Source organism: Bubalus bubalis, chromosome 1 (genome assembly GCF_019923935.1).
Source record: "Bubalus bubalis isolate 160015118507 breed Murrah chromosome 1, NDDB_SH_1, whole genome shotgun sequence".
Classification (NCBI taxonomy): Eukaryota; Metazoa; Chordata; class Mammalia; order Artiodactyla; family Bovidae; genus Bubalus; species Bubalus bubalis.
In genome coordinates this window covers 26,786,455-26,858,543 of record NC_059157.1, presented here as the reverse complement: position 1 = coordinate 26,858,543, position 72,089 = coordinate 26,786,455, and the positions used below count along the sequence as shown (strand labels likewise).

Here is a 72,089-nt window from a genome sequence, read left to right as displayed (position 1 = left end):
AGTAAAGTGATTTTTTTCAAATTCAAATAGTTGTAAATAGCTGAGTTAGGATTCAAATCCAGACCTATCCTGAAGCAAAATGCAGATCCACAACTGTTATTATGCATACCAGTGATTTTCAAAAGCAAATTGTAACTCCAAAAGCAAAGGCAGCAAAAGCAAAAATAAACAAATGGAACTACAAAAACCTAAAAACTGCACAGAAATGGAAACCATCAATGGACTGAAAAGGTCATGTATGGAACAAGAGAAAAGATTGCAAATCACCCATCTGATAAGGGGTTAATATCCAAAATACACAGGGAACTCATACAATCCAGTATCAAAACCCCACAAAATTAAACTGATACAGGACTCAAGCTGACATTTTTCCAAAAAAGATGTACAGATGGCCAACAGGTACATGAAAAATTCCTCAACATCACTAATCATCAGGAAACACAATTGAAAACAACACAGAGATATCACCTCGTATCTGTTTAGGATCTATTGCCAGAAATAAGAGAGACAGTCAACACTGGTGTTGATGTAGAGAAAAGGGAGCCCTTGCACACTGTTGGTAAAAACGTAAACTGGTGTATACACTATGGAAAAATTATGGAGATCCCTCAAGACATTAATCACAGAACTACCAAATTATCCAACAATTCCACATCTGGATATCTATCCAAAGGTAAGGAAATCACTATCCTGAAGAGATAGCTGTTCTTCCAAGTTTAAAGGAACATTATCAACAATAATGGAGGAAACAAGTTAACCTCCATCAATAGATGAATGATTAAAGAAAAATTATATATAATGGAATATTATTTACCTTTGAATAAGAAGAAAAACCGTTATTTCTGACAACACAGAGGAACCTGGAAGGCACTATGCTAAGTGAAATAAGACAGACAAAAATACTACACGGTATTGCTTATATGTGGAATTTTAAAACAAAACAGAACATCAAACTCAGAATGGAGAAAAGTCATTGATAGGTGCTGTAGGGCAGGGGAAATAGAGGTTCATTAAAAGGTACAAACTTTGTTTTAAGATGATGAACCAGGTCTAAGTTCTAGTGAATAACACGATGACTATAGTTGATAACACTGTGTTGTATAATTGAAATTTCCTATGAGAAAAAATCTTAAAGAGTCCCACCAAAAAGGAAATAAATATGTGAGGTGATGGGTTCATTAATTAACTCTTTGAGGGGACTCCTCTCACAGTATATCTGTATATCAAAATATCATATTGTTTGTACTCTTTAAATATCTTACAACTTGGTCAATTATACCTTGATAGAGTTGGGGGGGGAATGAGCTGTAAATCAACTTAGTTACTAATGACCAATATTTATTTAAAAACATGAAATAGAGTAGAATCAAAGAGAAAACTATCAGAATGCATTGCAGAAGATGAATAGTTTTGAAAAACTTATTTCAGAAGATAGTTGATAACATTTGATAGAGATAAGAGGTAGGTTGGTAGGTAGGTAGATAGCGATAAGAAGTAGGGAGGTAGGTAGGTGGCCTTCCAAGGTGGCCACAGAGAGTCTGACATGACTGAGCAACTAAGCACACACATGCAGGTAAGCAGGTAGATAAGTAGGTAGATGGATTCACACCACAGACTGGAGGTCATGTAAAGGCATCTTCTACTTTAGAAACACTGTCAAAAATTAGGTGATAGAACAAGAAAAGGTGATCGTGTACCAGCAACAGGCATTAATCCATTGTAGTCTTTCAAATATTAAATGAAATAATGGATAGTAACTGCAAAACAGTGAGTGTTCAATAGGCTCACGATTAGTCTTGTCAGTAAAAACATAAGTATTTTTAGTATCTTTGCCCTCATCATCCATAAAAGAGCAAGGGCTGCCTGCATCTCAGAATTTTACAAGCCTTAAGGCTCTTTCAGTGTTATCTAATCTAATAGTTTCTAAGACTTAAACTCCACTGCACATAACAGATAAATGCAGACTGGATGAAGTGATGCAAGGTTCTGGCCTCTGAGCTCAGCTTGCCATTTTTGATCATCCAGGAATCAGTCTCAGATTCACTTAGCAAGTTCTTCCCTGACTACCCAGGCTACACCCATACTTATCACTGTTTATGTCACTGCTTGATAATTTCTCTTTTTAACAAAAACTTTAACTGTTTCCACACTACCACTAGTAACAATGTTGGGTCTTTCTTTGTTTTTTTGTTTTTTAATTTTATTTTATTTTTAAACTTTACAATATTGTATTAGTTTTGCCAAATATCGAAATGAATCCGCCACAGGTATACCTGTGTTCCCCATCCTGAACCCTCCTCCCTCCTCCCTCCCCACACCATCCCTCTGGGTCGTCCCAGTGCACCAGCCCCAAGCATCCAGTATCGTGCATCGAACCTGGACTGGCAACTCATTTCATACATGATATTATACATGTTTCAATGCCATTCTCCCAAATCTCCCCACCCTCTCCCTCTCCTACAGAGTCCGTAAGACTGATCTATATATCAGTGTCTCTTTTGCTGTCTCATACACGGGGTTATTGTTACCATCTTTCTAAATTCCATATATATGCGTTAGTATACTGTATTGTTGTTTTTCTTTCTGGCTTACTTCACTCTGTATAATAGGTTCCAGTTTCATCCACCTCATTAGAACTGATTCAAATGTATTCTTTTTAATGGCTGAGTAATACTCCATTGTGTATATGTACCACAGCTTTCTTATCCATTCATCTGCTGATGGGCATCTAGGTTGCTTCCATGTCCTGGCTATTATAAACAGTGCTGCGATGAACATTGGTGTACACGTGTCTCTTTCCCTTCTGGTTTCCTCAGTGTGTATGCCCAGCAGTGGGATTGCTGGATCATAATGGGTCTTTCTTTGAAAGCAGAACCTAATTTCTTGTTCACCAGGTAGAACTGTGCCTGAAACCTAATAAATTATCCATAAATATGTGTTGAATATATACAGCCTGTCAATGCAGGAGACATGGTTTCAGTCCCGAAGTTGGGAAGATCCCCTGGAGTAGGAAATGGCAATCTGGTCCAGTATTCTTGCCTGGAGCATTCCATGGACAGAGGAGCCTGGCGGGCTATGGTCCACAGAGAAGCAAACAGTCAAGAGTCAGATATGACTTAGTGACTGAGCACACACAAGAAGTCAGTGAAATTGACTTCAGTGCCCACCCAATCTTTTTTCAGATCCTTGAGTCCTTGTTCTGAGTCATCCTAATCCCCACTAAGAGATCATCAATATTATTTAAATAATCAATATTATTTATTTAAAGGTGTCTGCTCTTATGTGTATTAGAGTTTTAGGAGGAGGTTACCTCTGAAAGGTCCTGTAGCCAGAATTCAGGAAGGGCTGGCTGGGGACAGTAAGGCAGAATCACAATTACCTACAGAGTATCACTCATTGCTGCTGCTGCTAAGTCGCTTCAGTCGTGTCTGACTCTGTGCGACCCCATAGATGGCATCACTCATTAACAAGTACTAAATTTCTGACTTTCCCTCTCCTTCTTTCCCAGTATTCTCTCAGTCGTACTGACAGTGAATCTGTGTTGTGTGTCAGAACTAGAAACGGGAACACAGAAAGGGGATTTTAAGAAAAAGCTCTCATGAAAATATAACTCTTTGTATTACATGAAGATGTATAAAGTTGTATATAAACAAATATTGCTTGATCTGTACATAAATCCCTTAAGCATAAGCATGTTTTCTTATATTTACAAGAAATGTCTATTAACCAAGCAGTTGAAGAATCCCAATGCAGGTTGTAGAATTTATTCAGATTCAGAAATGATGCTTCTTCACATTTCCCAGCAAAAACAACTTTAGGTTTTTTAAAAAGGACCCTTTTATAATTTTCTAAGAAAATGGTGAGCCAGAATTTAGTCCTTTACTCTTGGGAAGGATATTTGGGTTAAGGGAACATTCAATTTCTTCATTTAGAGAAAGTCTTTCAGTCCCCTCTTACTATGATAATCCAGTTTTAAAAGATGGCCTAACCCTTGAATGGAATATGCAAAGGTAGAGTTCATGGGGAAGATGAGAGTCTTACAGGGGGCAGAATAAAGAGGACAAAAGGTCATTCAGAAAAGTGACCCTTTAACCCTTAGGAGTCAGGCTTTGGGTGATCAGAGTGACACCTCTGAAACAGCTTCTGCTCCTCAGGGCAGAGCCATAAAATCCTGCTCTAAAGAGAAGTGTCTTGACTCTAGCTTATGAATCAGCCACCCCAGCATTTCACATGATGTACTCTGCATATAAGTTAAATAAGCAGGGTGACAATAGACAGCACTGTCATATTCCTTTCCCAATGTTGAACCCATCAGTTGTTCCATGCCCAGTTCTAACTGGAATCAAGACTGCCAGGAAATATCAACAACCTCAGCTATGAAGATTATACCACTTTAATGTCAGAAAGTGAAGAGGAACTGAAGAGCCTCTTGATAAGGGTGAAAGAGGAGAGTGAAAAAGCTGGCTTGAAACTCAACATTCAAAAAACTAAGATCACAGCATCTGGTCCCATCACTTCATGGAAAATAGAAGGGAGGAAAGGGAAGCAGTGGCAGATTTTCTTTTCTTTGGCTCCAAGATCACTGGGAATGGTGACTGCAGCCACAAAATAAAAAGACACTTGCTCCTTGGAAGGGCTTCCTGATAGCTCAGATGGTAAAGAATCCGCCTGCTATGCAGGAGACCCCAGTTCGATCCCTGGGTCAGGAAGATCCCCTGGAGAAAGGATAGCCTACCCACTCCAGTATTCTGGCCTTGAGAATTCCATGGACTGTATAGTCCATGGGGTCACAAAGAGTCAGACACAACCGAGCAACTTTTTCGCTTTGCTCCTTGGAAGGAAAGCTATGACAAACCTAGACAGCATATTAAAAAGGAGAGAGATCACTTTGACTGACAAAATCAAAGCTATGGTTTTCCCAGTAGTCATGTATGGATGTGAGAGTTGGACCATAAAGAAAGCTGAGCGCTAAAGAATTGATGCTTTCAAACTGTGGTGCTGAAGAAGACTCTTGAAAGTCCTGAGGACTGCAAGGGTATCAAACCAGTCAATCCCAAAGGAAATCAACCCTGAATATTCACTTGAAGGACTGATGCTGAAGCTCTAATACTTTGGCTACCTGATGTAAAGAGCCAACTAACTGGAAAAGACCCTGATGCTGGGAAAGATCAAAGGCAAAAGTCGAAGGGGGCAGCAGAGGATGAGGTGCATAGATAGCATCACCAACTCAATGGGCATGAATTTGAGTAAACTCTGAGAGACAGTCGCGGAGAAGGCAATGGCACCCCACTCCAGTACTCTTGCCTGGAAAATCCCACGGACAGAGGAGCCTGGTAGGCTGCAATCCATGGGGTCGCAAAGAGTCAGACACAACTGAGCGACTTCACTTTCACTTTTCACTCTCATGCATTGGAGAAGGAAATGGCAACCCACTCAGAGTCGGACACAACTGAAGTGACTTAGCAGTGAGAGATAGTAGAGGAAGGAGGACCCTGGATTCAGCAGTTCATGGATCAGAGTCGGAACAACTTCACAACTGAACAACAGTAAAGAGAAGTGTCACAAACATTTTACACAGACAAGTAGACCCTATTTTTTTTTTTTTTTGGTGTCTTTCTTTCCTACCTCTTTTTTCTCTTATCATCTTAATTTTTGTACTAGACTGATGCTCCTTTACTTTCATTCTGAATTTAAAGAGTCACTTAAATATCTGTAATGAAGGGTCCCCCAACCCTGGAGCCCTGTGCCATTTCATTCCTAGCTGAAATATATGCTGTTATTTAGACATGACCCTACTATTCAATTTTTACAGAGGCTTTTTTTTTTATCAAGATTATAATAATGGGTTCCATCCTAGGATAAGCAAATAATTTTTCAGAGAGCATACTTTATTCCCCCAAGGAGCATAACCTCTTCCAAGCAAATGGGATCTCATTAAGTAACTTAACTGAGAACACATATGCTTAATGGCACTAGGCATTTCAAATGGCAAGGTGCCAATTCTGGATTCCAAAAGAATCTAAGAAATAGCACATCAGCGTATCCACCAAATTTAAACCACATACACTATAAAATGAAGGAAGAACACAGAATGCAATAGCTATGACGTTTTAGCTAGTATAATGGTTAATTTTCTATCAACTTAACTAGGCCATGGAGTGCCCAGATATTTGGTCAAATGTTATCCTTGGTGTTTCTGTGAGGATTTTTTTAGATGCGATTAACACTTTAAAACGTAGACTGAGTACAGCAGATTGCTCTACATAATGGGGGTGAGCCTCATCCAATCAGTTGAAGGCCTGAATAGATAAAAATATTGACCCTCACCTGAGTAAGAAAGAATTCTCCTGCTTGCTGGCCTTCAAACTAGGACACCACCTTTGCCTGATTCCTAGCTCGAAGATATCAGGTCTTCCTCAGTCACCAGATCACTGACTCATCCTGCAGACTGTGGGACTTGTCATACTTCATTATCATGTGAGGCAATTTCTTATAATAAGTCTCTTGATTTTTTATTATTATTGATGTGTGTGTAATATAATATATATGTATACACACATGCATGTGTGTTTCGGTCACTTCAGCCATGTCTGACTTTGTGCAACCCCCTGGACTGTAGCCTGCTAAGCTCTTCTGTCCATGGTATTCTCCAGGCAAGAATACTGGAGTGGGTTGCCATGCTCTCCTCATATACACACACACACACACACACACACACACACACACATATATATATATATACACATACACACACACACACAAAATACATATATATGTACATGTATATATAAATTGGCTCTGTTTCTCTGGAAAACCCTAATCAACACAGAGAGACAGAGTAAGCTATATTACAAAACACAATCTTTAAATTCTTTTAAGATTTTCGAAAGATGGGGTCAATTTTAGCTTATTAATCAGTTTTGGTAAAGTTTCTGGATCCTCCTCTTTTTATAATACCCCCTTCAACTTTTAACAGGCAATAGTTTAATATTCAGATATTACAGTTTTTAAAGGAAAAGTGAATATTCTCCCAGTCAACAGAATATCAACAATGTCATTTTCTCACTCATAGAATTTTAGTTGGAGTGAACTTGAAAGAGAAGCTGATCCACAGCTTTAGCCTTTAGAAGAGAAAAGGAAGAGGGGCACCAAAAAGGTGAATATGTTGTCCAGGCAATACAGCTCATCAGAGGTGATGCTCAGACTCAAATGCAATATTTTAATTCAAATCAAGATTGTGCTACCACTTTGCAGTTTGATGTTTGATATAGCCAAATAAAGTTTACAGACCCATCTGAACTCTACACCATTTCAGAGTTTCATGGCCATAAATGGAAGGGGAAAAATAAAATTTGAAGAGAAATTCTCCCTTGGAACTTTTCAGATCCTCTCTCACATCTTTGTCTCTGAAGTTTGTTGAATTTATTCATGATATTTTATTACCTAGTGCATCAAGGCTTTTTTCAAATTCTAGGTCACAAATGTGGAGACCCTGGATTCTTGTGAGTAATGATTCATTTACTTCACCTCATCCTTTGCCCTTTTTCATTTGGGGGGATTGATTTCCTTTCTCCATATAATCTCACTTGTCACTATTCATGACTTAAGAATTGACCCTCTCTTCTCTTTGTACTTTCCTTTATGGGCCAAACTCTTCTTTTAAACAACTGAAATGCCCATTAATAAAAATTTTTGAAGATGGCATTTATGAAAACACTTGCTTTGGATTATTTTTTACTAACATAAAGTACTGTACTTCACACACCTATGAAGAAATATCAAATTAACACCAGTGTTTAAATATGTAGTGAAACAAATTCATCCAGTGTCCAGCGCTAGTCCTGTCTTATCACATACCCAGTCCAGCAACAAATTTAATCTTTAGCTCTCTCTTTTTTCCTACAGAAGAAATGGGAACTTTGCCACCCAGTTTCTAAGATGAAGTCTAAGTTAATAAATTAAAAAAATAAAATCTGAATGTCCCCAAAAGATTTACAGGAAAATGAGACTTCTAGAATGCCAGCAAACATGGAGGGACACTGCTTTCTACCCTAACATGAAGATTGAGTCTTCCTGAACCTGAGTTTGATTAAAATAAACTCACTCAGGTGCAAGTAAATTTTGGTGCTTATAAAATTTCCTTATGTTCAAATATTATCAGTGAGTATTGTTGCAAACTAAAGATATAAGGTCTGGGAATATAAAGGCAGAGTGAAGCATGAACCAATCTTTCTGGGATGGGCGAGCCCCTGCTGCTGCTGCTGCTGCTGCTGCTGCTGCTAAGTCGCTTGAGTCGTGTCCAACTCTGTACGACCCCATAGACGGCAGCCCACCAGGCCCCACCGTCCCTGGGATTCTCCGGGCAAGAACGCTGGAGTGGCTGGGCAAGCCCCTATCATCTGCAAATAATGACACTGGCTGCGTGCTCCTGCCACAGACTTCAGGGAACAAGGAGAACTACACTGAGATTCACTGCTTTAGCTGTGGTCACTATCTTCTCTTTCTAATTTATCAGGTTACTGTTTCTGGTATGGGAGTTCTGGGTTTTTTCTGAAGAAGACATTCTAGTTCCTAGCATCTGTCTTCAATTATTAAATAATTGAACACATTTCTCGTGTTTTTTTTTTTTTTTTTCCCTTGGCATGAACATGAGGTACAACAGAACAATAAAAACCTAGGAAAAGACACAGAGATCTTTTTTTTTTTAATTGCCTCATGCAGAGAACTGTCAAAAGCATAATATTCTTCCAAGTAAGAGTTCATCTGCACAAAATAATGAAGGATTTTTCAAAATCTTATTTTCCAAGCCTTAAGTGACTTGAAGGCCATTACCTAAAGGAGATTAGAACTATCAGGAACTATAAGAATTGTGGAAGCTTGGAAAGTACAAAATATTGCAGACTGGTAATTCTTGTCAGACTGGACACTCAGTTGCAGTTCAAGGCCTATGGCTATCTTTTGGCAAAATTCTTTCCTGTATTTCAGGAGGTCAGCCTTTGTTCTGTTAAGACCTTTGTGAAAGTCACTCAGTCGATTCTTTGTGACCCCACGGACTACACAGTCCATAGAATTCTCCAGGCCAGAATACTGCAATGGGGAGCCTTTCCCTTCACCAGTGGATCTTCCCAACCCAGGGATCGAACTCAGGTCTCTCTCATTCCAGGCAGATTCTTTACTAGCTGAGCCACAAGGGAAGCCCAAGAATACCGTTATCTGGCTGAATAAGGTCTACCCACATTATGAAGGGCAATCTTCTTTACTCTAAATTCACTGATTTAAATGCTAATCCCATCCAAAAAAAAAAAAAAAACACACATTCACAGAAACAACCATAATAACATTTAACCAAATATGTGGGCTCCATGGTCTAACCAAGTTGACACATAAAACTACCTATCATACTGACTTATTCTATAATACACAAAAGAGTTCCCTGCAAGGTTTAACTGGCCCAAAATGTGAATAGTAGTGGCCTTAAGAAAGCCTGGGATAGAAAAGTGAATATTAGAATGAGCATTACATAAACAACAAAGTCCGTAACAGAAAAAAAATAGAATTTAGACACCTTGAAGGAAAACTGTTGGTACACTCTCTTTTCAAGTCACACCCACAAACGTCTCAATAGAAGTGTTCAGAGAATAGGGAGTAATCAAGAAATGTCATTGATTGACAACAAATGGACTCCATGACTGGGAAAATGAAAGATGAAATAATGCCAATATAAGTTTATTTGGTTTTATAATTTTCCATTGGAGAAATTTTCTCTTGGCCCTGAGTTTAACATACGCATTTTAGAAGTGACTACTGAAATAACAGACTTAGCTTATGTTCACGCTTTCAGCCTATGCCACTTTATAATTTGATTTTTATCAGTTTGAGAATCTACTATTGCCTTAAAGTTAAATTAGGGGCTTTACATTTGGGAAAAGAATATTTTGGCCAAATATGTGTGTTCAGTCACTCAATCATATCTGATTTTTTTGCAATCCCATGTCTGGACTCAGCCCACCAGGCTCCTCTGTCCATGGAATTTTCCAAGTAGAGTACTGGAGTGGATTGCCGTTTCCTCCTCCAGGGGATCTTCCAGACTCAGGGATCAACCCGCGACTCCTGTGTCGCCTCCATTGGCAGGCAGATTCTTTTCCAATAGTGCCACCCGGGAAAGCCCGTATCTTTGTGAAAACCAGACATTTTACAAACTTAAGAATTTGTATTCTTACAAATGAGAAAGATTCATCTTTAAAAGGACTTGGTTTTAGCTTTCAGAACTTAGAAAAAAAAAAAATTAGTACAAGCATGAGTTGGCGCTATTTATTTGGTTTTCTCCCGTGATAGCATTGCTTTATAATGACTTTAAAAGGAGTGTATCTATTATTCTAAAAATTTATAGTCTTGAATATCTTCATTTCTTCTATACAAAAATTCAGTAGCCCTTCCTGGCCATTTTCAGTAGATACAAATCGATTATTTTATGTAACCAAAGTCCTTCCACTAGGAAAAAAAATATATGTTGTGCTGCCTTCTCCATATAGTCTTTCATAATTCATCCTGATCAAAGCAGTAAGCAGATCTGGGATGAGGCCACAAAGGCTTCACAAAGTAATCAATGAAGTACCAATGATACATCAAAAACAATTGCAAGGCTATCTGTGGTGATTTATAGTCACAACACTTCACTTTACTTCATGCTATCAAAAATAGATTCTCTCCTTTCTTTTTTTCCTGAATATTAAGCATTTGTTTCTAGGTATTTAACTGACCCCTGAGTTCTGCAGTTGTGTAATTTTCAGTCACAGAGAAACAGAATGTTCACTTTCTTTAGGGACTTGCTGTCCATATCTTCAGCTGTTATTTCCTACTAAATACATTCAGTTCAACACAATAACCCTCACATTCTGCCCTGAGTCACTCACATAATTAAAGGCAACTCTTAATTTTAGGTAACATTCCTCAGACTGGTTTAGTTCAATTCAGTTCAGTCACTCAGTCATGTCCGACTCCTTGCGACGCCATGAATCGCAGCACGCCAGGCCTCCCTGTCCATCACCAACTCCCGGAGTTCACTCAAACTCACGTCCATGAAGTCGGTGATGCCATCCAGCCATCTCATCCTCTGTCATCCCCTTCTTCTCCTGCCCCCAATCTCTCCCAGCATCAGAGTCTTTTCCAATGAGTCAACTCTTCGCACGAGGCGGCCAAAGTATTGGAGTTTCAGCTTTAGCATCAGTCCTTCCAATGAACACCCAGGACTGATCTCCTTTAGGATGGACTGGTTGGATCTCCTTGCAGTCCAAAGGACTCTCAAGAGTCTTCTCCAGCACCACAGTTCAAAAGCATCAATTCTTCAGCGCTCAGCTTTCTTCACAGTCCAACTCTCACATCCATACATGACCACAGGAAAAACCATAGCCTTGACTAGACAGACCTTTGTTAGTCATGCCTAAGGGGTTCTTCAGACTGAGCAGAGTGAGATGACCATGGTCAGCATTTCCATATTTTCTAATTAAAATTTAAAAATTGCAAAAAGTGCATCACTTTGCTTATATATTTCGAGTCATGTACTTTTAGTTAAAATAAAAATGACCTTAAAAAAGCTACTTATTTGGATCAGTGGGTTTTTTGTAAAACAACCGTGACTGGTTACCACTGATGTAAACTTAAGAGGCAGGGAGGCAAAATAGTGTAGATTTGTACTTGCCTGATGGCCAAAGGGTACTTTGTGCCCGTGTCACTGACAGCGCTGGTTCAGACCAATCACCTCGATCGACCTCAGACCAGAAGGAAATTTTTGGAGCTCCGAAACACAACAAAATCCAAGTACGTGAATTTGTTGTTTCAGAGCTGGCATTGTCCTATCAACATTCTCCACCTGAAAATTTTCTCTTCTAGAAATGCTTGCTTTTATTTGTAAGATTGTTGTTGTTTAGTTGCTAAGTCACGTCCAACTCTTTTGTGACCCCATGCACTGCAGCCACACCAGGTTCCTCTGCCCATGGAATTCTCCAGGAAAGAATGGTGGAGTGGGTTGCCATTTCCTTATCCAGGGGATCTTCCCAACCCAGGGATCAAACCCATGTCTCCTGCATGGAAGGCAGGTTTTTTACCACTGAGCCACTGGGGAAGCTCCCTATTTGTAAGAAATCTAATGGTATAGTAGTTGTATTACTCAAAGTCAGACTCTTAACAAAGTAGAAGTAAAATCTATACCTTTTTTGAGTTGAATTGTGTTATTTTAATAAACTTACTGGGGAATAGTTTTAGATTTACAGAAAGGTTACAAAGATGGTACAGAGAGTTCTTGTATACTCTGTACTTAGCATCCCTAAAATTAATATATTATGTTGCTGTGGTTCTTCATTCAAAACAAGAAACTGAGGTTGGCACATTCACTAGTTTCTAAGGTTGTTGTAACAAATTGCTACAACCATGGTAGCTTAAAACAACAGACATTTATTCTCTCAGTTCTGGAGGCCAGAAATCCAAAATCAAGCGGTCCCCAGGGCCATACTTCCCCTGAAAACTTTACAGGGAATTTTGCTCTTGGCTTCTCCTAGTTTCTAGTAATTGTTGGGATTCCTTGGATTTCTGGCTCCAACCTCCAATCCCTGCCTCCATGATCACACTGCCTTCTCCCCTCTGTGTCTGTGTTTCATTTGTCATTGGAATTAGAACTTACCAGATAATGTGGAGTGATCTTAAGATCCTTAATTACGTTTACAGAGATGCTTTTTCCAAAGAAGGTAACACTCACAGGCTCTGGGGATTAGGCCGGGGACATCTCTTTAGAAGGAGCCACCATTCATCCCACTACATTATATATTATTAACTAAACTTCAAAAAATTGTTTCATCAATGTCATTTTCCTACTCCAGGATCCAGTGCAGAGCACCACACGATGTGTTTAGTTGTCAGATCTCCCCTATCTCTTTGTGTCTGTGACAGTTCCCTGGACTTGCCTTGTTTTTCATGACCTGAAGAGTCTTGAGGTGTATTGGCCAGCTATCCCATAAACCACCCCCTTCACTCCAATCTGGGTTTGTCTGAAGTCTTTCTCATGATTCAGTTCACTTCAGTCACTCAGTTGTGTCCAACTCTTTGCGACCCCATGAATCGCAGTATGCCAGGCCTCCCTATCCATCACCAATTCCCGGAGTTCACTCAAACTCACATCCATCAGGTCGGTGATGCCATCCAGCCATCTCATCCTCTGTCATCCCCTTTTCCTCCTGCCCCCAATCTCTCCCATCATCAGAGTCTTTTCCAATGAGTCAACTCTTCGCATGAGGTGGCCAAAGTACTGGAGTTTCAGCTTTAGCATCATTCCTTCCAAAGAAATCCCAGGGCTGATCTCCTTTAGAATGGTTAGACTGGGTTTATAGATGTGGGGAGAAAAACACTTCAGAGATGAAATGCTTTTCTCATCACACCATATCAGGAGTACATGACATCCACATGACATGGGAATGTGAACTTTTATCACTTGTTTAAGGTAGTTTTTGCTAGGTTTTCCCACTCTAGCATTACTTTTTTCCTTCCCCTATTCTATTCTATGGATTTGGGTCACTAGACCTAGCCCATGGTGGGTAGAGGGATGGGGGCAGAGAGCAGGGATTAAGCTTCACCTTTTAAAAAGCAAAATAACTACCTATATTATTTGGTATTTTTCTGCAACTTCTCCATTTATTTTTAATCATTTATTCATATCAGTATAGGTGCATACGTATTAACTTCATACTTTGGGTTATAATCCAATATTAATGTTATCTATTTTGTCCCTTAAATCAAGGGTCCCCAACCTCTGGGATTGAATGCCTGATGATCTGAGGTAGAGCTGATATAATAATAATAGAAATAAACGTACAATAAATGTAATGTACTTGAATCATCCCAAAACCATCCCCTCCTCCCAGTCGGTGGAAAAAATATCTTATACAAAACCAGTCCCTGCTGCCAAAAAGGTTGGGGACTGCTGCCTTAATTTGTCCCTCTATGGCCATTGGGAATTCTCTAAGATTGGGCACCTGTGTTCTTTTGACAGGCCCCCATTCTTTTGGGTTTTTTTGAACACGACTTTACTCTCTGATACTACAAGCTATCCCAGGCTTAATCTTGTATTTTAAAGCCAAATAAAATATTGAATATTCAAGAGTTTGGTTGTCTATCTGGAATGAGGAAGGGCACTTGCCTTTTAATTCCCCTTGGACTCTAGTAAGTAAAACCAGCAGCACAGTTTCATAAAGTGATGATTAGACAAACAGCCAAGTTAAAGAGTTATGTGAGATAAGTAACTGCTTTTCTTACAATTAAAATGCTTATGCCTCAAGCAGAAGACAGGGGTGTAACACTGAATTCTAATAGCAGAGTGAGGAATCTTTGACTCCAGCCCAACGTCAGCTGAGAGCATCAGTCCCCTCACGGTGCAAATCTCGCTTGGCTGTAGGCTTACTGCTCCCTCCTCCCTGGGTTTTAACTTTCCTCAGTGTTTGTAAATGCAGCGATGCTGTTCTCTCATAAAATCACCAACTGAATAATACATTGTTTTCATATAAGAGTTTTGGCCCTGGAGACTCTAGAAAATTTTAGAGTAGCTACAGGTCATGTACCCCAGAAACGTGAAACAGAGCTGCCTGCGGAAGTCTAAGAGAACACACTTGGAATAAATAGCGCTACGCAGGATTCCAACTTGTGTATTTGTTTCTATTCTCCCTAGAAGAGGAAAGTGAAGAGAGAGTTCCCTGATCATTGCTGGCCTTTCTTGGAGGCAGGCTATACTTAGAAAATACTGCTTGGTTAACAGCACAATCAAAGAGGCCACAATTAAGGTACCATAAAGCAATAAGGGTAACTCCAATAACATATGACACTTGACCATTTTCAAAACACACACACACATGCATACACACACACACGTATGTGTGTTTGTGTGTGTGTGTGTGTGTGTGTGTGTGTATATATATATATATATATATATATATATATCACCAAATAGCTTGGCCAGATGGGCAAGGAAACTATCCAGTATATTATCTCCACCCCAGGGAAGAGGAAACCTGCAGGAAGACAGGCTGAATCTGGGTGCAATCATAGTTATTTACTTACAGAGCACAAGGATTCAGGAACATCATCGGAATCATTTTACATTAACTACATATGAATAGAAATTCACAAAATGTGCTATGTATCTTTAATGCTATTACGGGACATATGAGGTTAATTCCAATGAGAAATATAAAAACAGCTACTAGTAGTCAGCCTTTTCTCTAAACACATGTTGCATTTATATGACCCAATGTACTTACAGCCTAACTAACCCAATCGTTTTCCAAAATTTAGTCTGGCATACATCCTTAAAACATCATCTCAAGGAAGTTATGTGTGATTAATGTCAAGGCGGGAAAATATGGTGTTTCTTCCTTTAAAATAAGACATGATTTCACCAATATACATTTTAGAAGATATAAACTGTAAGATTTTTCAATGGCGAGATATGACATGTGCTCTTTTGTTTTTTGGAATGGAACATTTTTTTAAATAATGTGTTTTGCCTTGTTATCTCCACAAAAGCACTTAGCAACCTTTCACATTTTCAACATCATTTCTTGACAAGACAAAGAGAATTGTAATATGTGGGTGGCACTCTGAAATAATAATCAGAGGATTGTCATAAAAAGAACATCATGTCAGCTGTTAGAATGTTCACCAACTTTCTCTCTGAGAATCAGAAGAAATGCCTTCATGATTATTTATGATATGGAGTGATTTTACTCTTGATACCCAAATGAAGCCATTAACTCTAAAGGGTAAGTCCTCGCTAATGGAGTCACTTTTAAAAGAGTAAAGGAAGGAGGAAATTAAGCAGTCAACTTATTTAGGATATTTTTTCCTCTGCTTGTCACATTAGTCTTCTTTTATCTTCTCTTCAGGACAACCGTGATCTAAAACATCCCTGAAAATGAATTGCAGGTAATTCTGAAGAATCAATCTATTTTGATGCTCGGTTTTTAAGGGCAGTTAGGAAATTCCTATCACCAAAACTGTTAATTAATGCTAAAACTGACAATTATTCCATTTCCTTTCCTCATCAAAGTATGGGTGAGTGCTTTATTCTCTTTGGATTTTCAGAAGATAAAAGCAGCAGCATATAAATCTGTAATTCACTTCTTTCGCTACTGCCATAGACAAAGTATATGGGTTGCCATGATACATCTTCCTGATTCCTTTTACTTCTTATCTATCTAAGTCTTTATATTTAAAATAGGATTCAAGTAGACACGAGTTGGGTCTTATTTTTTTAATCTATTCTGGTATTCTGTACTTTAAAAAATAAGACCCAACTTTTGTCTACTTGAATCCTAAGATAAACACTGGGAAGCCCCCTTTTCTGTCTCTTCTCATTTTAAGTGGGCATTGTATATGATTTCATCTTACCTCCTCTCCTGGCATATCAATTATACTTTTTAAAGATTTCAGTGGTTTCCTTGGAGTAATACATTTTTAATTAAGCTATTAATTTTAAATGTCACTTAGGTACCTTATAACAGAATATTCCCCATCATTCCCTTTTATCCCTTATGACATTGCTTGCAATGGACTGAGTTGTATCTCCTTGAAATTCATATGTTGAAGCCCCAGCCTCCAATGTGATAGTACTTGGAGACAGTGCCGCTGGGTGACAGATTTAGAAGTCACGGCATCTTCTGGATCTCAAGACAGGGAGAAAAGGAAGGGGAGAAAAGACCGGAAGCACCCTTTTTCTTCTCAACCATGTGAGGCCACTGCAAGAAGGGAGCTGTCTGCAAGCCAGGACGAGGGTCCTCCATCAGAAACGAAACTGCACCACACCACTGTCTTAGACTTACCAGCCTTAGAAGGTGAGAAATAAACATCCATTGTTTAAGGCACCTGGTCTAAGCAGACTAATACACTATCATTTATTTCACTTAGCTATATAATCACAGTGTTGCTATTATTATTACTTTAAAAATATTCTCTTTTAGATGGATTAAGAATAAGAAAAGTAAACGACTTTTGCCTTTCTTTACTTCTCCAATGCTCTTCCTTTGCTTATGGAGATTCAAGTTTCTGACCTATATCATTTTTCTTCTTCCTGTAAACTACTTGGAACCTTTCTTTCAAAACATATCATCTTTGGCAAGAGAATGTTCCCTGGTTTTGGTTTCAGAGTATTCTGCAGTCTTTTCTATTAACATCTGATTGGACAGTATTTCTGAGGGTCCCACAGACTGTTCAACTGGAAGTAACAGTGGTCATTTCACTGAATTTTCCCTCAACAATTCCCCTGGAAACTATACATCTCTTTCATCTGGACTGGAATTCTCAGATGGGGTTCCTGCGATTGGAGAGTTGAAATAAATAAGGGCTTGAGAGGTGACAAAAGCAACCAACCGAAAAAAGCAAACAAAAAAATATCATCTGGTGACAAACATGCCCAGTTTTTGTTTGAGAACATCTTTATTTTTCCTCCATTTTTGAAGGATAATTTCTGATGGGGAACTTTTGATTGGTAGATTTTTTTAAATTTCTTTTTTTCACTGCTCTCTTCACTCCACTCTCTTCTTGCATGTATGATTTCTGTTGCAATTCTTATCCTTGCTCCTTCCTAAGTAAAATATTCTTCCATCTCTGGCTGCTTGCAAGATTTTCTTTCTGTTTTCTGAAGTTTGAATGTGATATCCCTCTGTGTAGATTTTTTTAATATTTATCCTTCTGGGTGTCTCTGAGGTAAACAGATTTGTGATTTGTTGTCTATCGTTAATTTTGAAAAGTTCTCAGCCATCATGACTTCAGTATTTCTTCTGCTCTGTTCTTTTTTCCCCTTCTGCTAATCCTATAGATGTGTATTATACCTTCTGTAATTGTCCCACAGTCTTTGGATATTCTCACTTTTTTAATTGTTTTCATCCCTGTTTTTAGAACATTTCTACTGACATACATTCAGGGTCACTAATTCTTTCCTCACCTGAACCTTAACTGCTCATCAGTCCATCAAACACATTCTTTATTTCTGTTGCCGTATTTTTGATTTCTAGAATTTCTTTTTGATTATTTCTTAGTTTGCACTTCTCTGCTGACATTATCCACCTGTTTTTACACATTGTCTATTTTTTTAATTAGAGCCCTTAACATGCTAATCATAATGATTTTACATTTCCTGTCTACTAATTCCAAAATGTGTCATTCTAAAACTGATTCTTATGTTTACTTTGTCTCTTCAGACTGTTTTGATTTGGCCTGCCTTGTAATTTTTTTAATTAGAAGAGATGATTTTTTAATTAACAAGGACTGGGCTTTAGTGTGAGGATGTACGGTAGTACGGCTAGGAGTTGAGCTGTGTTTAGAGTTTACGATAGCCATGGATGCCCGAGGCTCCAATCACTCTAACGCCTTTTGCATGTGCTGTAGCTGCCTTTTTGCTTCCTTAAGGACTTCTCAGATAGAGTCTGTCTTTCAGCCCCTTAATCTGTAATCCACTGTTACTTTAGTGGAGTCCTGTGTGCAGGTGTGGAGGGTGTGACGCATTCCAGAATCTCACGGTTAAATCTCAGTGATTTCGCTGGCGTCTATTCCTGGCCATCACAGATGTTTCTTTCCCTCCATTTCTCAATGGCAGGACATGAAGTCCAGAGGGGGCTGGAGCAGAGGTATCTTTTCTTCCCATGGATTCTGGACCTTTGCTACAGAGAAGGCTCCACGCATCTTTTTAAAGGATTACTCTCTGCCTCTCCGCAGAGCCGTGTGAGGCTCGCTCTCAGCCTTGAGTCATGGGATCCTAGCGGGGTTCTATGCTGCACCTGGAGTGTCAGGGCTCCCAAAGATTAGGGTCCCCATGAGTGTCTCACTCTCACATCATTCCACACTCCTCCTCTGTGCTGTGCTTAGTCTCTCAGTTGTGTCTGACTCTTTGCAACCCCATGGACTGTAGCCCTCCAGGCTTCTCTGTCCATAGGGTTTTCCAGGCTAGAATACTGGAGTCAGTTGCCCATTCCAGGGGATCTTCCTAACCCAGGGATCAAACCCAGGTCTCGCGCATTGCAATACCTGAATTCTATATGGATTCTTTACCATCTGAGCCTAGCACCTTAGAAACATTACCAATTAAGTGTTCCTGCAAGTTTTTGCCTCCTACTGCTTCTGCTCCAAGAAAGTTGGTCTTGGCTGTGATTCTATGTACCTGCCTGTGAGTCTTTGTATTCACTGTCTCTCCAGATTTCAGGATGGTGGTTTGCCATGTGACCTCAGGTCTCTGCTCGATCCAAGAAAAGTTGCTAATGTTCAGTTTATTAGGCTTCCTGCTTTATGGACAGAGTGATAACTACCAAACTCTTTATGTAACAGAAGTCTCTAGATTTAGCACTAGAACATTTCTACTCAGTAATTTCCTCACTCAGGACAGTCCCTGAAATGTATCATTCTCTTATTGAAGACCAAAGGGATACAGGACTAATATAGTGAGAGAGCCAAGTCGTCTACATTTAGGCAGCCCTAGCTTTAAATTCTTGAAGACAGATATTTAGCCATTCTCTTATATCAAGGGGAATTATTTCAACTGATGAATTCATCTGAACAACTTATTTCAGAAATTACTAATAGCCATTAATAGATATCTGGACTACTGGCAAATCAAATGTCAACTGAATTATTCTTCACAGTATACTACAGAATGGATTTTAGGAAACTTGATGGCCTAGATGTTACCTATGCTATATTAGTATACAAAATGTGTATGTGTGCATGTTCTCCCCTTTAGTAATTTCAGATCCATTTTCCAGTCTTCTCTACTCTCCTGTATGCCCTGGGAACCTGCTCCATGTAGACAAAATCAAAATGTTGCCTTGTTTTCTGGCTTCTGGCTGTGCTCATCAGAGGCTAAGAACTCAGATGGAGGGAAAGGAATGGCATTGAGACATGAGTCCTCCCAATTCGTCTCCTAAGTGTCACCTCCAGTTGAACACAGCTCTCAGCGTTCACAGTTCCTCCCATCATTCACCTTTCCTTATGACTCTCCCTTTCAGCATTTCAACTATTTCCCCTTGCTGCCGCTTCATGTCTGGGGTTATAAAACCCAACTACTTCTTGTCTGACTTCCAGGTAAATTTTCAGTATTTGAGGCAGAAAAATACACAACCCAGGATATATTTGTGCAGTAACACCATCCACACAGTTCCTTTAATTTCTCCCCACTTGTTTTCAGTAGCATATTAGTTTGTCTAAAGGAAAGAAGGCTTTGTGTCTTGGCAGCTCAAAAAGTAACATTTACATAGAAAAGATAATTGCCTAGTTAAACATCTCACATTTCCAAGCCAGACTAGCAACTCTGCTCTTGTTTCCAGGAGGCTATCAGCCTTTTATTTGCTGAAAATTCCTTCCAAATTCTAGCAGTGTAATCAGACCTACTTTAGATGTTACTGTGAATTTGGCATTTATTTTTAGATTAATAGATATTCTACTGGAAAGTTAGGAGAGGATGTTAGGCAGTTTTTTAAAACCATATTTAAAAAACCATTTAAGCAGCAACAACAAAAATACATTTAAAAGATGAATGCTAAATTAGTACGGGCTTCCCAGGAGGCACTATTGGTAAAGAATCTGCCTGCCAATGCAGGAGATGTAAGAGACACAGTTTCAATTACTGAGTCAGGAAGATCCTCTGGAAGAGGAAATAGCAACCCATCCCAGTGTTCTTGCCTGGAGAAGTCCATGGACAGAGGAGCCCCAAGGGCTATAATCCATGTGGTTGCAAAGAGTCGCACATGACTGTGTGCACACAAACACGCTCACACATTAAACACTATCTATTATTAAATATTTATTACTAAATAAACCAAAATCATCTTACCCTCCCACATGAGGCTCAACAGAGAATAACACTAACCACTTATCTGTGCTCTACTTTGAGCTAAACTACATAGGAACCCATGAACATCCCTAATCTCTGACCATGTTTTGTTACCTTCCATTAGGATTCCCTAAGCTTCAGCTCCACCTACTGAAATTCTATACTTTTTTCAAGGATTATCATGAATAGCAACTTCTATATGAGTCATATTCTACCTTTGAAAAGACAATCTTTCTCCCTCTTTTGAATAATTATCATATATTATTTATTTCTCTCCTTGTCTTTCCATAGTACACACATAAGCACAGTCAACTCTCACTATTTGCTATAGTAATGTAAGTTCTATAAAGATGCTATAAACACTGAAATTAACAAATACTGAGTTTTCTGGGGAAATACAGGGTTAATGACAATGGCAGCAAGTCACTGGTCACAACATTTTTGTCGTCATTTTGATTGACACATAACCTTTTATATTATGTTTCTGTTTAAACACCTTATTTAACACATATTTTGATTCATTAACATTGAACTTATACTCAACAGCACTAGAGCTTCATACCTGAATAAAGATCATCTGTCACACAGTCGTTTCTCCATAAGGCATATCACAGCCTCCTTGTACTTAGAAACACTTGACAACCCTGCAGCACAACACTTGGGGACCATTTTAAACAATTAAGCCACTATCACAAAGCACAAAAATGCAAAAAATACTGTAGTAAATGGATTGTTAAAAGGACACTTGTTTACACAGTAAAAGCTGACACAAGAAGGCAGAATGTCTCCGTGTTCAACCTCAGCTAGGAATGTACATATCCAGCTACTCAAACATCACTATGCTTCTGCTGCTGCTAAGTCACTTCAGTCATGTCCGACTCTGTGCGACCCCACAGACAGCAGCCCGACAGGCTCCCCTGTCCCTGGGATTCTCCAGGCAAGAACACTGGAGTGGGTTGCCATTTCCTTCTCCAATGCATGAAAGTGAAAAGTAAAAGGGAAGTCGCTCAGTCGTGTCTGACTCTTAGCGACCCCATGGACTGCAGCCCACCAGGCTCCTCCGTCCATGGGATTTTCCAGGCAAGAGGACTGGAGTGGGGCGCCATTGCCTACACATCTGCAAATGACTACAACACACCGCAATTACTGATTTTGGTACTACAGATACATTTTAGTGATCAGGCAAATTTGCAAATATGAAATCTGCAAATAATGAGGGTAGACATGTGTGTTTATTAGGCACATATGTGTATAAAGGAGAAGACTCGCAATATGGAAGGAAAGATAAAAAGTAAACTGATGCTTCCAAAGTGGTATAAAATATGCAGGAGGCAAGTTCACATTACTATGAGGTCTCATAGTGAGGTTATCTGGTGAAGCATCAAGGCTCAGGAAAGGTTCCTGGAAAAAAATAGCCCATAAGCTGCATTCAGAAGGACAGTTACAACAGAAATCTTAACTGTCATGTTCTATATCATCTAGTACGGTGCCTGGGTACATTCATTGTAAGTAAATAACCAGGATAAATCTTTGATTATCGAGTTCCACTTAGGTTATTCAGAAACATAAGAGACAAAAATATTTTCTTAGTTTTAGATATACAATTGCTCCTAAAATGTCAGCACCCCATTTCAGTCGCTGTAATCACCAGAGCATAGCGCTTTCCTATGGCACAGATATCACACACAATGTCATCATGCATGTCTAAATGCGGACTAGCGGAGCTCCAACAAGACTGACAGCAGCCAAAATCCAAGGAGCCTCATCTGTCATGCAAAAGGAAAGCAGACTGAGGAGGAGTGGTGAGAGAACAAGAGGATAATCAGTTGTGGCATCCTAAAATTGAGGTTGAAGCTTCACAATGAAGGGAGTGGTAAGTATTTGAAAGAGTCCGGGAAGTAAGAAGAATGGAAAGCATCCATTGGATTTCACAGCTAGAAGGTCGCTGTTGACCTTTGCAGGACCAATTCCAGAGAGAACTGGAGGTACAAGCCAGATTGCAATGTACTAAAGAGCCAAATTAACACTTTGTGTGATTTGTTCTCTAACTCCAGTTACACTGGCCATTTTCAGCTTTTCAAGTCAGCCTGCCTCTGGATAAAGGTCTTAATGTTCTCTGCCTTTACCTAGATTGAATCGTCTCAGATGTTACTTCCTCTGCGATGCCTTCCCTGAACATGACAAGCCATGCACCATATTGGATCTTCCTGAACACATTTTCATTACACCCTACCACTGATTCTCATTCCAAGTCTACATGATTATTTGAATAATGCCTGCCTCCACTTCCCACCACTAGATAAAGATTGGAACTGTTGGGGGAAGCACACTGATTGAAACCGCCCACCCTGGCCAGGCACCATAGTAACCATTTGCATGAGTTGTTTTATGACAGGAGATCCTGATAAGGAATACGGAACTAATAAGCCACCTCCAACCGCAAGAGTTCAGGAAAGGTTAAAAGGAGACACCGCAGCGTGTCCGTCCACTTCCCAGAATCCCTCTCACTAGCATCCATCTTGGCTGAGTGATGCGTGCACCATCAGGAAAGACTCTGAATTAGAATGGCTGGCCAAAGACCACCCGGAAACTAATCCCATCAACATAAAACCCGAGACTGCGAGCCACGCGGCTGAGCAGTTCTCCTGGGTTCCCTTACCCTACTGCTCTCCACCCAGGTTCCCTTTCCCAATAAAATCTCTTGCTTTGTCAGCACATGTGTCTCCTCGGACAATTCATTTCTGAGTGTTAGACAAGAGCCCAGTTTCAGGCCCTGGAAGGGGTCTGTCTTCCTGCAACAGAACCATGGCTTGCTTTCCTGACAAGGGAACCCCAGCACCTAATGACATTCCTAGTATGTGATTTTTACTCGACTAATAACTATTGACATATCCCATATACGACTAAAAATTCATTGAATGTATTCATTTTGTTTCTCTGCCAAGCCTTGCACATACAAGTGCTCATTAAATATGTTCAAGCAATCAAACAATAGTTAAACTGAAATGAAAAAAAACAATAGAATATACTTAGAAACTCACATGGCATCTAGAATCTTCCCAAAATCCTGCATGTCTGTTTTGTTCATCACTATATCCCCATTGCCTGGAATGAGGCCTAGCACAATATTTTTGTTGGTGTTGAATTAATAAACAAATGATTGAATGGATGTAAAGTTACAATGAATCATGATCCAATCTATACCTTAAGTTTACAAACAAGGCAAATTTCAAAAAATTACAAAAAACAGCAGCTTCTATGATGATTCTAAAAGGCAAGATCATTCAAAGAAAATTCTGGCTCTTATTGTAACCTATAGAATGAGGAAGAAAATGACTAGGTACTTACAGAAATTTGGGTGGCAGGAATTTCCTGGCAGTGCTGTGGTTAGAACACTGCACTTTCACTGCTGAGGGCCTGGGTTCAGTCCATGGTTGAGTAATTGGTCAAGAAAAAATAAACTTTCTAATAAGTTCAGATTCAAACAGTTATGAACAATAAATGCAAGGGTTGTACATTATTAAGAACACATATGGAAAAAAGTATGACTATCATTAAGATATGTTAAAGCCAGAGAAAAGGAAAAATATAAAGAACAAAATGTGGAAAAGAGTAAAGGATTTTAGATTATACATATATGGAGCTGGAAGAAACATAAAATAGTTTAAAGTCATGCATTAGCATACAGAGCTTAAGATCATCAACACCAGTAGCACTACTAAGTAAATGCAAATTAAAAGCACAATAAGATATTACTCCATGCCCACTACAATGGCTAAAAGAATAAGACTGACGTCAGCAAGCACTGGTTAAACTATGGGGCAACTGAAACTCCTATATATGGTGGAAATGTAAGACAGTACAACCACTTTAGAAACCATTTGTCAGTTTCTTAAAAAATTAAACATTAACTTACATTATGGCCCACCTTACAGCTGAGCATTTGTGTAAGAGAAATCCAAATTTTTATCTACAAAATGATTTTTACTTGAAAGTTCACACACCTTTATTTATAGTGACCTCAAACTGAAAACAGCTCAAACAACCATCAATAGATCAGCAGATAAACAAATTACGGCATGCAATGAAATGAACCTCAAAAAATAAGACAGAAATGAATTGTATATACATTCCACAGGATGGATATGCCTCAAAAATATTTAAGTGAAAGAAGCTAGAATAAAAGACTGACTACATGCTGATGGTTCCATTTATATGAAGTTCTACAACAGGTAAAACTAAATTATTGTAATAGAAATTAGATCAGGGGTTGCCTGGGGTGATTTTATGGTCAAAGCTATATATACAAGTTTATAAACTTATCATTAAGCAAGGACAAAAAAAAAGTTTTCAAGTGATAGAAATGTTCTATAGCTAACGTGATGGTGGTTACAGGGAATATACATTAAATTTAGTTCACTGTATATTTTAAAAGAGTGTATTAAAAAATGAAATCACTACACTGCATGCCTGAAATTAAGACAATGTTGTAAATCAACTATACTTCAATTTTTAAAATAGTATTAAAAAGTAATTTAACAACTAAGTAAGTGATAAAACAGCCCAGGATTCTAGAAGAGATAGCTAAAAAAAACAAAGGGTGCATTAACTTTACCATATGAAAACTATATCCCAAGAAATTTTTTATTTTTTAAATTTATCATTTAATACATTTTAAAATGTACTCAATTTTAAAAATATATTTACATATCACTGTTGATGGGATTTTCATGTAACAGTTTTTCCACATTTTTTAATTTTAGTATTTTAAATTTTTTTAATTTTATGTAATTTTAAACATTACTTTGCATTTACAGTTATTACAAAATATTGGCTGTATTTCTCTGTGTTGTGCAATACATCCTTGAGCCTATCTTACACCCAAGGGTTTGTACTTCTCACTCTTCCACACCTACATTACTCTTTCCTGTGCTCACTGATAACAACCCGTGAGTCTACTTCTCTTTTGTTATATTTATTATTTTGCTGTATGTTTTAAATTCTATGTGTTAGTGACATTATACAGTATTTGTCTTTCTCTGTCTGATTTATACTTAGTACAATGCCCTCCAAATCCTGCTGCTGCTGCTAAGTCACTTCAGTTGTGTCCGACTCTGTGCAACCCCATAGATGGCAGCCCACCAGGCTCCTCTGCCCCTGGGATTCTCCAGGCAAGAACACTGGAGTGGGTTGCCATTTCCTTCTCCAATGCATGAAAGAGAAAAGCGAAAGTAAAGTCGCTCAGTGGTGTCCAACTCTTCACGACCACATGGACTGCAGCCTACCAGGCTCCTCCATCCATGGGATTTTCCAGGCTAGAGTGCTGGAGTGGGTTGCCATTGCCTTCTCCACCAAATCCTCCTATAGTGCTGCAAATGGCAAGACTTCATTTTTTATGACTGAGTAGTATTCCATTCCATGTATGTATGTATGTGTGTGTGTGTGTATGTATACATACATATACCACATCTTCCTTATCCATTCATCTGTTGATGAACACTTAGGTTGTTTCCACATTAGGCAATTGTAAATAATGTCCTTGGGTGCATGTATTTTAAATCACATATTAACTGAAAATGGAGAGAAAAGAGAAACACTCACACTCTATTTTGTTTCTACTCTTACTATTAAGGGACACTTAATATATTTAACATCGATGGAAAAGAATAAAAGTTCTACAAAAAGATTGCCCAGAACTATCTAGTTCTTCTAAATAAATTCAAGTTTTAAAACACAGAAATTATACCCCATGTATTTTGGGGTCAAAAATTTTCCAAAAGCAGAATCCATTCAAATAAGTTAAGCCATTCTATGGACTGAATTCTGTGCCCCCAAATTCCTACGCTGAAGCCCTAACCTCTAATGTGACTATTTCAACATGAAGCCTTTATATTTAGAAGTAATTAAGGTCACAAGAGTATGGCCCTGATCCAACACAATTAGTGTCCTTACAAGAAGAGACACCAGAGAGCTTGCTCCCTTTCTTTGCCGCATGAGGATGCAGTAATGTGGCCATCTGCAGGCCAGTACGAGACCTCTTCCCAGATAGAAACCCTGCTGGACCTTCAGCTGGAACCTCCCAGGCTCCAAAACTACAAGAAAATAGATTTCTGCTGTTTAAGCCACCTAGTTTATAACATTTTGTTAAGGAAGTCTGAGCAGAGTAATACGAACTGAAACTGCTTAATTATAGGGTACTAGATGGCTAACAGAATCTCTGGCAGGGCAAGCAAACCAATTTTGGTTGCCCTTCATGGGCTTCTCAGGTGGCCCTTGTGGTAAAGAACCCACCTGACCAAGCAGGAGAGCCAAGAGACACAAGTTCAATCTCCAGGTCAGGAAGATCCACTGGAGGAAGGCATGGAAACCCACTCCAGTATTCTTGCCTGAAGAATCTCATGGACAGAGGAGCCTGGCAGGCAACCATCCATCAGATTGCAAAGAGTTGGACTGAAGTGACTTCACACACATGATTCTGCCACTTAAACCTCTACCAGAGCATCCCAGAGAAACAAAATCTCTCCAGCACGCTGCCCCCTTGTGGCCACTGTCTCAGTTACATCCTTTAATTCTTCCAAGTCTCCCATGGGGGTATCTCCCTGGGTGGGCCAGCCCACAGAATCCACCCCACCAATGTGCCCAGAGCCCTGTTGGTAAGACTTCTGAGCAGCTTTCAGAGCACTTCAAGCAGTTCTTCAAGGAAAAACTGAAGAAAAACTGAAAATATTCTATAGCTGAAAAGGGGACCAAAGAATCACAGACCAGACCAGTGAGCTGGATGTTCTTTTGCCAGATTTCAAAGAAACCTGTTAAAAAGATAATTTTTTAGCCTTTAATGGAAAAGTATAATACTCACTGAAGACAGTTTTATTACCAACTAGATTTCTGAAAATGGTATGACTGACTGATCTCAGAATGACATTGAAGATTCTCCCATATTATAAATTGCACAGAATCAGGACTTGAGACAAGTCTAAAAAGGAAAGTTTTTCATTGATTTATAGCATCCTAAAAGGAAACTTCTAGATATCTGCCAGGAGAAATATTTTAATATGCACACACACACATATACACATCAGCTTGTCCAGTTCGCAAATGACAGAGTACAGAGGCATAGGTTAGAGATCGCCTCTGACACTAAGTCTTTTTCCCCCTACTTTAACTGGTAGACTTCACTTTCGCTCCACTACCCCCACACCCGCCACCTTGAAACATGTTAAGAGTGCTGGGAGGAAAAGATCACTTCCACAATGTATCTGTTTGATCTTAGCCAATTCATTTCACCTCTGTGGACCTCTGGCTTTTCATCTGAACACAAGGATCATTTCCAAGGACATTTCAGCTCTCAATCCCCATGATTCTTATGAAACCTCTTGGGTTTGGCAACATTTTTGTTTTTCCTGAGAAAACAGTTTTAATCTCTGCTTACCTATGAGTTTTATGAGGCCATCCTACTGATATGTTACCAAGCATTTGGACATTGCTTATTACATGGGACAATTAATAAAGTATCTTGACTGAAACATCTTTGCTCAAGACCCCAGCTCATAGCACTGCCTCTTAGTATATCCAAGGAATGATTTAAAAACAAAAAACCTGGAGAAAGGACTTCTAGTGAATAGCCATTGGAGAAGGCAATGGCAACCCACTCCAGTACTCTTGCCTGGAAAATCCCATGGACAGAGGAGCCTGGTAGGCTGCAGTCCATGGGGTCGCTAAGAGTCAGATACGACTGAACAGCTTCACTTTCACTTTTCACTTTCATGCATTGGAGAAGGAAATGGCAACCCACTCCAGTGTTCTTGCCTGGAGAATCCTAGGGACAGGGGAGCCTCGTGGGCTTCCGCCTATGGGGTCGCACAGAGTTGGACACGACTGAAGCGACTTAGCAGTAGCAGCAGCAGCAGTGAATAGCCTACACCTGGAACACTTTAACAATAAGAATCACCTTTAAATTATGTTGTATGTTCACATCCCTGTGATTGAAACACCAGAGAAGGCTTAAACTGAAATGAATCTAATGAGAATGGAAGAAATTCTGGTAATGTCTCAGGCTGTGTCCATGGCTGGCATGAGAAAGCGTCATCATCCAATTTTCCCTTCTTTCTCACTACAATCCTCATCACAATAAATGCTGTCTTGATATTTAACAAAAGTGCATACTCCACTGATATACTGAGCTCTCTGCAATTAGAAGCACTGGCTATTTTTATTACTTCATTTTACAGCTTTCCAAAAAACCAACTCACCTATGACAGGTGGAGTTTTGAAACCAGTACAGTGGTAGATCATATGGGAAGCAGCATTAACCATGAGTAATTTACATCTTGATATCAGGTAAACAACAATAATTAGAAAATTTTATTAGGGGTGATAAAATGAAAAGAGTTGTTTTTAGTTTCAGTTTCGTTTCACAGATTCCAAATCTTGAGGGTCTAGTAAACACAATCCCCTTTAATCATCTCTGCATGAGCACAGTCATGCTAATTTTAAAGCTAACAAACACCTATCGTCTACTTTATTTGTTTAAATGATCTATTTCACTCTCAGACTCATTGTGAGATGTTGATAAACCTCATATTCATAACCCAACAGAGTCTAGATACTAAGAGGAAATTAATCAGAACAAGTAGAAATGCTGAATTCTCAATTTCAATTCCAAAATTAAAACCACTTATCCACAGTTTATATTCTGTATATCTGTATACTTTGTGGCAAAATACTTTATACAGTAGTACCCCCTCCCAGCCTTGGAGGACACATTTCAAGACTCCAGCAGATGCTTAAAACTATGGACCACATCAAACCATATATGTTCTATGTTTCTTGTTATGCATACATACCTATGATAGAGCTTAATTTATAAATCAGGTACAATAAGAGATTAACAATAATAACCAATAATAATATAGATTATAATATCCTGTAATAAAAGTTATTTGAATGTGTGTATCTGAGCAGGACCCTGTGAGGCCTTCCCAGGAAGAGCCCCCACCCATGTCCTCTGCCTGCCTTTTGCTACAGAGAAACTTTGAAAGTGAAGTCGCTCAGTCATGTCCAACTCTTTGCGACCCCATGAGCAGTAGCCTGCACCAGGCTCCTCCGTCCATGGGATTTTCTAGGCAAGGGTACTGGAGTGGGTTGCCATTTCCTCCTCCAGGGAATCTTCCCAACCCAGGGATCAAACCCAGGACTCCCACATTGTAGACAGACGCTTTACCGTCTGAGCCACCAGGGAAGTCAGAGAAACTTTATTCAAAGAATAAAATTAAACAGAGGAATGAGAAAATGCAGAAAGAAAGGAAAACAGTCAAGCAAGTCAAAATACTACTACTTTAGCCATTAAAATCAAGGACCTTTAGTTCTTCCTCAAGGACTAGAGAATACTCTCAGCCATATCCTTTGACCTGTTTCGCAGATACTGAAACACCAGGTGGGAAAAGTTAACTGTATCTGCCCACAAGCAGGTAGACCCATGTGGTTGGAACCAGGTTGATGGTGTTGACTCCTGATTACCTGACCACCAACCAATCAGAAGAACGAGCACCAGCTGATGCCACATTGCTTGTTGAACACTTTAAGACAGGGCACTACCCCCTCCAGGACAGGACGCACAGTCTTGACCACAGCAGCCCGCTGTGCCCCTCTTTGCCTGGCAAAGCAGTCAAGCTATTTCTTTGTACTTCACCCAAAACCCTTGTCTCTGTGTTTCTGTTCAGCACCAGTGAACAGAGGCTGAGTTTCAGCAATTCACAGTCTCTCTCGAAATATTTTATTTGACAAGTGTAAGGCTTTTTTCATCTTAAGCAGTTTTATAACTTGCAGTCTGAGGTGCGACAGCAAAACTAGCACAGATTTCTTGTTCTTTGCTTGCAATTTCAAGAATAAAAGATCTGTTCTTAAACCATAAGTCTTAGCAACCTCCTCGTAGGACTTCTTTCCTTAAGTCACCTTTTCACTTGGAGGAAGCACTTCACGACTTCTCTTTGGCATACCCCAATTGACAAATCATTACTCTAGAGTTTTGGCGCCATTATTAAGTAAGTAAGGGTCATTTGAACATAAACCCTGCTGATATGAAGACTGCGGGCCTGACTACCAAGTTGACTGGTAAGTTTCTAATAGTTGGGGTTTGCTGAAAAAAGGGAGGAGTCACAGCTGAGCCAGACCACGCGAGATGTCTTCACGCGAGATTTCCTCATCCTACTCAGAAGGTGCACACGTGTGAATTGTTCTTTTCTGATGGAATAGACCAGGGTTGACTGTGGGTAACTGAAACTGGATGAAGGGATGCTGCTGGAAAACAAGTGAAGATCCCTGGGCAAAGACTGACAAAACTCTCTCTTAAGGCCACTTGGTTTCACAGATTCTCAAAGGGAAGAAATAATGGATATTATTTAATAACAGAATTTCTAGGCTTAGGGCTGTGTGTTTGTGAGGAGTCCCAATTCATATTTCCATGGACCAAAAGGGCCCCTTTCCCACCAACGTGTGAAGCAATGGGAGGTGAGACCTCACCTTAAACACCAAATGTGTTCTCTGATCCAGCATAAAAAAGGCCCTTGAAATCCTTCTCCCCAGACCGCCACACATGTTGGTGGAAGGTCTCTCCTTTACTGAAGCACACTCAGAGTCCCTCGCTGCATGACCTGCTCCTCCTATTCTGCTGAGGCCAAAATGTGTCAAATGGACAGATGGCTCTGCCAGAGATAGTCAGATTTTGTCAAACCAAGAAAATTAAAGCCAGGCCCTGTCATAAAAACACAGCTTATGGGTCTGCCGGATGCACCAGCAAAACCGGTCTCATTCACAGCTGCACTCCCTCCTGGCATTTCAACGTTGGCCAAATGTTGATTCGAAGCATAACTGACTCAGAAATCTCCCAGGCAACCTCTGCTTCAGCCGACACAGCCGACTGCTTTTGGGTAAGTGGTGTTTGTCAACCCCCAGTCTGAATTGCTGATCATAAAACATGAGATAATGAACCACAATTAGCTCCAGAAGAGAAGTTCCAGTCGTCTGATTTTGTCTTTTCCTGTTTTGGTTTTTTTTTTTTTTTTGGTCCCTTGAGAAAAATAGGAATTCTTTACTTCATCTTTCATCATGTTTTAGTATTTTCGTAGGGGAGAGGGTCTATAGTTTCTAAACTGGTTTGGTTTTCAGGTAGAATTAGAATTATAGTATTATCATTAATAGTGTGATTCTGCAAGTTAATTTATGATGGTTAAGAATTCCCTACTGAAGAAAATAAAGATCAGATACATAAGAACAGAGCCAGGTATTCAGGGGAGCTGTACCGTCTGGACCACTTCCTTCTTAGGTGTTTCTGGTTTGCCTTTGTCTTGGGGTATCTAATGTCTGTCTGACGTCCTCTGAAGGCTTATGGGTGAGCTCTAGATGGATTCTAAGGTTTCTGCATAAATCTCGGAATTCTTCATTTCCTCTGCATAGATATTCCAAAGAGCAGATGGCTTGGAAATTACTGTATCACAAAGTAAGATAAAATAGAAATGACCTTTCTTGCTCAATTACTAGTCATCATTTGATGCCAGCTGATTTGAAAGTAGCAAAATGGTTGTATCTACCTTGGGTCATAACTCAGTTTCCAGACAAATCATATATTGCCCGAGAGCTAAAACCTACATTGATACTCCTGTATATGAGACAAGGTTTTCTAGAAAGAAAAGAAATGACCAGTTTTTTAAGTATCATTTTAACTATTTCTACCTGTGTTTACCTTTTGCCTCAGACCAAAAGGTTAATTGTGATTCAATCTTCCAGATCATTGAAAACTTGTGTTCATAATTCTTGTTTTATTCTTCCTCTTTTTTATGCATAAATCCTAACCCCTAGTTTCAATGAGGCTTGGTTATTTATTAAGTAATCAACTTCTAGTATGGAAAAATATTGGCCCTTACAGTCTGAAACTATGAATGTACTATAATTTGCTAGAATTTAGTATGAACACAAGTATATGCCTGTCAAATTAAACAGCAATTAAATTACTGTAGGGTTGGAACAGGAAATAAAAAACATACTTCAAGTATCTCTCAGAGTTCATTCTTCCAAGTATAATTCCCTTTAATTAATTGGTTAGGTATTTACTTAAGTCATTTCCTTAAATCTCAGGGCAGAAGCAACCATCTATGTTTTATCTGTTTTCCCAAATGCAAGTTGATTTGAACTGAAAATTTAAAGGTGAAATAAAGCTGTCAAACCTATTTTATGATAATTTGCAATTAACATAAATTAAATGAGTACTACAGAACTTTGAGGTTCAGCTATTACTGAGAACTGAATTACTTATATATTTGCTGATTTTCCTTTTGTTTCTAATCTTTAAGTAACTTACTCTGTATCCTTTTTTGTCTTTTTTTCAGCCTGTTGAAATAAAATTAAATATCTGTTTTGAAAACTTACTTGCTGTGAATTTAAAGCTACCTAGCTATTAAACAGTGTCTCTTTTCTCTACACTCTTCCTTTTAATTCTCTCAAGGCATCTAGGTAATTATTCATTTGACCTTGAAGTTTTGACAACTTTTATTTGTTATGAGCCCACAAATTCAAGATCCAGAAAAATGGTCATTACCCTTACATTACATTCAAGCACATTATAGAAACAGAAGTGGTGGTAAATATAATACACCAAAAGCTATGGGCTTTCTACTGAAGGGGCCCAGACAGCATCAGGTAAAGCACAGGAAAGGAAAAGAACCTTGAAGTGGGCATAGATGCAAAGAGAATATGTGAATGTAGGTTCTCATCTATGGAAGGGGAAGGAACTAGCAAGGACATAGCCTGATTTTATAGCCTGAGCATTTAAGGTATGGAAGACAAAGCAGAACTGTGATTTGTAGCTACCACAAAGCATACCTTTGCTGCTAATATCTGGCATCGTAACTGCCTTACTTGGAAAACATTTTCTGTACCTCAGATTTATTGTATTTCCATGTTATTGACAATTGAGTAGATTGTCTATTAACCTAGTAAGAAAATGCTCTAATATTTTTAAGTGAGCTATTGAAGAAGTAACAAAGTGTTTTTAGTTCTCTGGTTTATTTAACAGAGTAAACGATTAATATTCATGCCAGAAGTTGCTGTATAACACAGGGAGTTCTGTGGCAGCTTAGAAGGGTGGGATGGTTGGAGGGAGGTTCAGGAGGGAGGGAGCATAGATAGGCTTAAGGTTGATTCATGTTGTTGTAGGGCAGAAACCAACACAACATTGTAAAACAATTATCCTCCAATTAAAAATAAATTTTTTAAAAATCACCTGATAAAGTATGGAAACCAATAGAATTCCAGTCACCCTCGGAAATGTGGGTGGTGTGCTCTGTAGTTTTTGTGCATGTGTGTGTCCAGCTCTTTGCGACCCCATGGACTGGAACCCGCCAGGTTTATCTGTCCATGGGATTTCCCAGGCAAGAACGCTGGAGGGCCTTGCCATTTCTTTCTTCAGGGGATCTTCCTGACCCAGGGATTGAACCCGTGTCTCCTGCATTGGCAGGTGGATTCTTTACCACTGAGCCACCTGGGAAGCCCTCTGTGTAGTTTTCAAACAAGTTATTTTAGCAGCTTGGAGACTTTTTTTCAACTGAAATCACACATGGGACTCTAGTGTATAGAAGTGATAAAAAATAAGGTCAAGGCCTACCCCATTCTTCTCCAGGGCTTGTAATGAACCCTCTACACACACACACACACACACACACACACACACACACACACACACAATACTTTTTCCTAAGGTGCCACTAAGGCTAAAAAAATATTACTGTCCATTTTTAAGATAAAAGGACAGTACTTGGTGCTGGAGAAGACTCTTGAGAGTCCCTTGAACAGCAAGGAAATCAACCCTGGATATTCATTGGAAGGACTGATGCTAAAGCTCCAATACTTTGGCCACCTGATGCAAAGAGCTGATTTATTGGAAAAGACCCTGATGCTGGGAAAGATTGAGGGAAAGAAGGGGGCAACAGAGGATGAGATAGTTGGATGGTATCACCAACTCAATGGACATGAGTTTGAGCAAACTCCAGGAAGTAGTGAAGGACAGGGAAGCCTGACAAGCTATCCAAGAGGTCACAAAAAGTTGGACACAACTTAGCAACTGAACAACAAAAGCTTTTCAAGTGTCATTTTATTTTATCATTGTCAATGTTAGTTTCCTCTCTGAAGGCACAATCCAATGGTTCACACTCTGAAGTCAGACTGCCTGATTCCAAAACTTAACTGGATGCCCTTGAAGAAATTACTTAACATGTCTGAGCCTGTTTGTCCTCATGGATAAAGTGGTTTAATAAATGTAATACCTTCTTAAAGTTTTTGTTTTAAATATGTTAATACATACAGAAACTTTAAAACAGAGCCTGGCATATAGTGAACACTCAATAAGTGTAGCTAATATTATTCAGTTCAATAAACCAAGTACTTAAAATGAACAACGCACTAAGAGTTTTAGGCAGTAAAGAGAATCAATAATACAAAATCCTAACCCACACAAAATTTTCAACATTTCTAGAAAACCCATGTGAGAGCTTAACTTATAAGCACTTACAGAGCTGAAGAAGAGTTTCTAAGTCTTATGAGGCTCAAGATACTCAAAATATCCATTAATTTATTTTGACCAAACTGAAAGAGAAGAAGACAGACACAAGATGCTAAATGTAATTCCAGGGTCCATTTCATTAATAATGACAGGCAAGAGCTTAACTGCTCCTGGGCTGCGGGCTCTGATACACTAGAATATAGAATGGGAGCCTTCTGCATTCTCTCCACAAGCCTGTCAACAGGACCTGTATGAGCCCGCAGAGACGCTGTCAGCCTGCTGCACCAAAGCATAGAGCAAGAAAAAGAAAAACAAATAGGTCCTGCCTGCAAAGTGTGGCTTAGCTGGTAAGAATGCAAAGTAGTGCAGTCACTTTGGAAGACTTTGGTGCTTTCTTAAAAAAAAAAAAAAAGCTGAGTGTACCCTTACCATATATTTCATCAATCACACTCAGTAATAAAGTCATAATTTTTAAAAAATGAGAAAAGATGAATGATTAAATAACAAGTGTTTTTATATATACAATGGAATATTATTCAGTCTTTTAAAAAAAGGAAATCCTGCCACTTACAACAACATGAATGAACCTGGAAAACATTATGCTAAGGGAAACAGTAAAATAAACCAGACAGAGAAAGATAAACACTGTATGATCTCACTTATATGTCTAATCTAAAAACGTCAAGCTCACAGAACCAGAGAGTAAGTATAACAGTGGTTGCCAGGGATGGGGGGAGGGGAGGGGTGGTAGTAGAAAGAAGTTGGTTAAAAACTATAATTTATCAGTTATAAGATTAATAAATTCTGGGGATCTAATATACCATGCAGTTCAGTTCAGTCACTCAGTCGTGTCCGACTCTTTGCGACCCCATGAATCGCAGCACGCCAGGCCTCCCTGTCCATGCCATGAAGTAACTGTAGTTAATGATATTGTTAATTCAATATATGTTAATGATAAAGTTAATTCAAGTATACTTGACGTATACTTAAAGTCTGCTAAGAGCAAATCTGAAGTGCTCTTACCACGCATAGAAATGTAAGTGTGTGAAGTGATGGATATGTTTATTAACATAACTAGTAATTATTTCATATTGTATATGCATATTAAATTATCACATTGCACATTCTAAACATATTTAGTTTTTATTTGTCAGCTGTACATCATTAAGATGGGTTGGGGAGAAAAGGGAATTTCACCATCTCAGCCCTGCCCATTAGAGAACCATGGCTAATGAATGTTGAGCTTTCATCAACCTCTCTAGGCTCATCAGTCCATCTCGCAAGAAGGGGAGCAAGTAAGGAGACTCTGATTCTCAATGGGCTCAGACAGAACCACTGGGGAAAGAAAGGGTTTAAATAAAGAGAGTGCTTTGGGTTCGTACAATCATAGGGAAGCCACACTGTTCTGAGAGTCACAGTCTTAAACAGTGAAGAATTGTCAAGCTCAAGAGGCCTCCAATAGAAACGGGAGAAAGGCGACAGGAACAACTTCACAGCACTTCCACTATGGACTAAAGGTAGTGGCAGCAAGTCCTTTCTCTGTGACCTCAGGTGGAAGGTAGGGAGAGGAAGAGAAGCATCCTCCATGCCATCTCTAACACATACACACACTAAAAGTGGCTTGCAGCTGGCATCCCAAAGCTTGCCCAAGGAAAATGTCAGCTATCTAGAAGCACCAGTTGTTTTTATAAATGTTGATGTGGAAGAGACAGACGATATAGCATGGAAGAGGAATAGAAACAGAAAACAGTTTAGAAAGGGTAGATGAGGAATAATGGTAAGTAGATGCCAGAACTGGAGAAGCACAGGGTTCCTAGGTCAGAATCCATGGTGGGTGGGGTTGTGTGGTTAACCATTCTGTGCAGTTGAAACCCAGGCTGTAGGGAGTGCAGAGCCACTGATCTCTTTGGCTTGGAGAAAGTACATGCTCAGAGAGACAACAGATAAAATGGATTCAACAGGTAACAGCACAGTTTGGAAGGTTACCCTAGCTGTCTCAGCAGAAGGTATCACAGCCCTTCTTCCTTGTCTGCCAATCCATGTCTCCTGCTTTCTGCAAGACTCAGAGCAATACAATTCTTCATAGTCTTTAGCATATAAGTACATAATCTGCCTTATGATTACTGTGACCATATTACTCTGAAATTACTCTCAACCTGAATCATAGCGCTGAATCAAACCTTGGCAGCTATTTGGGCCAACCCTCTCATTTCTCATTGGAGGGATTTGAAGAGAGAAAGTTGAAGGCATTTTTAACAAGGTCATACAAACAGCTAATAACTTCATATGTAATTACTTCTCTAAATTAGTTAAATTCCTTGAAGATACATCTATGCCTCGGGGTTCTAATATGTGGTCATTCAATCTTTTTAAATACCACTTAATCCTGTACTTGGAAAATGATCGATCTTCATGGGAATATGTGCTGCCCATACTGAATGTTGGTGAACGGCATCTAGTTTTTTAAAACAAGACTCCAGTTCAATCTCAAAACCAATCCCTACAGAAAATTCTAAATTCTGTGAAAATGTTTATAGACACTTCCTAAAAAGGCTAACTAGATTTTCATAGTTACATAACAAAAAATGTCAATCTGACGTTTTCCAATCACAAGATTTTGAGACATCAAGAGAATATTTCCTACAAATATAGAAAATATTGAATAGAAAAAATAAATCTGTGAACAGCAACCATGGAGCTAGGATATTAAATCTAACATATTTGGTTCTATTTGCAATACTTGTATTAGTGATGAACTACCATATCTACCATGGGTGTAAGATTTCAGCCCTTCTTTCTTTCTGGGAACTTTGTATTACTAGTACTTAACTTCAAGAGGTCAGTTCTTAGAATAAAAATATAGCAATGAAACCTTGAGCCAATTCTGCAGAGCTTCTGGGAGATTTGCATACCTACAAGTAACCAATATTGTAGCTTCTTCTAATTGCCAGATTATACCTTCTGCTGAATAACCACACCTCTTCAAGAACAATCACTGTAAGCGATAGCAGTCACCTTAGATGGTGACTTTTAGATAAAGCTTAAATAGAAAGTTTCATTAATTGAGTACACAGTGTATTTTAAATATGTGTCTTGGTTTTATTCTACTTCCAAAGTGACCTCTAATCAAGCCTCAGTAAATGCCTCTAAAATGTTAATTGTTTGATGCCTGAATGCATTTAACTGGCTGTCAGCATGGGTTGGCAGACAGAGACAAAATATTTAGATGCTTTTCCCTAACCTATAGAAGAAAACCTCTCTTGCTCCTTCAATGTTTATAAATTCTACATCTTGGTTTGAAGATCTCTTAGAATAACAATATCATAATTTTTTTCTGTTTATCCTGATTTGGGCTTCCCAGGTGGCGCAGTGGTGAAGAATTCATCTGCCGATGCAGGAGGTGCAAGAGACGCAGGTTTGACCACTGGGTGGGGAAGATACCCTAGAGAAGGAAATGGCAACCCACTCCAGTAGTCTCGCAGGGAAAATCCCATGGACAGAGCCTGGCAGGCTACAGTCCATGGGGTTGCAAAGAGTCGGACACAACTGAGCTCGCATGCTTTTAACTATTAGAGGCAATATTTTGTATATTCCATAACTTTTCCTCAATTCTAACAATAGAGATGATAATTCCTCACTTCTAGAGGTCTTACAAGAATGGTGAAAGCTTCTACCCAACTCCCAGCTGAGAAAAAATGGAGGAGGAACATTGCTCCTCTTTCTCAAACTTACTACCTTCCCCAAGGAAACAGGAATGACTAATTACTAGGGCCCTAGAAAAGAAAGTCTGGGTTTGCTTTTTTCTCAAATTACCTTGCTCAAAGGAGGAACTCTCACTGATTGAAGAAAAAGATGCTTGCTAAAACATAGTAACTTTTAACTGTTACACTATCTGCTCTTTCTCAGAAGCAAGATTGAAAGAGCTGAGTGACTGTAGAAAGCCAAACACAAGGCTGACACAGGCTCATACAGAAAACTGCACACGACATTGCCTCTGCTCAGACAGAAAGACACCGCAAATTCACAGGTACAAACGTGAACTCGTAGTCACACCATCTTTCAGAGAAGTCCCTTCCTTCGTGTTCCCCAGCTCAGGAAATAGCACGACAAACTACCAAGCAATGGTAGACTTCTCTGCCCCTGCTGCCATATACGGAAAGTAGGCATGGACTCCAGACCACATACATCTTAAATGTAGCCGCCAGTCCAGATTAGTCAGCATATACAGATATTTTGATCTCCATCTATATAATTTCTCCTTCCTTATTATTTTCCTTCTCCTTAGCACTTTAAAATTTAGAAATAGAAATCGAATTTAGAAATAGAAGAATTATAATACAGTGAATTAAATAACAACTTTACAAGGAAAAATAAGGTACCAAATTAAAGATCTACTTTAATTGTAAGACATTTCCATCTAAAAATGGTCAAATGTAAGGGCAAAAGGAGCCTGGAAATTACAATAGATGGAAACTATCTACCAGTTATATGTTTCATTATCTATGAGTGAAAGAAATATGTAATTAGTAATAAATGTTCATTGTCTTAGGAAAGGTTGTATTTGAATTTTGTTACAATATATTGGCTTCCCAGGTGGCTCAGTGGTAAAGAATCTGCCTGTCAATGCAGGATCCGCAGGAGATATGGGTTCAATCCTTGGATCAGGAATATCCCGTAGAGGAGGAAATAGCAAATACTCGCCAGTATTCTTGCCTGGAAAATTTCCATAGATAGAGGAGTTTTGTTGGCTACAGACATGGGGTAACAGAGTCAGACACAACTAATGACTAAGCTGCTGCTGCTGCTAAATCGCTTCAGTCATGTCTGACTCTGTGCGACCCCATAGACATCAGCCCACCAGGCTTCCCCGTCCCTGGGATTCTCCAGGCAAGAACACTGGAGTGGTTGCCATTTCCTTCTTCAATGCATGAAAGTGAAAAGTGAAAGTAAAGTCGCTCAGTCATGTCTGACTCTTCGCAACCCCATGGACTGTAGCCTACCAGACTCCTCCATCCATGGGATTTTCCAGGCAAGAGTACTGGAGTGGGGTGCCATTGACTAAGCACAGCACCATAAAGAAGTAAAGAAATGGACTGTAAAGAAAGCTGAGCGCCGAAGAATTGATGCTTTTGAACTGTGGTCTTGGAGAAGATGCTTGAGAGTCCCTTGGACTGCAAGAAGATCAAACCAGTCAATCCTAAAGGAAATCAGTCCTGAATATTTATTGGAAGGACTGATGGATGCTAAAGCTGAAGCTGATGAGAAGAACTGACTCATTGGAAAAGACCCTGATGCTGGGAAAGATTGAAGGCAGGAGGAGAAGGGGATGACAGACGATGAGATGGTTGGGTGGCATCACCAACTCAATGGACATTAGTTTGGGTAGGCTCCAGGAGGTGGTGATGGACAGGGAGGCCTGGTATGCTACAGTCCATGGGGTCACAAAGAGTCAGACACGACTGAGCGACTGAACTGAAGCACAGCACAATATCTTACTGTAATAACAGAACCTTCTACTACTGAAGTCACATGGTTTCCAGAATTATCTTTCTCCTAGCACCATCAGGCATGACTAAAACTTTGACCACCATCGCATCCTTCCTTCTTTGCTGACACAACTGGGCCCACCAAGCTTAGATAAAGGCTTTCTATCCGTCATAGTCTTCACTGTCATCCCAGTCTACTGGGGACAAAGTATCTTATGGCGGAGAAGGACTTCATCAGTAAAAAGCAAGTGATGAAGCACAAGCTGTCCTTGGATTATAGAGAAAAGGTAATACTGGGTCAGGACCAAACCCTGAAATTGTAAAAGACTAGGAGATGTGAGCACTATGGGGAAAAAAGCCTCAATCCTTCACAGTCAAGATTTTTTCAATTTTAAGCCACATACTAAGAGTGACTGCAAAGCCTTTGTATTAATACATGATTGCTGCTGCTGCTAAGCAACTTCAGTCGTGTTCAACTCTGGGCAACCCCATAGACGGCAGCCCACCAGGCTCCCGCGTCCTTGGGATTCTCCAGGCAAGAACACTGGAGTGGGTTGCCATTTCCTTCTCCAATGCAGGAAAGTGAAAAGTGAAAGTGAAGTCGATCAGTCATGTCTGACCCTTAGCGACCCCATGGACTGCGGCCTACCAGGCTCCTCCGTCCTTGGGATTTTCCAGGCAAGAGTATTGGTTGCTAGATGGGAATAAAAGGCTGTCCAGGAGTCAAGCTTACAAATTTATCTTGCAAGAAGAGTTGTAACAGTCTAGGAGGCTCTAGTGTTATATAAGGACACATATTGTGAACGTGAACGTGAAGTCCTCAGTTGTGTCCGACTCTTTGCGACCCCATGGACTGTAGCCTACCAGGCTTCTCTGTCCATGGGATTTTCCAGGCAATAGTACTGGAGTAGATTGCCATTTCCTTCTCCAAACATATTGTGAAAGAACCTATTTATTCAAAACGTAAATTTGTATCCATCAGAAAAGGATTTAAGATATCTAATGATTATAATTAGCTTCAGGAACAAACATTATGAAATATAAAATTGTTAATGACCCCATAATAAATAGATTATGGCCAATCCCAGGAAAACCTATAACCTGCCTAGAGTAGAACTCAAAAATATATTTTCTGTACAGACAATGACTCAAGCTTGTTTCTTTTCCTTGAGTAGATTATGGGTGCAATAAAAAATAAAGAGTAATGCTATCCTGAATTAGCCTGTAGTTTGTGTCACTATCTTTATGTTACATGACCTCTTTACTCTAAACTTGAAGAAAGACTCGTTTGTCTTTTGCAAATGATTCAAAAAATAGACTGAGCTTGAGCTGTGGTGCTGGTTGGCCCATGTCTTAGAGGTGTAAGTACCAGAGTACAGTTTTCCCTTGTTAATGAGCGATCAGAGGCCACTATATCCATTTATCCTTTACTCATTTATTCAAAAATTGAATGCCTACTATGTGCTATGCACTGCTACTGGGGCCAAGGATACAGTAGTAAATAAAAGGGAAGCTTGGTTTTCTGATGCATGTTTGGCTTCAAGATCTCGACTTGGATTTCAAGAACCTGATAGTTAAGGTTCTGAAAAATACTGTCAAAATTAGGGCATACAAAATATAAAGAAGAGAAAAAATAGCTTGAACATGAGAAGCAGGCAGGATTTCTTCTCTCATGCTTTCTTTAAAAAAAAAAAAAAAACTAAGAAAAGAGAAAGTTCAGAAAAAAAAATAGCAGCCTTTTCAGGGGGAAAAAAAGGCTATTCTGTAGATACATTTTATACAAAATCAATAGTCTCAGTCAAAACACTACCCATGAAGAGAATACTTCAGGATCAGGCTGAACACTGAGAAATTTAGTATTTGAAACATATTCAGGAATAAGAATACTGGTTTTAATGAGTTGAGAACTATTTTCTTCAATCAAAGTTTCTAGAACAATAAGCAATAGTCTATCAACAACCAGGAGGTGAGTTGTTATTTATACATTAAAATGTTAAGTTAGCTGAAATCCAGGAAGTGTTTTAATTGCCATTCCTGCAGAGAAAAATGTCAAAGAGAAAATCTTCAGGTTATTCAGAGGTTGTGGGGGTTGTAATACATGATTAGAACACAAGCTTGTCCATCAAATTCACCCTGTGCCCAGAGTATGTTGCCCTCATGGATAGCTATGCCAAGTTTGCTGCTCACAGCTCTGCTTTCAACATCAGCTCAAGTACATTTAAGAACTGCAAACTAAGAAAATAGATGTGGACAATAAGTCCTCCTTTTTAAATCAAATAACAGTTATCATGCCGTTTTGTGAGGGCACAGATGGTAGTAGTTAACAGATTTCTCCATAATCATTAAAATGAAGGCAAGGAGCCAGATTGCACTAATTGAAGAAAAACATACTTGCCAAAACATAGTAACTTTTAATTGTTGCACTATCTACCCTTTCTCTGAAGCAAGATTGAAAGAGCGGAGTGACTTTGGAAAGCCAAGCCCAAGGCAAAGCTGACACAGACTCAGACAAGAAACTGCATACGACACGGCCTCTGCTCAGATGGCAGTGCCACCTTAAATTCGCACATACAGAGGTGAACTCTTGTTCACACCACCTTTCACACAAGTCCATCCTCAGTGTCGCCCAGCTCAGGCAATAGCACCATAAGCTACCAAGCCTCCCGAACCACCGTTCTGGCAAGTCAGCTTCAGTTCCTCACGCTGTCCTGCACCTGGACACCTAACCCATCACTCACCCAGTATCAAATCCTCCCGGTTCTATGATGAGAAAACATTCTGAATCAATGCTTTTCTTGTCCCTACCATAGCTTATTTCACCAGCAGAAGGAAGAGTAATCATTTTTGGATGGAGATACCATTGTATGGAGATGCTATAATTATTTTATACACAATAAGTGGCATTCAATTTAAAAAATACTAGGAAAGACAAGAAACAGGATTTTACAGCTAAAATCCAAAAAAAATAAAAAAATTAAAAAAAAAATAGACCTACATTTAAATGAGATGTTGGGCTTAAACTATGAAAAATCTAAAATAACTGTAATTATTATGTGTAGAAAATAGAGGACAAGATGATGGAAATAAAAGATGAATTTCTTCAGATTGTGAAAGTGAAAGTGAAGTCGCTCAGTCGACTCTTTGTGATCCCATGGACTGTAGCCTAGTAGGCTCCTCTGTCCATGGGATTTTCCAGGCAAGAGTACTGGAGTGGATTGCCATTTCCTTCTCCAGGGAATCTTCCCAACCCAGGGATCGAACCCGGGTCTCCCACATTGTAGACAGACGCTTTACCGTCTGAGCTAGGAGTCACTAATAAAAAACACAATATAAATTCTAGAATTGAAAAATATTAATACCATCAGATCAGATCAGATCAGATCAGTCTCTCAGTCGTGTCCGACTCTTTGCGATCCCACAAATCGCAGCACGCCAGGCCTCCCTGTCCCTCACCAACTCCCGGAGTTCACTCAGACTCACGTCCATTGAGTCAGTGATGCCATCCAGCCATCTCATCCTCTGTCGTCCCCTTCTCCTCCTGCCCCCAATCCCTCCCAGCATCAGAGTCTTTTCCAATGAGTCAACTCTTCGCATGAGGTGGCCAAAGTACTGGAGTTTCAGCTTTAGCATCATTCTTTCCAAAGAAATCCCAGGGCTGATCTCCTTCAGAATGGACTGGTTAGATCTCCTTGCATAACTAATATGAAATCCTTAATAAATAAGTTCATACATTTGATATAGAAGAAAACAGAACTAGAAAACTAAAACACTGGCCATCATAAACTAAACAAAGAAAAAAAGGAATAAAAAATATAGAACCAAGTGTAAGAGATGGATAAGAAACTATAGGGGAAGAAGGAATAAAAATATAGAATCAAGTATAAGAGACAGAGAAGAAACTGTGAACAAAATTCCAGAGGAGGAGAAAAAGAATCAGGAAAATGGCAATATTTAAAGAAACATTGGCCAAGAATTTTCTAAACCTGAAAAAAAAACAAAACCTCAGCTCACTGATACAAGAAGCACATGCAGGATAATTTCAAAGGGAAATACACCTAGACAGATCACACTAAAGTGGCTAAAATGAGGGGAAAGGTAGTGAATTGTAAACAACAAAAGGAAAAATACTTAACTGTCAGTGGAGAAGAACAGGACTGGAGCTGCCTTCTCCATAGATGTTAATAGAAGGCAGAAAAGAACAGAAAGCTTTCTTTGAAATGCTTTGTACCAAATAACTGCCTAGTTAGTATTCAGTGTCCAGTAAAAAAAAAAAAAAATATATATATATATTTCTTAAGTTTAAAAGTGAAATGGAGGTGCTTTCAGGCACACACACACACACACACACAAATTGTATACACCTAAAAGTAATTAATCTGTGTTTAACCTGCACTGAAATAATAATAATAAAATGAGTCAGTATGTTAAGGCTAGAGAAAAATGATCCTGAGGGGAAACACAGAAATTCATTTCAAAGAAAGCATTCTGAGTAATCAGTTTTATTCTTTTACTATTGCATTTCCAAACACATTAGGCTGTGAATTATGAATTCTTATTCTTTTAGTGGTTACTGGAGAGGTTAAAACAGACATCCTTGGCTTGTTACAGTCAATTATTAATTAGTGCTTCTAGGACTTTTCAGACAAGCTTAGGTTCTTAGAGTTCTTTATTGCAGTCCACTACATTCTCCCACTTTGTGTGATTCTGTCATTCAAATTGATGCTACAAGTACCTTACAATATCAGAATATATTAAATATTCCCACAATGCTTAATTGGCATTGTTTAATACAGTCAATATGCTTTCATTTATATTTATACACATTTTTACAATTTTTCTTGCTCCCTTTCCTCATTCATTTTTGTTTTTTTCTGTTGGGGAAATTTCCACTTTTTTGAAGAACATCCTTTTAATGCCAGTCTACTAAACGATCCCCTGGAGATGGATATGGCAACTCACTCCAGTGTTCTTTCCTGGGAAATCCCATGGACAAAGGATCCTGGCGGGCTACAATCCATGGGGTCACAGAATCAGACACAACTTAATGACTAGTAACAAAATCCCTTTGTTTTTGCTTCTCTGTAACTGTATTCATTTTGCTCACATTTTGGGGGAATATTTTGCCAGGAATAGAATTGACAGATGTTCTCTTTTATCTCTTTAAAATGATATCCATTTTCATTTCTTTTGAAAAATCAGTCAGTCTTATTGTTCTTTTGATGATACTACTTTTATTCTCTGATGGCTTATTAAATTTTTCTTGCCTTTGCTTTTCAGTAGAGCTAAGGAATAATTTTATTAGTATTTATTTTGTTTGAGGTTTATAGAATTTCTGGAATCTGTGGCTAAGTTTTCCTTTCATCAATTCTGAAAATTCCCAGGCATTCTCTCTTTAAACACTGTTCCAGTTACATTCTCTCCCTCCCCTTTCTGCAATTCCAACAATATATATATATATTTCATATTCTCTTACCATTTCATATGTCTCCTTACAAGCATCTCTACTTCCCATCCTTTCTTCTCTCCATGCTTCAATCTGGATTTTTTTTTTTTTTATAAACCTGTCTTCCAGTTCACTATTTCTGTCTTTATCTGTGTCAATAGGCTGTTAAATACATCTCTGGTGTTCTTAATTTCAATTATTGTGTTTTTCAGTTATAGAATTTCTTTTTTTTAAAAAAAGTAGTCTTTATTGATTTTGTTACAATATCACTTGTTTTATTTTCTTGTTTTGTTTTTTTTTTCCTTTGGCCCCAAGGCACGTGGAATCTTAGTTCCCCAACCAGGGATCAAACCCGCAGCCCCTACATTGGAAGGTAAAGTCTTAACCTCTGGGCTCATGAGGGAAGTCCCAATTACAGAATTTCTATTTGATCCATGTTATTGATTTGTGTTCTCATGTGAAATTCTCCATCTTATTTCCTATTTTCTTAAACATGTTGATCACAGTTACTTTAAAATTCATATCTGATAATGTTAGTATCTTAATCACCTTTGGATATATTACTGTTTATTTTTTTATCTTGCCCTGTTCATTGAGGTGTGCTAATTTTTATTGAATGTGGACATTTTACATGAGAAAATTATAGTGGCTTTGAATATTTTCCACCCAAGAGGATTTTCCCTGTCATCTAGCCAACAGCTGATATAAAACACGTACAACAATCACATCAACTTCATCATAGACAGAGCACGCTGTCTTAAGATACGGTTTCAGTCTTTAATGTGTGTGTGTGTGTGTGTGTGTGTGTGTGTGTGTTAGTTGCTCAGTCCTGTCTGAAAAGTCCCCTCAGTCTTTTGCAACCCCATGGACTGTAGCCCACCAGGCTCCTTGGTCCATGGGATTCTCCAGACAAGAATACTGGAGTGGGTTGCCATTTCCTTCTCCTGTCTTTAATGGAACCCCACTAAAAGTCCCAACCAAGAAGTTCCCAAATTTCAATTTAACTTTCCTTAACACCATAAGGCTGCAAAAACTCTATTCATATTCAATTGCTTTATGATTGACTCTTCATATTTCTGCCCTATACATACTAAGAATTCAGCAAAAGCCTCAGTGGAAAAAAACAAGTATCAAACTTACTTCTCTGTGCTCCTTTCTCTCAGAGTTCTTGGCCTCTCTATTTCTGGCTACTTTGACAGCCTCAAACTTCAGCTTTTATATCTTCCTTTCAATTAATTTCCACGAGATTGCTTAAAACCGCTAAATTCTCTATTTCTCAGCTTCCCTCGTGGATCAGCTGGTAAAGAATGCGTCTGCAATACGGGAGACCTGGGTTCGATACCTGGGTTAGCGAGAAACCCTGGCGAAGGGAAAGGCTACCCACTCCCTATTCTGGCCTGGAGAATTCCATGGACTCTCTAGTCCATGGGGTCACAATGAGTCAGACATGACTGAGCGACTTTCTCACTACTTCTCAGCGGCCACCTTCTTCAGGACTCTCAGCCCTTCCACATTTCCTGCCCTCCTCCCTTCACTCCCTCTCAGATCCCTTCTCTGTTCCTATCAGCAAATGACGTAAAGGGTAAATGAAGCACACGGAATGTTAAATTCACACTCAAAGAGCTCTAGTTTGTCTGGATCCTACTCCTCAAAGCCTGGCTGTCTCAGAGGCACTCTGGTGCCTTTCAAAGAGATGGATTTTTAAAATTTATTCAGATTTTCCAGTTGTTCCCAGAAGGGCCTTTGATATGCTCCGTGCTACTCTATCATAGCTAAAAATGCAGGCCTCTATCATATTCAAATTTTGCGTTCTTTGTGAAAACAGACTTTCCTTGAGTGGGTAGTACTACCAAGAGCAAATGAGCAAGTTTGTTCTTCTTCCCTACCATCCTCTTTTTAAAAAGACAGTAAAAACACAGTATTATCACTATAAAAGTAAAAAAAAAAATTTTTACATGCTACCTTATTTGAGAAAACTTATATATAATTTTGTTCTTTTGAAACATGGACCTCAGTGGAATCGGAGACAAGAGCAAACCTCCTGCCTCTGTCTCCCTCCTGGAAAAGCATCGCACATGTACCCCCATCCCCCATGATATGTATCCACTAAATTTCACTAAAGCAAATTCCAATTTACCTTGTCATTATTTTGTGATTATAAGACCTTTTCTGATTAGAATTAAATATTGCTATCCAGGATAATACATTTTGTTATCAGAGGGACTTTACCTATTCCTTGGTCTTCTTTGGAGGCTCAGTCAGTAAAGAATCTGCCTGCGGTGCTGGAGACCCAGGTGCGATCCCTGGGTCGGGAAGAGCCCCTGGAGTAGGAAATGGCAACCACTCCAGTATTCTTACCTGGGAAATCCCATGGACAGAGGAGGGCTGCAGTCCTTGGGGTCACAAAAGAGTCAGACACGACTTAGCGACTAAACCACCACCACCACCTCGTCCTTACTTCCAGCAAAACTAAGTATATTTGCTAGTTAATGGTCCTCCTACCAATAAAAATTTGCACGAATCATCCATGTTTCATTTAGAAGTGGGCAATCTGCCTAGTTCATTCTCAGACCAAACAGAGGGCTTGAAGTACAAATAAATTTCTTCCAGAACTAGGGTGAAAGAAGGCTTAGACACAAGAATTTCTAACCTTAAACACAGAAATAAAAAGAACACATCTGTATTTATCCTATGTTCTCATGAGAAAGGTAGATTATTGTTTCTGGGCAACCGGTCTATTCTTGCCTATATTTACATACATATATTGTTTTTCCCCAGGAGATCTGTTACTGAATAGTTTCGTGAAAATCAAAACACATTTCCAGTTATCCAAATGAGAATTCTATTTAAATGAACCAGGGGTTAAATCATTTTCTAATTGAAAGAAGATTTCAAATTACTTTTCAGACATACAGATGGCCAATTACATATCAGATATTAGTCTTATTAGTGAGTTCTGGGCTTTCCTTGACTCTTCCTTTCCCTATCTATTAGGATTTAATCCAATGGTTTGAAAGTATTAATTCCTAGTTAATACATTGATCCAAGGCTGACTGATAACTCTCCATGGGAACTTTTTTTGCAAGTCTTTCTCACTAAATTACACCTTGCCACAAGCAGATAAGTTATCATTGAAACTTCCAAAATGAATAGCCAGACTTGACTTCTCTGTATTTCTAGTAACCAGTCTGCCATCATTCCAGGCAGTGCACAGAGTACCAAATCTAAGAGCATTAGGATTTCCCCCATGCTTCAGTAAGCAAAATACTAGACTTTAACACTGTACACGAATTATCCCACTGGGCTGCCTTTCTCTAGACAACCCACCTGACTTGGTCAGTATTAATTGAAGAGCGCATAGTATAATAATGGGATCAGTGCAGGACAGAAAGCCTGACAGGCCAGGTCTAAGTCTTGGCTCTGTCATTACAAACTGTGAGGTCATGGGATGCTTCTTCATCACCTGACCTCTGTTTCCTTACTACCAAAATTAGGACTACCCATGTTTTATAGTTGTTTGAGAATCTATGTTTTTATCTATATAAAAAATTATAGTTTTTTAAATCTATTTTTTAAAAATCTATGTGGAACTACTTATAAGCTCTAAGTAACATAAAAGATGGGCTTCCCTGATGGCTCACTGGTACACTATCTGCCTGCCAGTGCCTTCCAGTGCAGGGGCCTCAGCTTCGATCCCTGAGTCGGGAAGATCCCCTGGAGAAGGAAATGGCAACCCACTCCAGTATTCTTGCCCATATAATCCCAAGGATAGAGGAGCCTGGTGGGCTACAGTCCATGGGAGTCACAAAGAGTCAGACAGGACCTAGTGACTAAAACAACAACAATGTAAAAGGTGAAGAATGGTATTTATTATCATTATAATTATTATGTCTATAGGCTTAGTATAGAAGTACAGCTAGTTATCTCAAAGAATTATATAGTAGAACTATGTCTGTGCTACAGCCAGTTACCCATTTCTTTCAAGAAATATGCCATGTGAACTAGTTCACTGCAATAAAATAATTCAATTGCTACAAGCTTTAGAGAAGGTAAATTTCTATTTATAAGCCTAATTTAAATCCTGCTGTATTTAAATTGTGCTTAACTGTATCCCAGGAAATAGCCACTCTGAAAAGAGGTAGGTGTTCATTAGGGAAGCAAAGCTGCATTAATCTCACCATTACTCTTACACTGATTTCTTATCTGTCTTTAAAGCCGTGTTCCAAGGAGGTCAACATAGTGAAAATGTGTTAGAAAGTGAGAATTGAATAAACTAGGTTCTATGACCGAAACCATGCCCCTAAAAGTGATTAAGGTACCTCGTATTCACAAAATAAACTCTGAGGTCAAAAACTAATACTAAACCACCTGCATTTTTATAGGCTAGCAGCTGAAGACTGAATGCTTTCTTCTCTCAAAGCAAAAAATGATTCTTTTTTTTCTTTCTTCCTTCCTCTCCTTTTCTTTCTTCCTTCCTCTCTTTTTCTTTTTTCAACACTTCTGTTTCTTAAAGCCATTTTACACAACCATTCATTATCTGACTCAACTCCCAGAAGGCCAAGTGCTGTCCCTAACAGGAGTCTGAGTTTGCACAAGGGATTCCCTCTGTGTCAATGACAGGCAACAGATTCCAGGATGCCTCCCACTGTTGGTTAAAACACGTGTGGAGATGTAGGTTCATTCACACCACACATCAAACCCCTCCAGTGTGTGAGAAAATGTGAAAGTAGAAGTGTGTCTAAGAATAATGGAAGTATTGCTACAAGTTGGAATTGCAAAAAAAAATAAAAAAGAAAGAAAGAAATTGTATCAAAGCCTGGTCTACTTGACCTTGCCCAGGGCTGCTGATGTCATCAACATCAGATCATAGATTGTTAATTATAGGTAAGCAACATGTTACCTAAGAGAAGCTGCTTAGTATCTTTCAGCCTTGGTTGCCCTCTCAGTAAAAGTTTCTGAAATCTGTTCCATGTGTATAACACTCCATATGCCTTATCTTATCTGGTATCCCTCTATCTATTTAGGTTTCATTAGAGTCAAACATATATGTTGGTATATATGCTTAACTGTCAATTGTTACCAAATAAAAGTAGTAAGTATTAAGAGTACGGATGGGGAAAGCTTACCAGCTATTAAAATACTAATTAAATGATCAGTTTTTTATCTACTTTGGTTTAACTAAGATGTAAAGAATAGTGTCTACAACTGAATAGATATTGGATAAATATTTGCCAAATCAATCAGTGTATTTATCAATGAGAAAATAATGTCTGGTCAAAACATCACAGGAGTAATTAAGAATGGCACCCCATTAGTGATTTTTATTATGCAACAGGTTAGTTCATATAGTGGCTCTTCAACAGTGTGTCCACAGACACTATTACTCATATTTATAGCCACAGGAAAAGTCTCTAATACCTTTAAAATACTCCTTGTTGTCTGTGGTAGAAATATTCACATGCTCACTTTATAAAAGTTGCAATATATAGCCACCATGGTGGTATAATATCAGGGATTAAAGAACTCAGAGTCTTTTTCTTTCCCTGTCCCTTGTAGCTTTGGAAACTGCTGGTTAAATATTTCAATTACGTTTAATAAAGGCAAAGGCTTTGATTACACAGGCAAAAAAAATAAAATGTAAAATATTACTAATATAAATATTGTAGAATTAATTCTATAGTCATTAGTCACTAAAATAAGTGTATTTATTTAAATTATGGGAAATATGTTCTGCTCCAGATTAAAACATGAGCAAATAAGTTTCTTTAATAAAAATTTTCAAAGGTATAAAGCATAGGGACTTCCCTGGCAGTCCAGGGGTCAAGACTTTGCCTTTCAATGTAGCAGAGGGCTGATTCAACCCCTGGTCATAAAGCCTTGGAGACAAAAAAGCCAAAACATAAAAAGAGAAGCAATATTGTAACAAAGTCAATAAAAACTTTTTTAAAAAGGCATAAATCATATATAAAAAGAATTTGTTTTTCATTGCTAAAGTTGCAAACAGCAAAATTGGACTGTAGCCTGCCAGTCTCCTCTGTCCATGAAATTCTCCAGGCAAGAATACTGGAGTGGGTAGCTGTTCCCTTCTCCAGGGGATCTTCCTAAGCCAGGGATTGAATCTGGGTCCATATTGCAGGCAGATTCTTTACCAACTGAGCTACCAGAGAGGCCCTCCAAATATTTTACTAGTAGAGGAAAGCAAGAAATAAGCACTTAAGGGTCTCTCTTAAGTGAGAGAGAGTGGCCCAATGGTTAAGAATCCACCTTGCAGTTCGGAGGACATGAGTTCCATCCCTGATCCGGGAAGATCCCACATGCTGAGGAGCGACTAAGCCCCTGTGCCACAACTACTGTGCCCATGGTCTAGAGCCTGTGAATTGCCACTAGCAAGCCCACGTGCACCCTACAGTCCATGCTCCGTAATGAGAGAAGCCACTGCAATGAAAAGCCTGTGCACCATAAGGAAGAGAAACCCCCGCTGGCCACAACTAGAGAAAGCCTGCCAAGACCCTGAGCAGCCAAAAATAACTAACTAAATAAATAAATAAAATTTTTAAAAATGAAATGAGCACCAAAATTTTTAGTAAATGATAGGAAGGGGGCTCCCAAAGGTGATAGTGACTAGAAGGAGACAAGTTGTAGCATCATGAATCTCCAAAACAAAATGTGAAGGAATTACTCCCTACAATGAAATGAACACAATTTTAAAAACAAGAATTACCATTTGGGGCTCTTTCTATGAACTCTCATTAATAGTCACAAAAAGGCCCAGAAATATCAAGCACCTCTTGAGAGAGTTAATTCTTAGATAAGGAGTTTGGGGCCCTTGAGGAGGAGGAGAAAGGGATCTGGGGCTCTCGAGGAGGAGAAAGTGACAAACATTTTTTTTCCTAAATTGTTTTGTCTTAGTCACATAAGACATTTTTTCTTAAACTCTGAGTTGTTATGACAACAATCTTTAACTTTCCTTAAGCCCAGAGCTAATGATTACACAACAAAACCACTCATCTTGCTCAAGGGTATGTTTTTCCTTATGTTTCCAGTTGCTCAGTCGTGTCTGACTCTTTGCGACCCCATGGACTGCAGCACGCCAGGCTACCTTGTTCATCACCAACTCCCAGAGCTTGCTCAAACTCATGTTCATTGCGTCAGTGAAGGCATCCAACCATCTCATCCTCTGTTATCCTCTTCTCCTCCTGCCTTCAATCTTTCCCAGCATCAGGGTCTTTTCTAATGAGTCAGCTCTTCACATCAGGTGGGCAAAGTATTGAAGTTTCAGCTTCAACATCAGTCCTTCCAGTAAATATTCAGGACTGATTTCCTTTAGGATTGACTGGTTGGATCTCCTTGCCTTCCAAGGGATCAAGTATATAAGACCTTGATAAGACTAATGTAATCCCCATCAAGCTACCAACAGCATTCTTCACAGAGCTAGAACAAATAATTTCACAATTTGTATGGAAAAACAAAAAACCTCGAATAGCCAAAGCGATCTTGAGAAAGAAGAATGGAACTGGAGGAATCAACCTACCTGACTTCAGGCTCTACTACAAAGCCACAGTTATCAAGACAGTATGGTACTGGCACAAAGACAGAAATATAGATCAATGGAACAAAATAGAAAGCCCAGAGATAAATCCACGCACATATGGACACCTTATCTTCGACAAAGGAGGCAAGAATATACAATGGATTAAAGACAATCTCTTTAACAAGTGGTGCTGGGAACTCTGGTCAACCACTTGTAAAAGAATGAAACTAGAACACTTTCTAACACCATACACAAAAATAAACTCAAAATGGATTAAAGATCTCAACGTAAGACCAGAAACTATAAAACTCCTAGAGGAGAACATAGGCAAAACACTCTCTGACATACATCACAGCAGGATCCTCTATGACCCACCTCCCAGAATATTGGAAATAAAAGCAAAAATAAACAAATGGGACCTAATTAACCTTAAAAGCTTCTGCACATCAAAGGAAACTATTAGCAAGGTGAAAAGACAGCCTTCAGAATGGGAGAAGATAATAGCAAATGAAGCAACTGACAAACAACTAATCTCGAGAATATACAAGCAACTCCTACAGCTCAACTCCAGAAAAATAAATGACCCAATCAAAAAATGGGCCAAAGAACTAAATAGACATTTCTCCAAAGAAGACATACAGATGGCTAACAAACACATGAAAAGATGCTCAACATCACTCATTATCAGAGAAATGCAAATCAAAACCACTATGAGGTACCATTTCACACCAGTCAGAATGGCTGCGATCCAAAAGTCTACAAGTAATAAATGCTGGAGAGGGTGTGGAGAAAAGGGAACCCTCTTCCACTGTTGGTGGGAATGCAAACTAGTACAGCCACTATGGAGAACAGTGTGGAGATTCCTTAAAAAACTGGAAATAGACCTGCCTTATGATCCAGCAATCCCACTGCTGGGCATACACACTGAGGAAACCAGAAGGGAAAGAGACACGAGTACCCCAATGTTCATCGCAGCACTGTTTATAATAGCCAGGACATGGAAGCAACCTAGATGTCCATCAGCAGATGAATGGATAAGAAAGCTGTGGTACATATACACAATGGAGTATTATTCAGCCATTAAAAACAATACATTTGAATCAGTTCTAATGAGGTGGATGAAACTGGAGCCTATTATACAGAGTGAAGTAAGCCAGAAAGAAAAACACCAATACAGTATACTAACGCATATACATGGAATTTAGAAAGATGGTAACAATAACCCTGTGTACAAGACAGCAAAAGAGACACTGATGTATAGAACAGTCTTATGGACTCTGTGGGAGAGGGAGAGGGTGGGAAGATTTGGGAGAATGGCATTGAAACATGTAAAATATCATGTATGAAATGAGTTGCCAGTCCAGGTTCGATGCACGATACTGGATGCTTGGGGCTGGTGCACTGGGACGACCCAGAGGGATGGAATGGGGAGGGAGGAGGGAGGAGGGTTCAGGATGGGGAACACATGTATACCTGTGGCGGATTCATTTTGATATTTGGCAAAACTAATACAGTTATGTAAAGTTTAAAAATAAAATTAAAAAAAAAAAAAAAGACTAGCAAGTGGGGCACTATCCATCCCCCTTCTCATGTCTTTGTCAGAAGATTTCTCTGTCCTTCATCACTCTAATAAAACTTCTGCCACACAAAAGCTCTGAGTGATCAAGCCCAGTCCTTGGTCCTGAAGCTAAATCTTCTTCGTATATCATGAATCCAACATCGTTCACCATAAGCTATCACTCTCCTACAAGGCCATTCAACAAAAGATCAGAACTAGGTTTTTGTAATGACACAGCCCAGTGTGATTCAGTCAAACCATCCTCTTTCTCTCATCCTTGAATGAACACCTTTGGCTTTGTTTTGAATTGTATTATCTTAGTTTGGAGGGCTTCCCTGATGACTCAGCAGGTAGAGTCCACCTACAGTGCAGGAGACACAGGTTCAATCCCTGGTTTGGGAAGATCCCCTGGAGAAGGAAATGGCAACCCACTCCAGTACTCTTGCCTGAAAAGTCCCATGGACAGAGGAGCCTGGTGGGCTACAGTCTGTGGGGTCGCAAAGAGTCAGGCATGACTGAATGACGGAGCATGCATACATACATGTTTTAGTTTGGGGATTAATAGAATACACTAAGCCTCTTCTCTTGCTATTTTTGGCATTTCCAATAATATTTTTCTGATTATTAAAAACCTATACTAGAAAAAATAAGCAAAATTGTGCAATGGAAAGAAAAATGGAAATGCCGCTATGCAGGTATAATCAAAGTGTACATTTCAGTATCTGTTCTCCTCTTTCTAGGTATATGTATGTATGTACCAGTTAATGTGTTTTTATACATATATATGTATATATCTCTATATCCTTAAGATGTGACCTTTTTACTTGAATTTTACTTTGCCATTACACTTTGTAATAACAGGATTTCTAATCACTGCCTTCTATTTTGGTTATACTACCATTTCTTGCACCATTTTCCTTTTGTTCGACCTTTACTTTGTTTCCAGCTTTGTTTACATTAATTTATTCTGTTATTCCCTCACCTAGAAGTTAGCAACTGAACTATCTAATCTATGAAAATATTTTTGAAAAAAACTCTCTTCCAAGAAAACTTAAAGGTGGAAAATGTGAGTTATTTTCTCACAACTCATTGGTTGTGAGTTTGATGAAAAGGTGCTTATTATAATTTCAAGCTCAGATATAATCAGACAAGTTTTTCCAACTCAAATATGTCATTTTCATTTTGTCGGTAATGCCTCTTATTGTTTCTCTTTGGATGCTGCTGTTTCCTTTTATACACTTTCAAGTGAGTCAGCTAAACAGAATAATCACATATTGAGATGATAGGTGGTAAAAGCAACTCAAAAAACAATCATTTATAATCATCAAAAACATCCTATGATTTTGAAACATAAAGCAAAAAGAGGAGATAAATGCAAATAATTTCACCAGCCTTGCATGTCTTAAGCTAAATTAGTCTCTTTCTTAAGAAGAAAAAGAATCAATTTAAGATAATCAGAAGGATTTCGTTTTTATCATAGGACAAGGAATCAATAGGACCCAAATCAGTGAGACCATTTGAATATATATATATATACACATATATGTATATATACATATATATATATATATATACACACACACACACACATACACATATTTGACATATAACAGTACTGAGCTACCAAAAAAAATTCAAATATAATGAATAGTAGTTTTATTAAAGGATTAGCCAGAAATTACCATTCATTTTAGGTCCTAATGGTTAAAACATTTTCAAGTTTCCATTTTTGACCCTGGTACACATTGGAGACACAGAGAAAAGAGACTAGAATTATTAGAAGATGTAATTGAGAGAAAGAATTTGAACAGGATACAAAATAAGAGGCACAACTAATTAAATATTGATATATCAATGTCATTTGATGAACACTGAACATTCAAAGAAAAAATACAGTTCATGAGACCTTCAAAGCCACTCAGATATTCCATCTCATTTGCAAATTTTAAAAACACAGATCTTTTAAAAAGAAACTATCTTTTGAAAATTAGAGGGCCTTCCCTGGTGGTCCAGTGGCTGATTCTCAAGGCAGGGAGCCTGAGTTCAATCCCTGGTCAGAAACCTATATCCCACATGCCACAACTAAAGACCCCATGTGCCACAACTAAGACTTGCCCCAGCCAAATAAATAGACATTAAAATAAAAACAAGAATAAAAACTAGAGGTCCAATACCTAAATGAACACTAAGGAACTATACAAACTGAATGACCAATGTGACACCCTATTTCATATTTTGCTTTGAGTGCTCAGAGTGCCAAGAAGACCCACACTTGCAAAGGAAAGGTTTGCAAGGCTAAGTTTGGAGAACTGGATATTCTCCAATCAGTTCAGTTCAGTTCAGTCACTCAGCTCTGTCTGATTCTGCAACCCTATGGACTGGAGCAGGCCAGGCTTCCCTGTCCATCACCAACTCCCAGAGCTTACTTAAACTCAAGTCCATGGAATCGGTGATGCCATCCAACCATCTTATCCTCTGTCATCCCTTTCTCCTCCCGCCTTCAATCTTTCCCAGCATCAGGGTCTTTTCCAATGAATCAGCTCTTCGTATCAGGTGGCCAAAGTATTGTAGCTTCAGCTTCAGCATCAGTCCTTCCAATGAATATTCAGGACTGATTTCTTTAGGATGGACTGTTAGATCTCTTTGCAGTCCAAGGGACTCTCAAGAGTCTTCTGCAACACCACAGTTCAAAAGCATCAATTCTTCAGCTTTTGGAGAATTTGATATTTAAAGAACTAGTATAATATGTATCCATTTGCAGGGTGGCGGGGGCTGGGGGGGGTTCTATGATTTCTCTTACTCCTGGGACATTTTTATATCACATTGTTGGTTGTTCTTTTATCTTTTGCAAATAAGACATGATTTTCCTCCTTCCTTCTTCCCATTTCTCTTTTTTCTCTTCTCTCCTATGGTCTTCCTCTTCCTCTCCTCATTTTTTCTTTCTCCTCCTTCTCTACTTCTTCTGTCTTCTCTTCCTCTCTCTCTTTCCCTGAAAACAAAATTGTACCAGAAGTGTCTATATTAATATAGAAAGGTTATGTTAAAGGAAGATATTGGCTGAATCCTTTAGGGTGGGCTTGAAATTGGGTTGGGAATTATAGTGCTCCAATGTAAGAAAGTAGAAATAAAAGGTTTTCTTTCTGGACAAGACTATTGGTGAGAACGGTGCATCAGCAAAACCAGATCCTGCCATTCAGAGTCTTCTGAAAAAGAGCAGGGGTGATGAACAGGAGGATTTACACACACTCTATTGGAAGTTTGCCTATTTTTTTCTTTGCTAATGATGTGATTTTCAATGTAAAATCACCATGAACATTAGGACGTATTTTATGCAAATGGCATTCAAAATGAGACATTGTTTTTCTTACCTAACTTCTGAATTCATTTTTCAGAGGAAAGAAAATGCAAATTGATTGCAAATGAATCTGCCAATTAAACTGAGAAAATATTTTTTAAATATTCCCTTGGTGACCAGGCTTATGCTTTTTTTTTTTTTTTTCTGTTTACCCAGATTCTACACACAATAGAGGCCACCTCATAGAGAAGCACTAGGAAAAGTACAGAGGAAAGAAACAGAAGGTAAGTTAAGGGTCTTAAAATCAATCTACTTCTTTCAGGGATTAGTGAGTTCTTTAATGCGCAAGTTGAAAAGAAATGTTTAACTCATTTAGAGTGAGTTAACACGGTTACCGGTATTTTGTATAGAACAATATTACATATTTTAAATTCAGAATATAAGGCAAACCTATGATATTCACAATGAAAATCAAATCACTGTTCACAATTTAGCTGGATTTCTGTTTTGGGCATTTACTAAAATATCTCTTCATCTGGATGCAGGTGTCAGTCATTTTCAAGTGCGTTTCTGGGATGAACACTTTTGGCTTCTTAATCCTAGGTCAATAGTGGAAATGTTAGCACAAGGAAAGTTAATACCGATTTTCTCACCTTAGACTAACAAGATTTCTGGATTGCATTGGCAAACAATTCAACAGAAATTTAGAAAGGATATTTTTAAGAGCAGGAAATCCCTTGTCAGGGAGGAAAAAAGCTATAGGCAGACAATTCTCGTGTCCAATGACTTCTACATTAAAAACAAATGTTTCATACTATTGAAATCATTTCATTACCCAGCTCATTCCTCTTATCTGGAGGTAATTTTTAACAGATTGCCGTCTACTTTGCAGACACAAATTTCCAGCCACTCTCCTTCATGCCCCAAGAGGCTATTTCATAAGCAAGCTAACATCAATTCAAACAAGATTCATTTTTTCCATCACTTTACACCCTAGAAAACTGATACAGACTTCCCCAGATGAAGTTTAATACAGAACATAGGTTTATGAAGTGTGGAACCTCATTTCAAATGTATACATAATACATTGATATAGATTTTGGAAACATTTTCAAGGAATACAAATGTGCTGGGTCCAAGGCTTAAATGGTCCTTTTCACTGAAATAAAGCACATAAAAGATTTCAGAAGGCCAGAAAACTTTAAAATTTAGTGCCTTTTTCTTGAGATGTCCCAGAATGTTCTAGTTTAGAAAATAAATGGTATATCCAGCATGCAAATGGGTAGTATAAGCAATTCATTATATTAAACTAATTTGACAATTGAGGACCTGATTATGAATTTTAAAGCCTGAATGCCTAGAATAAAGGTAAATGAGTCAGAATGAGTCAAAACCATGATGACAATAAATAACATATAATACTCTATGAACAATAAAATGTCCCCCAAAGTTAAGAATGTGATTAGTGTCAGTGAATAAAAATGCCTTCAGGGACGTGGTCACTCAAATTCTTTATCCTGTCTGAGAAACATCATTAAGGCTTGTGATGTAATAAGTAGAACTGTCTCATACTTTATATCTTTCTTAAAAACTTGGAGCTACACCCTCAATCACACCCAGCCTCTGTCTGGATACGATATCTGTTATCACACCCTTCCTACATAAATTTACATTTTATCCTGAGTAATGAGCTCCATAATTGAACTAGACTGTGCAAAAGTAGTACATCTTTTTACGTAGCCCTACACTGCCTTTCTGTTTGATGGTTTCTCACACTTCAAGGCATGCATCCCACCTCATTCATTCAACAAGTGTTTATTGGGTGGTTATTTCACACTAGGGGTTGAGACACAGAATTGAAAAGAAAACCACTTTGCCCTTCAGAAGCTAATAACCAAGAAATCCAGAATTAGGTTTAAAAAGAGAAGGGGATTATATGCAACCCTCCTCCATGCCTTCCATAATGTTTATTTTATTTATGTCAACCATAATCATTTCATGCTGATTTATATACATAATTCCTTTTCACAGAGACATGTCTAAGAAGAAAACTGCCAGGCTCCTCTGTCCATGAGGATTCTCCAGGCCAGAATACTGGAGTGGGTTGCCATGCTCTCCTCCAGGGGATCTTCCCAACCTAGGGGTTGAACCCAGTCTCCTACATTTCTGGTGGATTGTTTATACTCTGAGCCACAAAGGAAGCCCAAGAAGAAAACACAGTCTATGATTTTACCACTCAGAGAATCTCTAGGAATGTTTTGTGTAGTCTCTCCAATGATCTCTCCCCAGCACCACCATGATGTTTTTAAGTTTATCCAACACAGGGTGGAGAAGACGTGAACATGCTGAGAATAAGACCTTTGTTTTGCTAGCTTCCATGGAGAGGGGCCAAGGCAGAAAAAGTCAAAAGTAAGCTGACCACCTCTCCACTGAGCTCCAGGTCTTTACTAGTACAAGTGAAACGGGACACTCAGAGCCGTGCAGACTCCAGAGATCTCAGCCCCACTGTGTGCCTTGCTCCATCATGACTAATTATCTTTGTGTCTTATATCCCTATTTATTTCAGACACACGGGAAGCCCAGCCTTTCCTATTTTTTTCTAGTACCCTAGCCACTAATCCGTTTCTGAATATCCTCTCTCTCTCTCCTTGGTGGTGGTGGTTTAGTCTCTAAGTCGTGTCCAACTCTTGTGAACCCATGGACTGTAGCCCACCAGGCTCCAATGTCCATGGGATTTCCCAGGCAAGAATACTGGAGGGGTTGCCATTTCCTCCTCTCCTTGGGAAGAGAATCTCCCCAATCCAGGGATTGAACCTGGGTCTCCTGCAACACAGACAGTCACAGGTGGATTCTTTACTGACTGAGCTACCCAGGAAGCCTCTCTCTCCCCTTAACTTTTTCTTAATATACTTTTCCATCTCTAATTTCTAACTCCAGAAGCTCATTCAATCTAAATCTCATTTAATCCCCTATATCCTCAATCTGTTTTAAAAGTAACTTCCTTTACTTTTTTCTCTGAAGACACTGGTTCTTATGCATCTTTCTTTGGAAATTAAATAGGCATCTTCCTCAGCCTCATTGCTGCTTCTGAATTTTTCTCCTCCCCTTCTCCCTATAAATACTAGGATTTGAATCTCATGTGATTGGACTAAACTAGCCAGTTCCCCTCTAACACTTGAGTCACTGCCCCATTCTGAAAAAGGCTGACTGCTCTCTTGACCTCCAGTTTGCCACACGATCCTGGTTTTCCGTCTAGTTCAATGGCCACTTATCCTCCTTTGCTGATCTGCACCATTTGTGATCTCCAAACACTGGAGGTCCTCAGGTCTTAGTCTTAAGATCCAGGTCTAATCATAATGGCCTTCCAAAGATCCTTCTGAAATGGTTCTGTCTAAATAAAAAGTGATTCCATCCTTTCTGTTGCCCAAGCAAAGTTAAAATCATCTTGTAGCACTGCCCTTGACTTCTCCGTTTTCGTGCTCATCCCACTCATCAACAAATCTACTTCCTAAATACTGAGTTCCATCTCTAAGATATACTATTTTTCACACTTTAGGATTCTCTGAGATTGGCATATGACTTAAAATCAATGGCAGGTCATATTTTAATTGGTGGTTCTAATGTAGAACGTAAACTGTATCATTTCTTTCTTGGTTTAAATTTACATTAAATCATGCTTCTACCCTGCCTAGGGCTTCCCTGGTGGCTCAGATGATAAAGAATCTGCCCACAATTCAGGAGACCTGAGTTCTATCCCTGGGTCGGGAAGATCCCCAGGAGAAGAGAATGGCAACCCACTCCAGTATTCTTGCTTGGAGAATTCCACGGACATAGGAGCTTGATGGGCCTATAGTCCAGACAGTCACAAAGAGTTGAACGTGACTGAGTGACTAATACTTCACTTCTACCCTGCCTAAAGCCTTTCAATGGGTTCTGTTTCATACTAGATAAAATCCAAAGTTATTACAATACCTAGAAAGGGCCTATAATTGTAGATCTCCTTACAATTGTAATCTCCTCTAAATTAATTTTCCCCTCTCTCTGTCTGTTCAGCCCTCTTGGCCTCTGGGCCTTCCCATCTCAGGTACTTAGCATTTAGTGTTCCCCCAGCTTGGAATGCTTTTCTTTCAGGTATTACACACGTGTCAGTCTCTCATATCCTTCAGACCTTTCACCAAATATCACCTTCTCAAGTCAAGCCTGCCCTTCCTGCTGTGTTTAAATTGCGACATCCTTCCCTGCAACATTCCCTGTTGGCCTTCCTTCTAGTATTTTTCACCATAGCATTTATTACTTTATGATGTAATACAAAGAGCAAAACTTTCTTTTTATTTTTTACTCTTTCATACATTTTTATATCTTTAGTGCTAGATCTGTACCAGGCCCAAATGTGGTGCTCAATACTTAGTTATTAAATGAACAGAATATATAACAAAAATGTACTTTCTCATTCATAAAATTAGACGCAAGTAGAGTATATGTCTACTCCTCTTTTGCAGTAGTAATTTGAACAACATACATATTCTTGCCTCTGATATGAATTAAACTTAAATATTTTCATTTAATGTCTATTAACTGAAGCATAACTTGTTATTAGAAATGGTATTTATTGAGCACTGTTTATATACTGTTATATACTATAATTATGCTAAATGTTTTTATGTATTATTTGATATAATTTTCATTACAAGCCTATGAATTAGGTAATATTAGCTTTATTTTACAAATTAAGAAATCAATTCTCAGAGAAATTGTCATTGTCTTAAGGTCTCCCAATAGTACAGCACTACAGAGCTAGGATCCAAATTAACATAGTCTGATTCCAAAGTTCATTACCCTGCCTCTGAAGGCCAAATGTAGAAAATATGAAGGAAATCACACTGGTTGTATTTGCTATCCTTATTTAGATTTACCCAGTTTCACTGCTCATCACAGGCCTTTTATCCAGAGGCATCACTGGGCATGGATTCTTTGAATTCTCTCATCATTGGCCCTGTGATTCCTTTTAAGGAACAAAACATGTACATGTGTCATTTACTTATGTAGAAGAAAAGATGGGATCCAACATCATTTATGATCTTTTGTAAACAATTTTTTGAGATATATGTTTGGAATTGAGGGTGAGGTGACTTTCCAGAGAAAAGACATGTGGTAGGAAAGTAGAATTACTTAACAAAAACTCAAGCTATTTTACGGAGGAGAAAGGAGTAATGTACATGCAGGCAGAAGCTCTGTGCTTGCCTGGTCTTGGCTTATTTCAGAGGAAATTGAGGGTTCATTAGAGATCAGTAAGGACCCCTATTTATTTCATTCAGGTGCAGCTTTCAGAAGAAGGGGACGTTTACATTTACTCTGCATTTTCATTATTGTTTGAATATTTGGTGGCCTTCAGGGAGTAGTGAGGAAACCAGAACAGGAAAAATCATAGCAAGAATTTTAGCGTCTGTACTGAAATCTCTCATCTGGGTTTGGTGCTGCAATGAGAAGTTAGCTCCATTAGGGACTTCAAATATATGAATAAACTGGATATCTGAAAGTTAGGGTTTGCTTTTTTTTTTAGGTCAGTTTATGTAGCAGTATTGAAACATGGACCTAAATTTCCAGACACACCTCCTGTCAAGAAGTGGGTCTATGTCCTCTTCCCTGAATTTGAGGTATCTGACTGCTTGATTAATAGAATAGTGTATAATCAGTGATGACTCAGACATCTTCACTTCCATTTTTTTTAATTGGGGTATAGTTACTCTATAATGTTGTGTTGGCTTTTGCTGTACAATAACATGTATCAGCTATATGTATACATATATCACCTGCCTCTTGGACCTTCCTCCCACCCTCCTCCATTCCATCCATCTAGGTCATCACAGAGCACGGAGCTGAGCTTCCTATGCTGTACAGCAGCTTTCTATTAGCTGTTTTACACATGATAGTGTATCTACGTCAATCCTAATCTCCCAGTTTGTTCCACCCTCACTTGCCCCGATTCTGTCCACATATCTGTTCTCTTCATCTGCATCTATATTCTTGCCTTGTAAATAGTTTCATCTGTACCATTTTTCTAGATTCTACATATATGTGTTAATATACAATACTTGTTTTTCTCTTTCTGACTTACTTCACTCTGTATGACAAACTCTAGATCCATCCATGTCTCTACAAACGACTCACTCTCAGAACCAAGCCACCATGCAGTGAGAGAAAGTCCAAGTGGTCTGTGGGAAAACATGTGAAGAGAAACAGAGACCCTATCCCATAGCCCAAACTGAGCTTCCAGCAACCAGCCATCCCAAACTTGCCAGTTATGTGGGTGCCATATTGGAAATGAATCCTCCAGGGCACAGTCAATATGTTCCAACAGATGATACTTAGAACAAAGACAAGCCGGCCTTACCAGCTCTGTCCATATTACAAATTTATGAATAGTATAAATGATTGTTGTAGTTTGGAGTGGATTGCAACCATTGTTTTACTCCTACTAAATTAAGCTTTTGACATACAATCTTAAAATACTGCAAATTATTGCAAAAGTGACATTTTCAACTTTTGCTGTGCCTCTCCACCTCAGTGCGTTCCAAGGTAGGATCTATAAAGTGAAAGAGCCAAAATAAGGGCACCAAGTCTGATACAAGACCTCGATAATCCACAAGCTGGATAATCGATATTGTGTCATGGAGATATAAGGTACAATTATCCTGAAAGCTGGTGTGTGAAGAATTAACAGCAGACATTACAGCACCGCACATGCTTCAGAGAGCATACATTTTCTGGGAAGGCTTAGAATCAAAGTTGTATTCTTCGAGTTGCCAAACTACCTCCTAGAATCAGTACAGTAGATGCCAGTCATTGTCATTCAAGCTATCAACAGGCTAAAGTCTTAACTATTACCAGATCACAGAGCTAAAGCTTTGATTCATGTAAAATATACTAAACCATGGTGCCTGCCAGACATCAAGCTGCATGCTCCCCTACTTATCTTTGGTATGTAATTTTCTTAGAGTGTTCTATCAGCTCACAAAATCTTTGCTCGCAGGGAGAAATGTTCTCCTTTTTGCCTTGACATTTTTCTTGCATAAACCTGAAATATAGGTACAGCATAAACATTTTCCAAATCAAGATTATTCTATTTTTCAATTTGGAAATAAAGTTTTGTTTGGACAGAAACCTGACTCTGACAACCATTCTGTCATCCAGGAACATTTGCTCATTATTTTTCCAATAGTAATGATCACAAATGACTAAATGACTTCAAAACAGAAATTCCTTTTAAAAAATGTCATCCTAAGAAACATTCAAATTTCAAAATAAAGTACTGAGGATGGTCTATTATTTCCTTCAAGACACTAGGTGGTGAAAACAAACTTACAGTTACCAAAGGGGAAAGGAGGGGAAGGGATTAATTAGGAGTGTGAGATTAACAATCATGTACTACTATATATAAAATAGATAACCAACAAGGATCTACTCTATAGCACAGGGCACTATACTTAATGTTTTGTAATAATCTATAAGAGGAAAGGATCTGAAAAAAATAGCTATATATGTACATATAACTGAATCACTTTGTTGTACACCTAAACCTAACACAATATTTAAATCATCTATATTTCAATTTAAAAAAAGAAAAAGATAGGGGAAAATGGCATTTAAAGAAAAGATACTAGGTAGGGAAGGGTTAGTAGTGACAGCAATAAAAGTAGTAGTAATAATAAAAAAGTTAATGATTTATTCACAGATATAACAAGTAAATATTTAAAAGGTATATATATTAATTTTAAAATAACTCACATACAAGCTCAATGAGTATTTTCAAATAAAGGCAATAATTAATATATAAAAGGCCATACTGAAAGTGATTATATTTATGAATTCCCATGAGCCAATTGGGCTTCCCAGGAGGCTCAGTAGTAAAGCATTCACCTGTCAATGAAGAAGACACAAGAGACAAGGGTTCAACCCCTGAGTCTGGAAGATGCCCTGGAGTAGAAAATGGCAACCCACTCCATTATTTTTGCCTGGAAAATTCTATGGACAGTGGAGCCTAGTGGGCTACAGTTCATGGGGTCACAAAGAGTTGGACACGACTGAATAAGCACACACATAAGCCAATTATACTTTATTCCTAAGAATATACACAAAACCCTCAAAGTCTGAGGGTTTAACCACTTCTGACCCTCCTAGTCTAAAGACCAGCAAGTACTAATAAACAAACATGACTTAATACACAAAATCTCTGGGAATTAATAAAATAGTTAAAGTTACTATGGTCCCATTTACATTACTTTTTGAATCCTTATCTAGGGACTATGCATATTTTAAAAAATGATGCCCAACTTATATCTCATTTTCCTCAAGTTTTCATTAAATATGCATCTTTATTTAATTCATTCTATATTACAAATTGCTTTAGCTATTTTTTAAAGATCTCCATGTTCAAAACAATAATATTTGAGAATATATGATTCAGCACCTTTCATGACGGGGCAGCTGGAAAAATAAAAGATGATTGATGAAGTGTTGAAGTCCATTTAAGTCATGGGTAAATATGTTACCTCTTGGGATAAGTGGCATTACCACCTTTCTCATATGTATGCAAAGTCACAAGTACACATGTTAGCAACTAACAACATATGTAAAAAAAAAAAGATGAATGAATGACCTTTGGGTGTTATTAAGAAAAGAAAGTCCATTAAATCATAAAGCATAAAATAATTAAATCTATACTTTTCAAACCTGTAAGATATAACTTGTGGAAACAGTGGAAACAGTGTCAGACTTTATTTGAGGGGAGGGGAGGTGGAATCAAAAATCACTGCAGATGGTGACTGCAGCCATGAAATTAAAAGACGCTTACTCCTTGGAGGCGTCCCTGGTGGCTCGACGATAAAGCCTCTGTCTACAATGCGGGAGACATGGGTTCAATCCCTGGGTTGGGAAGATCCCCTGGAGAAGGAAATGGCAACCCATTCCAGGACTATTGCCTGGAGAATCCCATGGACAGAGGAGCCTGGAAGGCTACAGTCCATGGGGTCGCAAAGAGTTGGACATGACTGAGTGACTTCACTTTCTTTCTTTCACTTTACTCCTTGGAAGGAAAGTTATGACCAACCTATATAGCATATTCAAAAGCAGAGATATTACTTTGCCAACAAAGGTCCATCTAGTCAAGGCTATGGTTTTTCCAGTGGTCATGTATGGATGCAAGAGTTGGACTGTGAAGAAAGCTGAGTGCCAAAGAATTGATGCTTTTGAACTGTGGTGTTGGAAAAGACTCTTGAGAGTTCCTTGGACTGCAAGGAGATCCAACCAGTCCATCCTAAAGGAGATCAACCCTGGGTGTTCATTGGAAGGACTGATGCTGAAGCTGAAACTCCAATACTTTGGCCACCTGATGTGAAGAGCTGACTCATTTGAAAAGACCCTGATGCTGGTAAAGATTGAGGGCAGGAGGAGAAGGGGATGACAGAGGATGAGATGGCTGGATGGCATCACCAATTCGATGGACTTGAGTTTGAGTGAACTCTGGGAGTTGGTGATAGACAGGGAGGCCTGGCGCGCTGTGATTCATGGGGTCGCAGAGTCAGACACGACTGAGTGACTGAACTGAACTGAATATTATTTATAGTGAAAATTAATTGGAGAAGTCATTTATCAAAGACAGATTTTGAATGTGTATCAAAAATGTATGTAAATACATAATATGTATCAGATACAAAGGCATATACACATGCTTACTTTAAAAATAGTTTTAATGAAAATAAAATCAGTGATGCCACTTATAATTGTTAATTGTTTAGTTTCTTGTTTATTTTTTCATAACTTGGTTATCTAGTTGATTTTTATTTTCCTTGATATCATTCACTAGAGTCAAATTTTACTACTCTATAATTTCCCTTCTTAAAAACAATGCTAGCTCAGTTTTGTTCCTTTGTAGAACTGCAGTTTCTGAGCGTTTCATATTCCCAATACATTATTCTTTGTACAAAGCCCTCAGCAACTATTACTGTAATAGAGCATGCTAGCAGCAGAAACTTGACAGACAATGTGAAATGTGGGCAAAATAACATAGGCCTTGGAATCAGAAAGAACAGAATTGAATTCTAGTTTTCCCTCTATTAGCTGTGAGATCTTGGGAATATTTAATCTCTAATCTCTTCTTCTTCATCTCTAAAATGAGCCTCAAACACCTACTTTGGAAGTTCTAAAAATACTTAAATGGAATAAGTTTGCTTAAATATGAACTTGGAGCCCAGCACATAATACTTGATGAATACACTTAATGGCTACCATTTTGATAAATACAGTATTAATACTATTTTAGTACTATTGTTAACAATAGGCAGTATCATGTCAATTAAGACCATAGATTCTAAAGCCAGACTGCCTCTGTTCAAATCCTGGATCATCTACCTACTAACTATGCAACCTTGGGAAAGTTACTGTTTTATTTATAAAATGAGAACAATAATGATAAAACCTATTTTATAGATTTGATTTGAGGACTAAATGAATTAACAAAAGAAAATTATGAAAGTTATGGCTGTTCAGTCGCGAAGTTATGCCCAACTCTTTCTGATCCCATGGACTGCAGCAGGCCAAACTTATTCCATTCCTCTGTCCTCCACTATCTCCTGGAGTTTGCTCAAATTCATGTCCATTGAGTTGGTGATGTTTTCCAACCATCTCATCTTCTGCCACCCCCTTCTCCTTTTGCCTTCTCCTTCTCCTTTTGCCTTCAATCTTTCTGACATCAGGGTCTTTTCCAATGAGCTGGCTCTTCCCATCAGGTGGCCAAACTATTGGAGCTTCAGCTTCAGCATCAGCCCTTCCAACGAATATTAAGGGTTGATTTCCTTTAGGGTTGACTGGTTCGATCTCCTTGTAATCCAAGGGAGTCTCAAGAGTCTGCTCTAGCACCATAATTGAAAAGGTGAAGAAAACAATTCTTCGGCTCAACCTTCTTTATGGTCCAGCTCCCACATCTGTATATGACTACTGGAAAAACCATAGCTTTGACTATACAGACAATGTCTCTGCTTAATACATTGTCTAGGTTTGTCATAGCTATCCTTATAAGGAGTAAGCATCTTTTAATTTCATGGCTGCAGTCACCATCAGCAGTGATTTTGGTGCTCAAGGAAATGTTTATTACATATTAATCCTTAATAAGTGTTTTCTATTATTATTAACTATGGGTATTTTAATTATCATATTGATCCTAAAGGAAATCAATCCTGAATATTCATTGGAAGGACTGATGCTGAAGCTGAAACTCCAATGCTTTGGCCACCTGATGGGAAGAACTGACTCATTTGAAAAGACCCTGATGCTGGGAAAGATTGAAGGCAGGAGGAAGAAGGGACGACAGAGGATGAGATGGTTGGATGGCATCAATGACTCACTGGACATGAGTTTGAGTAGGCTCTGGGAGTTGGTGATGGACAGGGAAGTCTGGCATGCCACAGTCCATGGGGTTGCAAACAGTTGGACATGACTGAGCAAGTGAACTGAACTGAACTGAAGGGTATTTTAATTATCATATTATAGACTGCTAATAGACTGACTAGGCTTAAATCCCAACTTTTCTTTCCTCTTACTTAGTCAGTAACTTTGGACAATATATTTCTGTGGCTCAATTTTATTATGTGCAAAATGAATACAATGATAAACCTCAGAGGGCTTGAGATATACATATACATATGACAAACTTAGTGTATTAAAAAGCAGAGACATTACTTTCCCAACAAAGGTCCGTATAGTCAAAACTATGATTTTTTTCAGTAACCATGTATTGATGTGAGAGTTAGACCATAAAGAAGGCTGAGCACTGAAGGATTGATACTTTTAAACTGTGGTGTTGGAAAAGAATCTTGAGAGTCCTTTGGACTGCAAGAAGATCCAACCAGTCAATCCTAAAGGAAATCAATCCTGAATATTCACTGGAAGGACTGATGCTTAAGCTGAAACTCCAACACTTTGACCACCTGATGCAAAGAGCGGACTCACTAGAAAAGACCCTCATGATGGGAAAGATTGAAGGCAGGAGGAGAAGGGGATGATAGAGGATGAGATGGTTGGATGACATCACCAACTCAATGGACATGAGTTTGGGCAAGTTTCATGAGATGGTGAAGGACAGGGAAGCCTGGCGTGTTGCAGTCCATGGGGTCACAAAGAGTTGGACACAACAGAGCAACTGAACAAAAAAATACATATATATGCATACCTAAAGGTATACACATATATACATATATATTGAGATATGTATGCATATTTCTATATGCCATATACCTATATATCTTGGACAACTCCTGGCAATAAGAGGTATTATATAAATGTTAGCTAATATTCTGAAAATAAAGACATACATTTATCAATATAAATATTATTAAAACCATAATTATATATCAAACCCCTACCACAAACTTAAAAAATTAATTAGTTAACTAATGATAATTATAGCAATAAAGTAGATAATTTGGCTTGTCATTCCCTGAAGCAGGACCTTAGCTTCCATATTTTTATCCACAGGTAAATGTGTTAGAAATTAACATATGGATTTATGTCCAAATAATTCCTTATGTTCAGTAGCAAATCTTTCCCCAGACTCTTGACAGGTATTAATTAAGAGCACAGGACAAAAATGATTTCTTTAGACTTAGCCCATATTTAAATTCTGGTTGATTAGAGTGCTGACAATTTAATCTCCCTCTGCAGGTTGTATGGAAATCCAGTGCAAACCTTAGGATTAGAAAGCCAGATTAACTGATTGTCTGTGCTAACCACACACTTCTGTCCTCAGGGAACATTTGTCTCCTGGCTGTGAGAAATACCATATGCCTAAATAGCCATTAGCATAAGAAATATCCCATCAGATTTTATTAACCCTGTGAGATTCTGGAAGGCCTTTCTTAACATCAGTGAAAACCATGGTGCCAGTCTTTATGACACAACTCTGAACCAGAAAGTAAATAATAAGTAGATAACAACCTTAACCCTGGAAGTCAAGTCAAAATGCTCATTCCAGTGGGATGGAATGCTGGAAGCCAACCACCATGCCTGGTCTCCCCTGCTGAATTCAGTCTGAGAATTCCACGCACTCAAACCTGGAAATGGGTAAGTTTCTCCCATTGCTTTCTGTGAGCAAAATGTTTAATCTTTCTTTCTCTGGCTTTTTAACTTTTCACCTGGAGGAAATCTAAGCTGTTTCAGAAACAGTTATTTCTGGTAACAAGAACCTAAAATAGACCTACTCTGAATTTCTGGAGCATTGTTACTATCTGGAGTATAGATTATACTTGTGGGCACTTTTAAATATGTGTTCCTCCTTTTACATGTGAGCTGGAATCTATCATGTAATTCCTTTACTTTAGC

At 38.7% G+C, this 72,089-nt stretch overlaps 1 long non-coding RNA gene across 1 annotated transcript; it reads left to right on the top strand.

The window, feature by feature from the left end:
* The first annotated feature begins 30,148 nt into the window (after positions 1-30,148).
* LOC123332250 lies at positions 30,149-61,469 on the top strand. Its single transcript, XR_006549065.2, has 3 exons — positions 30,149-31,782; positions 58,935-59,002; positions 60,750-61,469. It is a non-coding gene; the product is annotated as an uncharacterized LOC123332250 (long non-coding RNA).
* The last annotated feature ends 10,620 nt before the right edge of the window (positions 61,470-72,089 follow it).